At 37.7% G+C, this 72089-nt stretch overlaps 1 protein-coding gene across 1 annotated transcript; it reads left to right on the top strand.

Annotated features, from left to right (window-relative positions):
• The first annotated feature begins 575 nt into the window (after positions 1–575).
• LOC149796106 (uncharacterized) lies at positions 576–37586 on the top strand. The gene is made up of 3 exons (XM_089964191.1): positions 576–738; positions 8692–8841; positions 37384–37586. Exons 1-3 carry the CDS (start codon positions 588–590, stop codon positions 37473–37475), a joined length of 393 nt encoding a protein of 130 aa, XP_089820317.1. The 5' UTR covers positions 576–587; the 3' UTR covers positions 37476–37586.
• The last annotated feature ends 34503 nt before the right edge of the window (positions 37587–72089 follow it).

A 72089-nucleotide genomic window follows, 5' to 3' on the forward strand; every position in this document is an offset into this window, starting at 1 on the left:
AGTGAGGCAGCTGTTAGTACCATTTTTGTAAGTCTTTGGTATGACTCGGCCAGGGATTGAACCCACGACCTCCCGCATCCGAGGCGGACACTCTAACCACTAGGCCACCAGAGCGGTTTCATAGAGTGTGCAAAAATGTAAAAAGAAAAAAAAATATAGAAGCAGTCTGAGGAGTGTAGAGTGAAATATAAGCTTTGGCATTCCAACCATTTGCTGGTGTGATGTGATCTGGTGAAAGTCAGCATAGGGCAGCCCTTTTGTCCTATATCTTGATTAGGTGATTAGATACAATGACAGTTGGTATGATAGCTTAGAATTAAAGGAGGATTAATCTTGTGATTAGCTTGAAAGTATTTCGTTCTAAGTAATATTATGTTTTTGTTACAGATTGGAACAGTGTGAGCTTGAGCCCAAGTCTAGAAGTATCAGTGAAAGAAGGAGAGACAATAAATTTACGTTGTGACTACACTGGGTCAAAAAATCCAGAATTCATAAACTGGTATTTGAATAATGATAGTCAAGGCTTTGCGATAGATACAACAAACTGTAAATTTTACACAATGCCAGAAGTATATAGAACATATAACATGAGTCCATCATGCAATGGAAGCAGTTTTACCTTGTCCATTGCTAATATTTCACAAGGTAATAATGGTGACATATGGGCATGTGATGCTACCATCACTGGTATGCAGCCTCCAAACAAGACTTCAACAAGAATAAAGGTGATACAAGGAGGTAAGTGTATAACTTTTAGCTCACTTTGGATCAAAGCAATGCAAGGATTAAGCCAGGTTTTTTATGAGAATTTTATTCCTGGGGCCATTGATTGTATTTTGGAAAAGATTTCATGAATTGTTGTCTCATAGAGTAATGTATTCCTAAAAAAATATGGAGGGATATGTTGTAGTTTGTGTTGTAGTTTATGTTGTAGTGTGACAAAACAAATGCTAGCCTAACACATGAACATGAAAAGCATTATCTCCATTTTTAACTCACCTAACCTGAAGGCCAAGAGAGCTTATCTATTTGTAATTCTGGTTTTAATAATACTAATATTAATATTAATGCTAATAATAATAATAATAATAATAATAATGTGGACTTAGTACAGCACCTAATCTTTACAAGCTCTAAGCTCTTTACAATATTAGATTAATACATAAAACCATACAACAACAAGATTACATTACATAAAATTACAAAAACAAAATGATGTATGGTTTGCTTTGATGTCACACATTAGTTTGGTTCTATTTATCATAAGTAGGTTTCTCTTAGCAGAAAACAGATGCAGGGTTACAGACTGAAATGGTGAGATGGCATCCAATGTAGAGGTGATCTGATACAAGTTCATAGGAATGCAATTAAGACTGAAGAATATTATCATCAGGTCATTGAAGAATCTAGCCTAACATGTGACTGTGTTTATTGGTGGGTTGGCTAACTAACCGAGGTTCAAAATGTGAAAAGAATCCAGGAGTTTTGATGTGTATTGACTTTCAGGACAGACAAAGTGAAAATTTATATCTCCAAAAATAATCAGGTTGCCACCTATCAAATTTCTGTACTCCAGGAGTTTAGGAAACTGCTACAAAAAGAGAGATTCAGTCAGCTTCTTTTTTTTACTAGGAGGAGGGCATTAGAGGTAGAAGAATGGACTGACCTTTGCTCCTTTGTGAGTGAGGTTTGGACCAGTTCAAATGATGTGTGTTTGAAATTGAAAGTTGTAGTGTGGTTAGGATGGTGAACTATGGATGACATTGGAATGACTTGATGGAGTAACTGGAGTTTGTTAGATTACACAATTTGGCTCATTGCATGCCATTTACATTTAAATAAAGATGAATGTAGTCCCAGGTTGTAAAGTCTAGTTCACAATGTAGCATTGAATGCCAAGGAGCTATTTAATGAAATTAATGAGGATTCCTTGTAGCATAAATGGGTTAGTTAAGTGATACTGTATGGTCATATCATTTTATATGGAGAAAATGGTGGAAAAATTTATATGGGCAAGCAAATTTATAGGGTCAAAATATTTATAGGGTCAAGGAGAATTTAACATGGTGGGACAGTATAGGGTCAATAGGAATTGAACAGGCATGACGTCAAGATGCTGACCACAAAAATTTTAATGTGAATTGATCTGTTAAGCATTTGGCAGCCAGGTCATGCACAATCTTTCATATCACACATCATCTGTTGTAGATTATCTGCTCTGAAAATGTGTAAAATTTGGCTCACAGATCAGATCAGCACTGTGAGAACAATAATGACTCTTAAGTCACTATAGGCCACTTGACTGGGGATATTAAGCGATATAAATTGAAAATTAAAGTAATTTATGTAATTAAGATAGAAAAGTACATGAAATTGACATTCACTTTCAATGAATTTCACTATGGGAGAGGTTGCTGAAAGTCTAAATGTCCGGTACACTTTGCCAAATGAAGCATGCACAAAGACCAGATTTTCCTGGTATCAAAGAATGGTAGAAAGTTTTGCCTGATTAGTGACCTTTCCTCCGTAAACAGATTTCTGCTGCAGGAATCTTTCAAGATGAAGACCAGCCTTAGTCAAAAATGCCATAAGACCTGATGAATGGGCAGTCCCTATCGATCTTTAGGATACATAGCTTTACATCCTAACTTTCCTCCACACAGGAAGTTTTGCTTAGATAGGGAAATCTTCAGATTTCAAGATTCACCATTCATCCGATTAAAGCCTCTGCATCCATAGTATTTATTGGGTCAGGGGATTAGTTGCAGCCCATTTAAGGTCACTAGGTATACCAATCCTTCAGTCTCGATCTGTTTTACTGTTGTTCCAAATTGACCAGACTGGGTCTTTTAACCTGGAGAAATTTATGTCTTGAGATTTTGTCTGTATAGGAATGAATTTCCTCACAACAGAAGATTAGTCCAAATCTCTGAGGACAAAGTAGACACGATTCTGTCCTTGTTGGAGGCTCTGAGAGCCAAGACCACATTGTCTGCTCATCTTTCTCTTTCTCTGTTGGAGACCCTGGACTCTGCATTGAACCTGGTTCACTTAGTAAAGAGACTGAACTTGCATCCTCTCCAGTTTCTCCTTTTGGTGGTCTGGAACCTACATGGGGATCTTCTGAATGCTCCAATTTCTCATGTTCATATTTTTGCCATCATCTGATTTGATTGACAAATCATGACTGGTTTTGTGGCCAGAGTCCTCATGCAGACCCCAGAAACCAGTTCATACATATTTTTCTTGAGTCAGAAGGGCTTATTCTTCAGTGTTCATGGTCCTGGGAAGTATCTGTTCTCAACATCAACAATTTGGAAATAAGGGAAGTGTTCTTAGCCCTTCAGGCATGAGTTTACAAACTAAAATGTTGCTGCATGATGGTCTCCTCCGACAGCACAGTGGTAGCATACTTCACGAGACAAGGAGGCACACATGTGCTTGCATGGAGGTTTGGAACCTTCTTTGTTGCTACATTCCCAGCAAAAATGATACATGTATTTCGGCAGACAGTCTGTCAAGGTTAAGGGAAGATAGTTGTCATGGAATGGTCCCTACACCAATTCATAGCAGATTCATTGTTCCAATTGTTGGGGACTCCTTTCATGGATTTGAGTGCTTCAAGGTTAAAGAAAAAACTTCCCTTTTACATTTTCACAGTCATTGACAAAAGTACTGAGCAGTAGACGTTTTCAGGATCCCTTCATTTACTCCCTTCCAGATGATTCCACATGTAGTGCACAAGGTCAGAAACTTCACTTCTCAGCTCATTTTGATGGCCTTTCTGTGGCCTCAGTGATTATGGTTTGATCTTCTTGATCTGGTGGTGGACAATCCCTGGACATTACCCAGAGTATGGACCTCATGTAACAACACAACACACTCTCTCCTAAACAATAGCCCACAGATTCTCCACCCTTGCACTTGGCTCATCTCAAATGATTGCTCCACAAAGACCAGTTTTCAAGCAAAGTTGTCACATGCACCATTCAGTCCAGACTACAGCTAAAAGTAAATGAAGGTAAATGGAGAATCTTTTGTGATTTGAGTAGTAAATAATTTGCCAATCCTATCTGTCCTGACATAGGTGGTGCTCTAAAGTTTTGTATTTTGGATAGGTTTGATTTTTAAAGACAAAGAATTTCCCTGGTTTTCCTCACTGGTTATTCTGGCTATTTAAAAAACATCTTGTATGTATTAGGTCTTGTTAAAATAACTTTTTATTCCCTTTATTTTGGTGTACGATTGATGGGTGAAACATGGGTTATAGCTTGGCCTTCAGATGTGTATCAAGCAAAAAACTCCTCGCTTTGCTTAGTCATTTTCCCTTCCTGGATATCAGATACATTTTACAAAAAGAGCTGATAACATTTTTATACATTTTATTTTTTTGATAATTCATTCATTGCACTTTCAGAAGTTAGTATTGTTTAGTCTGGCAAAATTCCATATACATATTTTAATAACTGCTAAAGATAGTGTACTTTAGACAAATTTAGGCTGATTTTGAGTGGAATGAAGCTATTATTTTAGTTAGCTGTTTGCTTAGATGATATACAGTTACCATAAGTACAATATCCAAAGAAATTTCAGCCACAGTACATGAAAGGAACATAGAGGTATGCCAACATTCTCATCAGTGTGTATGTTGTAAATGTAAGGAACGTCATCTTACACCTGTTACTCTTTTAGAAGTTCATAATATATGTACAGTGCCCCCATAAGCTCTGTGAAGTGTCGAATTTTGAATTGGAGTGAACTTTAAAGTTGAATGCATTGAGCATTACAATTTTATCCCATTTAAGCCAGAAAAGTCTTTGTGAAGGGTCACTTTGACCTTTCATTGTTCATCTCCCCACATGTCAGTGTAATCTTCAAAGGGGCAGAATTCCAACTCATTGAAATTGACCTGGGTATCTTAACCTGGTCCTTAGAAAGTAAACATTTGAGCTACCAACCCTAACCGCTTGGTAGGAACCTATATCCACTTATCATTTTTTCAAAGGGCAATTGTTATGCGCTGTCATTCACAGATTCTGAGCTGTCTAAACCTGATGAAAGGAATTATTTCTTTGGGAAAAATTAGGGACTGCTGCCCATGATTGGGCAGAATAAATTAAGGCGTACACTTTAGAAGCAATAAGACTTTAAAGTGACAACCTTAGTCGAAATTCTTTTGTCTGAAAATTTCCTGGAAGAGGAAAAGTAGTCGACATCGTGGAAGTCTAAAGAGAATAGTGCTTTCCTTGCTAAACAAAAAAGGGACCAGGTGGCTATCCTGTAAAAAGATAGACAGGTTTTAGTGTTAGGATGCACAAGTTCTGAAAGAGAACAGCAATAAGGAACAGCTTTCTGGGAGAGAGATGGGACTGTCAGAAGACAGAAGTCCAAGGAAAAGAAGGATGAGGTCAGAATAAAAGGACCAGAAAGTCCATGAAGGGGCAAAACATAGAGCTTAGGAAGGATGAACTAGGACATATTGATATGGCAAGAGAGGAAGGTGATGCAAATCAATCGTGGACATTGCGCTCTTTTCACCTCTTGTTATGATGATGAAATAAATCCAAATTGGACACTCCTTCTAAATTCTATTGATATAATCTAACTTGAACTGGAATTGCTGTTATTAATTTGTTCTGATTAAATTTGCTATTTTCTTGTCAAAGGGGCTCATTTTGGTTTATTTCTCCACAGTATTCTCGCTCAGTTCTCTGTTGAAATTCTATTCTTCTTTCACTCCCGCTGGGCTATAATATTGAGGGAGGTCATCCTTTAGATAACGCCAGCCAAATCCAATTAACCACCCCTCTTACTAACAGGGCAACGTTACAAGTTCAATGGCTGAGTTCCTTCTCCTTTGTGAAGAGAAACAATGCTCAGTTTCTACTATCATGGGTCATATGGTAGCCCTATCCAATACTCTTGAAATTTGGTAAGGCCTGGCCATTGGTGCAAACTCAAGTTCATTTGACCTGCCAAATATGGGTCAGTATCAGAAATGGCAAAAGTGAAGAGGAAAATCAATGGTTATTTTAATAAGAGACACTTTTATTTCGAATTCTAATTCTCATAATAAGTTAAAAATTATTGACATGGATGTCACAAAAATTAAATATGAAAGATGTTTCTGAGGAAAAGTAAAATCTTCTTGTAAACCCTCCTATCTCCCTCAACCCACCTCCTCCATTTCTGAAGAACTGTTGGTGCAATACAGTGTTCACTAACCTGAAATATGTATAGACAGACTAACACCAAATATGTATAGGCTGGCTAACACCAAATATGTATAGGCTACCACCAAATATGTATAGGCTACCACCAAATATGTATACGCTGACTGACACCCAATATGTATAGGCTGACTGACTCCAAATATGTATAGGTTGACTGATATGATATAATTATTGGTTGACTGGCACCAGATATGTATAGGTTGATTAACACCAAATATGTATAGGCTGACTGACACCAAATGTATATAGGTTGACTAGCACCAAATATGTGTAGGCTGACTAACACCAAATATGTATAGGCTGACTAATAGCAAATATATATATATATATATATATATATATATATATATATATATATATATATATATATATATATAGGGTGAATACCACCAAATATGTAAAGGCTGACTAACACCAAATATGTATAGGCTGACTAATACCAAATGTATATATAGGGTGAATAACACCAAATATGTATAGGCTGACTAACACCAAATATGTATAGGTTGACTGACACCAAATATGTATAGGCTGAAAGACACCAAATATGTGAAGGCTGACTAACCAAATATGTACAGGTTGACTAACCCCAAATATGTATAGGCTGACTAACCCCAAATATGTATAGGGTCATCTACTTGTGAGGAACTTCAAACAGTTGAAGAAAATAGAAATTCATAGTTATTCAATGTTACAAAAAAGTAATAGAATTAAATTTGTTTCTATTTTGTATTTGTATGTACTTATTTTGTTTTAAGAACAGTAATGTAAGCCAAGATGTTTTTTAAAAATTTGAAAACTAAAGATTTCAACCCAAATGCAGATGACATGGCTATTTACACCGCTCCTGATTGTAATTTATGCAATTTTAGGTTTTTATTTGAGACAGATGGTCTAAGGGAGGTAACTTATCCATTCCAACTAATTCCTTGGCACAGAGAGTTGTAAATTAGATCATAATTAAAGCCCTTTAGAAAGCTCCATGCAACATATGATAAATGTTATATTCTGTGTGGTAAAAAAGGTAATACATTCATAAATTTCATGACAGGTCTAGTGACATGCAAATAAAGGAACAATCCAAGATTAATAAGAAAAGTGATTTTGTTGTGAGGTGTTACAGAAAATGCTATTTAATAATTCAGTCTGATATACAAAGTAATGTAGTGAATTTATGAGTTACAAAAGCACTATCCATCATGCAACTCAGTGGTATTGTGTCCAGGTTAAGTATAACTCAAACTAACAAAGTGATTAGTGTGGTGATCAAAACCAAACTCTGCCTATGGTTGAGTTTCTGATATGTTAAGAAATTGTTCACTGTACATGTAGTGCAGATATAATTGTTCAGTTGGATATTGGTGCAAAAGCATGGTCAATATAGTTTTTTTGAAACTTTAATCTTAAAATAGATGTGACAATTAATTCAGATAGTAGTTGCTGCTAGACATGCATCTGTGAAACTTTAGCTGGTAAGTAAAAAATGTTAACCTATTAAATACCGAATCTGTTTGAGAAAAACCAAATTAATGCACAGGATATCCAATAATAGTGCTCCTGAATATTTACAATCACTATTCCAGTATAGGCTACCTGGTAATACTCTCCACCTGCGATCTGTGTCTACCAAACAGTATAAAGTTCCCAAACCAAATAAGGAATTATTTAAAACAAGTTTCCAGTACTCTCGAACTTTGCTCTATTTCCTTCTTCCAAACCTGGTATATCCAGTGGCTTCAGAGATGCAGCTTAAATAAATAAATTCCTTTGTATGAGGGCCTCAAGGTAGATTAGTTATTAGCTAATTGTGTTACTGTCTTTAAATAAGGTGATTGTTATTATTATTATTATTATTATTTATTATTATTATTATTATTAACAGTACTGTTAAATCTACTACATAGTACAAATGGCAGTAATCTTGTCATATTGACTGTCAAATAAAATTGGTTTGTTATATCTGTAGCATTATACCTCTGACAGTACTAGGATTGTCACAACCTCAACATTGCTTGGTTTACTAGGCAAGCATATTGTATAATCGGCTGTAGAGATTGTTGCTGTTCTTTACTTTGAGGCAGGGGGATATTTAGTAGTGGTTTCATTCACTGGAAGCTGACTGCCATCTTAGCCTTAAAATATACAAATTGGTTATTGCAGACAGCTGTGAGACCATACAGACATTTACTGTGGAGTAGAAATTCTGTTCATCTAGATTCCACTAAATGTCCAATTGAAGTACACCATTCCCTGGAAAGGTCCATCCAAATCTTGTGTATAAAATGACTATGCTGGTTACAAGAGGAACTTGAGGAGTTGCATATCATAACACATGCATGCTTTGGTGTGTGTGGAGGGTATTTACAAGATTCTGGAACAGGAACATTCATTTTGTCATCAAAACCACATAACACATTGGTTAATGGGCAAGCTTGACAGTTTTGTATTGTTTTTTCAGATAATGCAGATTATAAGGGAGGAGTCAACCATGAGGCAGATATACCGTTTGTTGGTATCATTTTCATCATTGTGGCAGTATTGAGTGTTCCTGTTACAGTTGTTAGCTGTTTGATATACCAAAGAAGGAAGAAAGATGAAGCCACCAGTGGTTAAGTATCATATTCCTCACAAATGCATGTGATTACTACATATGTTCTCATTTTCCAGGGTGTAAGAAAAAGCAGTTTTTGATATCATCAGTCATAAGATTGTCTTGATTTTAAGTGTAATATGGAATATTGAGAAAAGTAACATAAAAATTTCCTGTCACTTGATCAAATGAAGCATTTCATTAATACCTACATGTAATATATTGCAGCAGATCTCCATGATGTCATGCACAATATAAAGTATGGAGAAATAAAATAACAAGTATGATTAAAAAAGCTAAAAAAATTTATTATCAATCATTGCTTGAAAACAAAAAGAGCAACACAAACTCCATTTGGAAAGTCTTCAAGGAATTCACTGGAGGAACCCACAAAGATCAGACAAATAAAATTCACTCATTTCTGGTAAATGACACCATTGTCACTGATGAAACTGCCATTGCAAATGATTTCAATGATTTTTTTTGCCAACATTACCACAAAGTTAAAATAACCAGTGATAGAAAACAACTTTAATGAACTGAAAAAGTTCTGCAGCAGCAAAATCTCTAAGGAGTATGTTTCTCTATCCCACCAGTATAAAAAAACTTTGTTAAAAAATGTCTCAGTTAACTTGATACCAAGAAAGCTACAGGACTTGATCAGATTGGTCCATGACTTGTTAAATCATCTGCCTCTACTATTGTAGATAGCATAACATTCATAATTAATTTAAGTATTGCAACCTCATTAGTCCCCAAAATATGGAAAACTGCAAAAGTAACTCCTATTCACAAATCTGGTTCTAAGAATGATGCTGATAACTACCGACCAATCTCAATACTACCAAACTTGTCAAAATTGATTGAAAAACATGTCCATGACTCATTCATGTCATATTTAACCAAACACTTGCTGTTACACCCTAATCAATCAGGCTTTAGACAGAAACATTCCTGTGAGACTGCCTTGATCTCCCTAACTGATAGATGGCTTCAAGCACTTGACCAAGGTAGATAATAAAATCTGTATTTGTAGATTTCAGGAAAGCTTTTGACATGGTGGATCATGAAATCCTTTTGAAGAAACTGAAAATCTACCAGTGTGATGAAAGAACAATTAGATGGGTTACTTCTTACTTAAGTGAGAGAACACAACATGTTTACATAAATAATGTTCTGTCTGAACATGGAACAATTAGATATGGAATACCACAAGGCTCAATTCTAGGTCCATTACTGTTCATTTTACTTATTAATGACCTACCACTTTTACTAAGAGACTCAATATCATTTTCAGATCTCTATGCAGATGACACAACATTGTCAGACATCCAAAACACAAAGCATGAACTTTAAATTTCTTTACAGAATGCACTAAACAAACTGGAAAACTGGTGCACATACAATGGCATGGTGGTAAATACTGGTAAAACTAAAATATTACTTATCTCAACATGGCAAAGAAAGACAAATCTTGATAGTGATGAACTATGTCTGACATGGAAGGATAAAAATTTGCAAATGGTCTGTCATGATAGACTACTTGGTGTTCTGGTATAATAACCTATCATGGACTGAACATATCAAACATATCAGTAAAAAAGTCAATTCAAGTTTATGGCTTCTCAGTAGGATAAGACATTTTCTCCCTGAAAGGCATAGAAAACCATTTTATAACAGTTACATACAACCCTATTTAGACTACTGTAATACAGTATGGGGTAATTCAAATGATAAAAACATGGCACATCTTCAAAAAAGAGCATTTGGGCTAATATCAATCCAGAAAGAAAGCAAGGAAAATTTATCTGATAGGTTACAAATATTACCTATTAAAGACTAAATCTGTTTGAGAAAAGACAAATTAATGTACAGGATATCCCATAATAGTGCTCCTGAATATTTACAATCACTATTCCAATATAGGCTACCTGGTAATACTCCCCACCTGCAATCCATGTCTACCAAACAGTATAAAATTCCTAAACCAAATAAGGAGTTATTTAAAAAAGTTTTGAATTCTCTGGAACTCTGCTCTGGAATAGTATTCCAGTTGAGATTAGAAATGCCCACTCTATTTCCTTCTTCCAAACTCAATATATCCAGTGGCTTCAGAGATGCAGCTAAAATAAATAAATTTCTTTGTATGAGGGCCTCAAGGTAGATTAGTTCTTAGCTAATTGTGTTATCCTATTTAAATAAGGTCATTATTATTATTAATATTATTATTATTATTATGGTGTCATTCATTACATTGTCTGTGCATTATTACATTTATGTTTGAGTGACTAAACTTTATAATAGGATCTCTGTTAATACTACATCCTACAACCAAAGAAGGTCATTGTGACCTAAAGTTTATGTTAAATAACATTTGTTAAGTATTTGTGTTTGTGGCCCTATTCATCCAAGTTTCCTCTGACCCATGACACCCCATTTTTCATATTTGGACATTTATGATGGGTTGTAGGGTCAGAGTCCATTATTGCCTCATGAAAATTGGATTTGGCATGTAGGTTGTGAGATTTGTGTAGTCATGTGACTTGGAACAGAGGCGTAGCTGGTGGGGGCAGGGGGGTACATATGTCCCCGGGCGCCAAGGTACAGGGGCGCCAAAATGAGGCTTACAACGTTACATTATAATAAGTAAACAAGGGTAATATTCAAAAATGTGATTAAACGGGGAGGGGGCTGGGGCGCCAGTTTTATAGTTCATCCCCAGGCGCAAAATATCATAGCTACGCCTCTGACTAGGAATGCAAATGGCAAGATCCAGGTCAAATTTCAACAATGCTATAGTTTCATCTCATCTGTCAGAAGATTAAAGATATGACAAATGCTATGTTCGCAATTTCTGAGAAAATAAGCCATATTCCTGTCAATTTCATGCAGGTATATCTCTATGAAAGGTCATTCAGTTTTGCTAGGCTGGCTGATAAGCAGCAACCCTATGCAGACACCAAAATGATGTTGGCAGATTCCAAATTTTCAATAGGCAATGGACTCTGACCATACACCCCAACATAAATGTCCAAATATCAAAAATGGGGTGTCAAGGGTCAGAGGAAACTTGGATTATGACCTTATAATCTACCATGCTATACACATCCTAGCTTATTCAGAGGGTCCTTTCTGACCAGTGCCATTGAAAGTAGGAAAACTGTTTGTTTATTTATTGGTAAACTTTCCATGTTAATTGCTATACATTGCAAATGTATATTGTGACATAACAGGGTTACTGTATTAATGTACATGTGAATGAATATAGGGATTAGATGATTTTACTGCATGTTGCCTTCTTTCTTTTTCATGTAAGACCTCAAATGTATTGGCTACCAGGGTAATTATTGATGGATGAACTATAATGTTACTATTTAGTAAATTGTAGATAAATAGCAATGGGAAATTTCAGTTTCAGTGTCTGTCCATTTTCCTTGTTTCAGATTTTCATTGGTGTTACTGCATAATCTGGTCACAGATCAAATGCATTAGCATACAACTTTAGTCTGTGGGTAGTGAATAGGGGCACCCTAGGGACAATGGGAATTACCATTACAGACACCCCTGGGCAACTCTGGGGACTATGTAAATTTAACATGGAGAAAAATCGTGGGCAACTCTAGGGACAAGGGGAATTAGCATTACATGGGAATAGAGTTTGGGTCTGTCTAGGGACAAGGGAAATTGAACATGGTCAATAGAGTTTGGGTCTGTCTAGGGACAAGGGGAATTGAATATGGGATTTTTTTTTTTTTTTAAATTTTTAAAATAAAATTTTTTAACAAAAAGGGTAGGCAATGGAAAGTCATTCTCTTTTCGAGAAATATGGGTGGCCCTGAAAAGGGCCTTTGGGTTTATGTTAATGTATCCCTTAACATAAAGGGCATCTGCGGCATCTTCTTGTCCTCAAGCTGCGTCTTACTCGAGGGCCATAAATCAGTGTCCTCTTGAGGCAACCTTGTCTTTCTACGTACACTCTTTGTATCCACAGACTAGTGTCTGACTTGTCGACAATGGTCCACTTGGACTGGACATACATGAGTATGTCCGTCCTAAACATCATGGAAGACACAAGGGTGGATGATTCGACTGTGGTCCACATCTTGAAGCAACGAGAACAGGTGAATCAATGCAGTGAACTGCGCTTATTTATAGGTAGAGGAAGGATTGAAACGGATTGAGTTCATTCACCAATCCGAACACGCGTTACAAAATTCAGTCAGCCTGCATCCAATCTGAAGAGAGCAGTCTGTGACGTCACGTGGTCTATATAGATTCGCTAGTGCTTGTGTGCAGTCAATCTATGCGACAGTGATTCAACATGACGGAAACTCAGAAAACGATCCATTGGGGTGCATCAGCAGGGGAGACTGCCCAAGGGAACCCGGACTTACTTTCAGAAGAGGTGAATTGGGATTTTGTGGATTTTCTTACCTCGCAAGAATTTGTTCCGGAACCTTCGTTACCTTCTTCATTACCGCAAGTGGAGAATTTTAGACAGAGACAGAAAGAAGAATTGGAGAAATTTATACAACGACAAAAGGAAGCGGAACAAGCTTTTCTCCTACAGCAACAGCAGCAAGAAGAAGAGGTAAGAAAAAAACAACAGCAACAACAGCAAGAAGAAGTAGCAGCAAAGAAACAAGAGGGTGAAAATCAAACGGTCACGGTACTGTTGGACATTTTAGCGGAGTTAAGAAGTCTGAAACAAATGTATCAGACTTCTTTATTACGACCGAAGAGAATACGACCTTCCCGAGCTAAACACGTTAACCCTGTGACTAAGCCTACCGTACCACCCTTAGTGATTTCAACCCAATCATCATCAACATTACGCAGTCCAGAAGTAGGCCATGGCCGTGGCAAAGGCTTAAGGCAGTTAAAGTTGATTGCTTAAACTCACCCCTACACCAAAAAAAGCCCTTTTCAGGGCCACCCATATTTCTCGAAAAGAGATAGCCTTTCAATTTGCCAATAACTCAAAAAAAACCAAAAAAAACAACCCATTTTACCCCTATAGTACGTGTCTTTGTATGAGTGCATGAGTGTAGCTTCTTATTTTAAAATCAAAACTCAAAGACACTTACCTTATATCATTAATTTATTCTTTTATCCATTGTTACAATCCAATTCACAATTCACAACAGAACACTTTAAAAAGTTCATTGACTTTTTTTCCTTGTTTAGTCTCTCTGTTTTTTGAATTTCTTCACCGTCTTTTCCTTATCTTTCTCCTCATTTTCTTCCCTTCTTCTTTTCTTCTCCTGTTTCCTTGCCTCTTGTAAATAGAATTGTCTTCTTTCTTCCTCTTCTTCCTCTGAAGAATTCCTCTCTTCCTCTGAAGAATTCCTCTCTTCCTCTGAAGAATCCCTCTCTTCTTCTGAAGAATTCCTCTTTTCTTCTGACTCCTCTTGTTTCTTTTTTGGGCAATCTGGAGACCAGTGTCCTTTTTCTTGACAATAATAACAGGTATCTTTACTTTTGTCTCTTTTAGTCCCTGTTTTTTTTCTTTTTTGACGGTCTGGACACTCTGAAGACCAATGCCCTTTCTTCTGACAGATATAGCAAGTATCTTCACTTTTATCTCGAAAGGAAGGAGAGTAGTCCGTCGGCTGGTCTGAAGAGAATTTTCTAATGACCCCTCGCAAAGCTCTGACGAAACGTTCGATTTGGCTAGTCTCTTCCATCGTTGTGCTCGGCTTGAGAGTGAAATGAATAGTGAAAGGACAAGACACACACCCTTTTATATACGCTAGTCTGCCATGACTATAAATTAGTCTGTGGTGTTTAAACTTGAGTCATTTGACGTTTTGCACTCAAGATGAAACAATCCTATTCATTCGAGAAGAAAGAAGAAGAAAGTAAGAGGCAGAAACGTGATCTATCGCCTCGTACCAGAGCTGAAATCTTGGCACAAATTCATGCCAGTGATTTTGAAGAGGACATGAGTGAACCAGAATCCGAACCCTCTAAACCAAGTTCACCACCCTTAGTCAACCCTGAAAAATGCTATTCCATTCGAGAGACGGAAAAGCGCTCCTCTAGAAAATTTAGAACCACGGCTTACAAATACACAGTGAAGTTTAAAGATTTCAAGGCTGAAGTGCCGTTAGAGAAAGCAGAAGTGTTTATCACTGGGGTGTGGGATTCTTTGCTCACCGCACTCAAGCGACAATGTCAACCCAAAGAAGACGATCGCTTGAGACTTTCCATACAACACGACGGTTTGAAATCCCCTGTTTGGATCGAGTTTAGCACCCATGCAGAATTGACTGCTTCCAAAGTCATGGACAAGATTCAACACGTACAACAATCTAATGATCAGTTTGACATCACCGATGGTAAAGCCACACTGGACATGACCCACGTCTCTCCTCCTCAAGGGACTGGACGCAAAAAGATGTTATTGGTGGACGACCTTCGCAACACCAAAACAAGTCTCGTCTGAATTAACAACCCTCAAGACCAGATGTGTTTAGCCCGTGCCATCGTGGTGGGACGAACCTATGCCAACAATAACGACACGGTAGAATGGAAAAGAACCTGGGAGAACATTCGAATATCGAACCGAGCCAAACAACGAAACGAAGCAGAACTCCTGTTACAACAAGCCGGACTGTCCAAAGACATACCCTGTGGCATTCCTGAGATGCAAAAATTGCAAGATGCCCTAGCTCCACGATACACCTTGAAAGTGCACCCTCAAGAAATGCGCGGGCCTCTGTTGTTTCGAGGCCAAGATTTTAAGGACGGAAAATACATTCATGTTTATTATCACGATGACCATTTCGATACCATTACCAGTATTACTGCATTCCTGGCATACAGTTATTACTGTGAGAAATGTGATTATGGTTTTAATAATCGAGAGCAACACAAGCATTGTGGATTGAAATGCCCAGGATGTTTGGCCTCTCCACCCTGTCTGAGCGAAGAACCAGTGCCTTGTTCAACTTGTCTGCGCACGTTTGTCAGCTCTACCTGTTACCAACAACACTTGAAGACGCAAGGTTCACAGCAGAAATGTGCTTGTCAACTCCTGAGATTGTGCCCTATGTGTGGACAAGGCATATGTACCAATACTGCCAAGGCACACGTATGTCGAGGAAAGAAAAAATGTCACATTTGTCACCACACCAATGCTACGTGCAAAAATACCAACCTCCACCAGAGAAAGAGGACGGTCACAAGAAGAAAGGCAATTTCATCTTTTTCGATTTTGAATGCATGCAAGAGACCGGCATTCACATTCCTAATTTCTGCGTGGCTCATCGAGCGTGCGAGAAGTGCATTCAAGAACCTATCTTCAGTCATTGCCCTCACTGCAACAAGATTCATGGAGGGCGTGAAAAAATCTTTCGGGGACCGAACACGTTAGCCGATTTTGCCCAATGGGTTTTAGACCCCGTCGACAAGACGTGGAGCCAAGAGGACATCGAACGTCATGGAGATTGTCATCGCCATGCCACGGTGATGGCTCACAATTTCTCCGGATACGATGGACAGTTTCTTTTGAGGTACTATACGGAACATGGCACCGAGCGTCCTGAAGTGACTTTGAACGGAGCCAAGATCATTTTCATGCAAGTGGGACAAGTACAGTTTAAAGATTCGATGAGCTATTTGGCCATGCCTTTGAGCCGAATGCCTAAAACGTTTGGAATGACAGAAATGGCTAAAGGATACTTTCCACACTTTTTCAATACGGAAGCCAATCAACACGCCGTTCTACCCCATTTACCTGAGGCTCACTATTACGACCCCGACAACATGTGTACCGAACGAGAAGCTTTCTACGCTTGGTACCAGGCTCACGCCTCAGACCCTTTCGACTTTCAGGAAGAAATGCTAAAGTATTGTCGTTCCGACGTGGACATTTTACGACGTTGCTGTGGAAAATTTCGAGAACTGTTCATGGAACACGGAGGGGTCGATCCTTTGAAAGAAGCTTGCACCATTGCCAAAGCGTGTTCCTTAGTGTATCGACAACGATTCATGCCTGAAAAGACCGTGGCTGTCATCAGCCCTCAAACGACCCACTATGTCAAACGTCAATACTCGGTCAAAGCCCTACGCTGGTTACATTACTTGTGTGACAAGGAAGACAAGTGGATTCAGCATGCCCGCAACGGAGGGGGCGAAAAGACCATCGGAACGTATTCGGTCGATGGCTGGGACTTAGAAAACCCCAAGATCGTGTACGAGTTTAACGGTTGCTTATTTCACGGATGTCCCGTCTGTTACCCTGACCGTAGCACTAAAAATCAGTTTTTACAACGAACCATGGAAGACTTGTACCAGGACACTTGTCAGCGGCGCCTAAAGTTGGAACAGGAAGGATACCAAGTGGTGGAAATGTGGGAACACGAGTACGATCACCGTATGAAAACCGATCCCGAGTTTAAACGCCTCGTGGAAAGTTACCAGTTCATGGACCCGCTGAACCCGAGGGATAGTTTGTACGGAGGAAGGACCAATGCCACCTGTTTGCTGTACCAAGCCGACGAAGAGAAAGGAGAAGAAATCAAATACTTGGACGTGTGTTCGCTGTATCCCTACGTGTGCAAATATTGTCGCTTTCCTGTAGGGCACCCGCAATTGTTCACGGAACACATCGACCTGAAAAACATTCGACAATACGAAGGCTTGATCAAGTATAAAGTTTTGCCTCCCACGAACCTAAACCATCCCGTCTTACCTCACCATTGTCAAGGCAAACTGATGTTTCCCTTGTGCCGTACTTGTGCCGAAACGTGCAACCAAGACCAACCTTGTCAGCACAGCCAGGAAGAACGTGCCTTGACGGGAACCTGGGTCAGCGTAGAATTGTTCAAAGCTCTGGACATGGGATACCAACTGTTAGAAGTGTACGAAATTTGCCACTTTCCCAAGACACAACAATACCACAAGGGTGATCCCAGTCAGAAAGGCATTTTCGCTGACTACGTGGATGCCTTTTTGAAACTGAAACAAGAAGCCAGCGGCTATCCTTCCTGGTGTCACACTCCCGAAGACCAAATACAATTCAAAGAGAAATACTATGAACAAGAAGGCATCTCTTTAGACCAAATCGAGAAAAACGAAGGCAGGCGATCGTTTGCCAAAGTGATGTTAAATTGCTTGTGGGGTAAAATGGCACAACGACCGTGTTTACCCAAGACGGAATATTTGACAGAACCTTCCCGCTACTTCCAGATGATTCACGACAAAACCAAATACATGAAACACGTCGTTCGCGAGGATTTGATCTTGGTCAATTACGAAGAAAATCTGGACTTTGTACAAGACGACCCTTTTGGAAATGTCATCATTGCGGCTTACGTGACAGCTCATGCTCGTTTAAAATTGTACGAAGCTTTAGAACTGTTAGGGGAATGCGTCCTGTACTTTGACACGGACAGTTGCATTTACATCCATCACCCGAGTCAACAGCATCCTAACATCGAAGGAGACCGTTTAGGAGCCTGGACAGACGAGCATCCCGACGACAAGATTCTAAATTTCGTCAGTGGCGGTCCCAAAAATTACGGCTAGGAATACCGGGAGAAACAAGGAGAAGTGCACACGACGTGCAAAGTGAAAGGACTGACTCTGAATTATCGTACCAGTCGAGTGGTCAACTTTGGGGTATTGAAAGAAGCCTTGCAATCGGGAGAGGATGGAAACTTTAAAGTGACCACCTATCAACCGAACAAGATTGTACGTTTACCCACTCATCACATCGTCAGTCGGCCCTTGGAAAAAGTCTATCAAATCGTGTACCAGAAGCGAGTGCGACTTCCCAATCATTTCACCTTACCGTATGGACACGTCGGTATTGGTCTGTATAGAAAAAGGAACCCTAGGCAAGATCGATAGTTCATTGTGACTACCAAGACCGAGCGAACAAGATGAATACTTTCAGAGAAAGTGTGAGGCTTCTGAAGTGGAATGCGATTGTGAGCCTTGCGATGGGTACGATGCTGTACGCTGTGACCTTAGCGATGCCGTAAAGCATCATGGGAACTTTGTTCTCACTACCCCTATCATGGAAAGTGATGCTGTGCGTGTCAAACCTGAGGGATGCGAAAGTGATGCCGCTCGTCCTCTTGGACATTTTACTGGGTTTCGTTTTAAAGGGGAATGTTCACCTTCACGTCTACCTCCCTACGGATGTCATCCAGCCCTGAGCAAACTCCTGTTCATGTCACCTAACCCTCATCGAAACGAACCTGTGAAAGACGAATATTCGTTTCCTGTGCGTTTGTCGGAATACTGCGACTTTGAAAATCGTCTTCATTCGTTCAAAGGAAAATGGCCTAAGTATCTGGGAGGACCGACCCCCGAAGAATTAGCCAGAGCCGGATTTTTCTACTTGGGCGAAGGAGATAAAGTCAAGTGCTTCAGTTGCGGTGTGTCACTTCACCACTGGGAACCGCAAGATTCGGCCTACGTAGAACATGCTCGATGGTCACCGAATTGTCATTACTTACCCTTAGCGGGACCGAGACATTGAAGTAACTTACCATAATCTGTTCATGGATACTTTACAAGAGAACATTCGTGCTTTGCCTGTGGAGTTGAGAGAACGCATTTACCGAGAGCTGGTGAAAATACAAGTGAAACGTAAAGAACAATTGCATCCGTTACGTCACCGGTGTTTGAACCACTGGTACCTGAATGCTATACAAGGACTGATTGAGTTGAAAGTGTTCCATTGGACAGACATTGATCAACGACCCCCTGGTTTTAAAAAGGAATGGTTTGCTCTGGATGATTCTATCTACTACATTGTAAACGTACTGCATCGAATTCCAGAGGAAGAGTTAACGAATTACCAACATCTTTTACGCAATGTCGACTTAGTGAAAGAGGAAACTTCTGAACGAATTGTAACGTGTAAATTAGTAACTAAACGATTTAGATTCAACAATGAATTAAAACCATGTCTGTGCAAACAGTACATGTCTTGTGTCAGACAAAAGAGGATTTAGTATGACCTATTCATGGATACTTTGCTAGAGAACATTCGTGCTTTGCCTGTGGAGTTGAGAGAACGCATTTACCGAGAACTGATCAAAATACAAGTGAAACGCAAACGCAAAGTTATTGAACCGTTTTTAAATTATGCTCTGTTCCAAAGTACAAGAAGATTGATTATGAGTGGATATTACATCAGGCACAAAGGTAAACGAGGCTATTGGCCACCACCCAAGGATTCCAAAAACAGTGTATATACTTATGGATACTTTACAACAGAACATTTTGGGCTTGCCTGAGGAGTTGAGAGAAAGGATTTACCGAGAGCTGGTGAAAATACAAGTCAAACGTAAAGAACAATTGCATCCGTTACATCACCAGATCTTTAACCACTGGTACCTGAATGGTATAAGAGAACTGATTCGTCAGAAATTGTTTCAATGGTCAGACATTGTTCAAAACTTTGAGGTCGCCAATGATCGACATGTTCATAATTTTGGTTACTTCGACATTCACCTAGTGCAACGCATTGAGGAAGACAAGTTAAAGGATTACCAACATTTGTTACGTGGAATCTGCTTAGTGGAAGACGAAACATCTAGACAAACTCTGACGTTTCGGTTACAGTATGCAAGATTTAGATTCCCTACTGGGGAACGAAGATCTCTGGCTAGAAAGTACGTGTATTGCATCCGAAAAAAAGAGAATATAAAAACAGGCTGCCATGCCACGACTTATGTCACATGTCATTGAACAGATTCCGTGGAAGGAACTCAATGACCACATTCAAACCGTGGATCATTACCATCGATTATTACAAGAACTGTATCCATTCAATTTGGGTCGACAAGTGGTGTGTGTCTTAGTGATTTGTTTTCTGGGATTTCGTTTACCAGCCGATTCTTTGTGGACTCTTTACGATCAGTACTTACCACCTCAATGGCCTTAAATAGTCACGAAAAACTCCTTTTGCTCAAAGCCTTGCGTTTTCATCTGGATACTTCTCGACCTCAACAGGAAAAAAAGATTCGTCAACTTTTAGCTACCCAAGACGTGTATGACGATGTGTGTGTAGCTTGTGACTTACATCCCCATTGGACAGATGTCCGTGCCTGGAAAGAATGGGATTTTGAGGCTTGGACCCAAGAAGTGGCCCAGTATGCACGAGAGTTGTTCAAGGAAAAAAGTTACTTTTCAATCCGTGTTAGTGACGATGCCAGAAGAAGAACCCGTCACCCAGGACGGGACTGTCATGGACAGGCCTGAAAGACCCTTTCGGGAGGACACTTGTGTGACCTTACCCCCTACTATAGAACTGGTTAGAACATTACCCAAAACATGTTGTACAGACACTTGTTTTTATTCCACGTTAATGGTTATCATGTGCCTTTTATCCTTGTACTTAAGCCTTTGGCTTTTATGTATTTTTGTCTTTCGTATTCATGTTTGAAACATTCAATAAACGTGTTCTGAAAAAAGTATATAAACTCTTGTCTTGTTTGTTTTCGTGTCACAAGTGACATTTCTCACACTATGGCTACCTCTGCTGTCTCTGCTCCCTCTTCCTCTACTGTCAAAGTCATCGACGAACACTTAGATCGTGCCAGTTGGGAGGCTTTGTATCTTCGCCATCCCTTTAACATGCTCATTGCTGGACGTAGCGGTTCAGGCAAAACCGAATTCGTCAAACGTTTGATCGAACATAAACATCATTTGATCGATCGACCACCTCAGCGAATCGTGTGGTGTTATAAAGAGTGGCAATCGGCGTACAGCCTCTTGCGAGAAAGTCAAGGCGATTCCATCGTGTTTGTGGAAGGCATTCCTAAAGAAGACGACGGCATCGTCTCTGACTTCCGTCAAACCCATTTGGTCATTTTCGACGACATGTTAGGAGAAGATGAAGAAGAAATTAAACTGTGTTTCACGCGCAAAGGGCATCACCGTAATGCCAGTGTCGTTTACATCACCCAAAATTTGTTTCAACAAAGTAAAGCCCATCGCACCATCAGTCTCAATGCGCATTACGTGGTCTTGTTTAAAAGTCCTCGAGATAAATCGCAAGTGCAAGTCTTAGCCAAACAGTTAGGAACGCCTTGGCTGACTCAGGCGTACGACGATGCCACTCAAACTCCACACGCCTATTTACTCGTCGATTTGAAACCTACAACCCCCGAGGATTTGCGATTTCGTACCCACTTGTTTCACCACTGGTGCCAAGACGGAGGGCCTGTCCTGTACACGTCTCCGTCCTCGAATTAATTTCACTCCACATAAAAAATCTATAAAAACATCAGACCCTTTTTCGTCTGTCTCACACAGTTTGAACATGTCGTCCCTTCAGTCGCATCTTCCCGTCAAATTGATTCGTGCCTTATATGGCATCAGTCGAGAAAAAAATCCACAAATACGAGCTCGTGTCTTAGAAGCTAGTCTCAAAGAAGTCTTACGATGGTTCACGGTGACGGAACGTCAAATACTCCAAGGAATCATTCAGATTCCTCATCAAACCAAACGCTTTTTCGATCGAAACAAAGTCGCTTTGGTCCAACTGGCCGATCCCCGCATCGACACTCAAACCAAAAAACAAATCATTTTGAAACCTGGAGGGAGCGGTACTCTAGGAGGGGTCATCATTCGCTCTCTCTTAAGATGGGATCCTAATGCCCCCAAAGTTATACCCAAGAAAAAAGTCCAACGAAGCCCCAAGAAGAAAAAGAAAAAGACCAGGTCCCCAAGGAGAACTTCTCCAGTGGCAGGACCCTCCTCTTACCAGACACCACCCCGGAAAAAGAAAAGAATCCCCCAGAAAAAGAAACAGAGAAAAAGTCCCCAGAAAAAGAAAAGTCCACAGAAGAAAACTAGTCGCAAGAGAGGCACTTCGGCCAGGACGCAACCTTACACTCGCAAACCACGACCTGCCACGGCGGTGACTGCATCTCCGGCAGCCTCACGTTCATCCACTTCTCTGTTAATGACACCAAGAACTGAAGAGTACTTGGAGACGTTGATCACACCAAGAACTTCTTCGTTGATGACCCCAAAAGAACTTCCCCAGTGGCAGGACCCTCCAATTTAGTGGCAGTAGCTGCTGCTCACAAAGTACCTTCTCCCAAAATCAAAGTCCAAGAAAGATCGGGCATGTTACAAAGTTTATTGGATTTGTCCAAGCAAGAACTGGCTCGATTTAGTCCGTTACGTACCCCTGCACGACGTGTCATGCCTGTCCTCAAACTGATACAATGTAAAGACAATCAGTGGCGACGCGTTCCAGTATAAAAAAGGTGTGTGATCAAGTAGGGTATCAGTGTTTTTTGGTGCTCCTGAAGACTCAAAGATGTCACCCTCCAGAAAACCCCAAGGAAAGAAAAGGAAAGGACTACCACCACGTTTAGTCAAACATGGGGACATGTTATCTGTCCTGTCCAAAGCTTCTCCATCTCTACGAAAAAAACTCATTCAATCGGCCTCCAGAGAGGTCATCGATACCGTGTGCGAATGTTGTTTGAACGTCTTGAAAGGCACGATCCCTTTGTCCAAACTCCAGAAACAATGCTTAGGCAAACATCGTCACGTTCTTCGCCAAATGGTTCAAAAGAAAATTCCCATTCGTCAAAAAAAGAAGATGTTGGTCCAACGTGGAGGTATTTTACCCCTCTTGTTAGGTCCCATACTGAAAGGAGTCTTGGGAACCATGTTGGGAGGACTGGTGGGAGCAAGATAAAAAGGCCTCGGAAGTCCCAAGATCTCAGAATCGACCCCTGACAACCCCATGGAAGGACGAAAACTAGCTTTAGTGCCTTACAAACGATGGATGGAATACCATCGGTGACAAGAACAACGCACCCCACATTTACCTCCCAATCCCCATTTGAGCGAGATGTCCCAGTTACAACACGAATTGCAGTCCTTGATGGATCGCCAAGATTTGTCCGAAACAGAAAAATCGCAAAAGTACGGTCAACTCTTGCAACGACTGCAACTCTTTCACCAGAAAGCTTTAGACGAAACAGCTCTACCCACTCTGAAAGATTTTAAGACCTTGATGAAAAGTCCAGCACCATCACCAGTACCAGTACCAGTACCAGTACCACCACTACCCGTGACCAAGACAGAAAAAGTAGAAGAAGAAGAAGAAGGGTTTCAAACTCCACCAGAAAAAGTACGCAAGTTAACAACACCACCTACCTCCAGAATTGGATGGATTAAAAAGATGATGGCCATCCCTTCTTCATCACAAGAGAAAAAGAAAGTGAAGACAGAAGTGAACAAGAACCGATATCCCCCGCTCAGACATCCTCCTCTTCAACACCTATTGCCGGTCGCACACGCAAAGCATTGCAATCCAAGAAAATACCCCAAGAGAAAAAGAGTAGCATCCTCCAAGAGTGGTGCCTTATTAACACACCAACCAACACAAAAAAATGGAAAAAGTCTTAGCCAGCATTTACTACGATCCCTCACATCCTGCAGGTTACGCATGAGTTCAAAGATTGTATCGTACTGCCAAAACTCGACTGAAAAGTCTCCGTTTACCTCAAGTGCAACGATGGTTACAAGAACAAGCTACCTACACTTTACACAAACCCATTCGACGCAAGTTTGCCAGAAGTCGCACCCGAGTGGAAGGCATCGATCATCAATGGCAAGCCGATTTAGCCGATGTCTCTCATTTGGCCAGCTACAATCGTGGCTACAAATATTTGTTTTGTGTCATCGACGTCTTTTCCAAATTTGCCTGGGTCGTGCCCTTGACTTCCAAATCGAGCAGCGAGTTAGTGCGAGCCCTGCAACGGGTGTTGAAACAAAGCGGTCGTCACCCTCTTCGATGGCAAACGGACAAAGGCACTGAATTTCTGAACCAAGCTTTCCAAAAAGAATTAAAGAAACGTGACATTCATTTTTTTTACCACCGAGAATCCAGAAACCAAAGCCAGCATCGTGGAACGTTTTCAACGCACTTTGAAAGAACGCATGTGGAAATATTGTACGCATCACCACACTCTGAAGTACATCGACATCTTACCGCACCTGGTGCAAGCGTACAACCAATCTTACCATCGAAGCATCGGACGTGCCCCGCAAGACGTGACTCCCGACAACGAAGTGCTGGTGTTTGAGCATCTGTTTGGTACGTCCCCGACGAGGGCTGTCCCCAAGAAAAGTGGAAGGTTGGCTGTAGGAGATTGGGTACGCATTGGCAAAACCAAACGCACTTTCGACAAAGGTTACTTACCTAACTGGACGACCGAATTGTTTCGCGTCACTTTACAAGTGCATGGTCGTCATCCTGTCGTCTATAAATTGGAAGACATGAACGGAGAAGTGTTCAAAGGAACGTTTTATTTGCCCGAGTTACAACGTGTCACCAAAAAAGAAGACGACGTGTACGACATCGAAAGCATTCTCGAACGCAGAACCCGTAAAGTGGGCAAACAACGTGTCAAAGAAGTCAAAGTACGTTGGAAAGGATATCCACCCAGTTTCGATTCTTGGATCGACGCTTCGCAAGTCATCGACTATAAAAAGAAGTGACCATCATGCCCTTTCACACAGACGCAGCTACGTCGACCACTCCTTCACCTAGTTCTTCTGTGCAAGATTTACAAAAACAACCCTTGTGGGTGTGGTGTGGAGAACGTGTGCCTAAAACACAAATCGTCTTTTTCTGCCAAATCTTCGTGGTGTATTGTGTCATCGGGGCAGCCATTGCCAATTTGAGTTTGCAACAAGGAGACAAACAATTGTGGACCATTTTATTGAGCAGTTGCATCGGTTACCTGCTTCCTAATCCCTCCCTGAAATTCTCCTCGAACGGGAACCACGGGAACCTTGTGTCCAGTGCCAGTGTCAGTCACCACTCCAACCACAATCAGAACCCCATTTTAGACGGAGACACGCCTCTGACGTCCAGTAACCCCTCGGACAGCCACAGAACTCTGGAATTATGAGTCACCAAAACCAATTTTACTTAACCTTACCCAGTGACAGTTCCATGGAGGTGTTTCCCCACAACACGTTGTGCTGTTACATGGCCAAATTACCTCAGGCCATCCCCTTAGATCACGAAGCCCATTGGGAAGTGGCTTTAGTAGAAATCATTCACCCGACCCAAGTCCTCAATGTCCTTCCCAATCAAAACTTTTTTGATGTGGAAGTTCATGACGAGCAAATGCAACAGTGGATGGATAGCAGTGTCAAATATGACAAGAAATCCCGTACACAAAAGTACACCACCTATCACTTGTTCATTCCCCCAGGCTATTATTTTAGTGGTCAACATTTGGTCAGCACCATAGCCACCAGGTTTAATGGCGTATTTCTGAAAGCTTTGGAGCATGTCAACAAAAGTGTCACCATGGAGTACCACAAAGCAGCTCGTCGCTTCTCGATGAAATTTGAATGGAGGAAAATCGTGTCCATTTTATTTTGTCCTGAATTGTTTGACATGTTGGGCGGAGACATGAACATGAGAATGACCATAATGAAGAAAAACGAATTACCCATCGTTTACGACAACGATTCTTTTAGCAAGTTATTTCGTACCCCGGTAGAACTGAATCAAGGACTGAATTTGATGTTCATGTATTCCGATGTGGTGGAGTACAACGTGGTGGGACACACCTCCGTACCATTACTGCGTGTCATTCCTTTCAAAGTGGATTCTGCCACGAACGCTGACGAGGAAGGTGGAAACACTTACCACGTCCACTGCGAATTTGTACATCCTCACTATTTGCCTGTCAGTAAGTCGTATTTGGACACGGTCAACATTACTATAAAAGGAGATTTGGGACAAAATATTCCATTCACCAAAGGAAAAGTCACGGTGAAACTCCATTTTCGAAAACGGTTTTCTCACGACTCTTAAGTCATGTATCCAGTGTACCGAGGGGTTGCTCGACAGCGAGGACATGGTTTAGGAGATATGTTAAAATCGGCCTTTCGTTCGGTGGCCCCGGTGTTGAAACCGATGGTGACACGCGGATTGCACGCCTTGAAAGATGCGGCACTGACGCAAGGCAAAGAATTTCTCCAAAATGTCATCATCGACAAACAAAACCCTAAAGAAGCCTTCATGAGGGCAGGCAAAAATGTCTTGCTGCAAACGGGCAAAGACATTTTGGGTCGCCGAGAAACACCTATAAATGCCCTGCACGCTACCGAGTCAGGCATTCAGCAAGGACAAGGCAGAAAGAGACGACGCAGAAAACACCCTTTCACCAGACTTCAAGCTAGAAAGGCCAAGAAAAGAAGAACCGTTCGAGACTTAGACGTTTTCGATTATTGAGAAAGAACAAAAAATGATGCACCGAGAGTCTTGCGCTTGTTCCAAGTCAGAACTGGATCTGTTTGCCATGCCCCCCACCATGATGACCATGCAAGAATCCCAGTGGGTGGAATTTCATCCCGTCTCCTCTTTGACGGATTCCGCTCCCATCGAGTTTGAAATCAAAGGACAGCCCGAAGATTACATCGATCTGAATAGCAGTTACTTGTACCTGAAAGTCAAAGTTCTAGATAAGACTGGAGATCCTATAGACGATGAAGCAGTAGCTCCCGTCAACAATTTCATGCATTCCTTGTTCAGTGGAGTGGACTTGTACTTGAATAACAAACTGGTCAGTAGCAGCATGGATGCTTACCCTTATCGTGCCTACCTGGAAAATCTCTTGACGTACGGAATAGATGCCAAGAACACTCATCTCAATGCCTGTGTGGTATGGGAAGCTGATGAACCTACCAAGTTTGAAATATTGGAAACTGATAAAAAGAAAGACAACAATGATGGATTTCTAGAACGAAGAAAGAGAATCACGGGAGTCGACACAAGTTTAGAACTGATGGATCGTTTGCATTTGGACATGTGGTTGCAAGAAAAGTATTTGCTGAACGGGGTGGATGTCCGCCTGAGACTGAATCGTAGCAGTACCGCTTTCCATTTAATGGCTGATAGTGACGGTTACAAAACCAAAATCCAAGAAGCCAGACTCTACGTACGCCGTGTGGAAGTGTTACCTAAAGTGGGAAACGACATCAGTCAGACGTTGAGCAGAACGACCGCCAAGTATCCCATACGACGCGTGGAAGTGAAAACCTTCACCATTCCCAAGGGACAGCGATCCATGATCGAAGATCATCTGTTCCAAGGACAGTTACCCAAACGTTTGATCGTTGGTATCGTCGAGAATACAGCCTTCAACAGAGCTGCCGAAAAAATCCTTTCTACTTTCAACACTTTGGCGTGTCCAAAATCGAAGTCAGTCGCGATGGCAAAACCTTGTGTACCCGACCTTTTGAACCTGACTTTACCAAGAAGAATTACTTGAGATCGTACTTGTCCTTGTACGAAGCCACCGGACAGTTAGGAACCAATACCAGTCACGGTATTACGTATGAGGATTATGCAGGAGGCTATGCTTTGTGGGCTTTCGATTTCACTCCAGACCAAGGCAGCGACGAGGGACATTTCCACCCTATAAAATCCGGCCAGATTCGTGTGGAAATTCAGTTTAAAGACCGAGACCCTGATGAAACGGTGAACGTCATTCTGTATGCCGAATTCGATAATACGATAGAAATCAACAGTTTGAGAGAAGTCATTCTAGATTACTAGAAACCATGGAAGACTGTTATCCCTCTTTACCTAGTGGAGAAACTTTGGAGATGGAATGTGAGGAGACCGTGGAAGAAGAATCCCAAGACAAAGACGAATAAGATATCATGATGAAGTCAAGATGGCCAGAACAAGAAGCCCATTTAGTCTGCTGTTTTGCCAAACACTTGGTCGAAAAAATGACGGAATTGATCAAGAAAAATTGCTATGGATGTCAAAACGATCATCCCAGTCAAATTCAACACGATAAATGCCTGATGTTGAGTCAAGAAGAAAAATTGGACGAGTATCTGGACGAAGCTTGGAGTCTCATCTCGGACGAAGACGTGTGGCACCAGTGGTATAAAGACTTGCGTGAACATTCTTGTCCACCATTAACCACTCAAGAGATCCATCGTATCGAAGCTCTCCTGAATCAGAGTGAGGAGACGAAACGAAGAAACGGTTATTTGTCAGACATTTCAAGCAAAAAGTCAGGATCTAATTGACGACTTATTATTACCTGTGAAGAAGAAAAAAACACACAAAACATGGATATCTGGGAACTTTATTACCTTTTGAACCACAGTTCGTATACGGCTTCTTGGAATCCTGTCGTCTGTGCTAAAGATGAACTCCCTCATCGCAAACTTCAAGACCATCAAGCTTACGTGATCAACACGGACGACAGTCATCTCCCAGGAACCCACTGGGTAGCCGTTTACTTTCCTCAAGAAGGATGTGTGGAATATTTCGATTTGTATGGATTGCCCCCTTTGGAAGACGATATCATCGACTTTATGAGAAGAAATGCTCAGACCACCCGATTCAATAAGTGAAATTACAAGGCACAGATTCTTTGGTGTGTGGACAATATTGTGTGTATTTTCTGCATCATCGCAGCCTGGGCTATTCCTTAGAACATTTAGTGACTCATTTTGATCCTCGTTCTTCTTCAAGAAACAATGTGAAAGTAGATCGATGGTTCTGTGACCATTATGCTTATCTTTTGTCTCAAGCTAGGAAACGTAGTGTCCATCAATGGCCTAATGACTTCCAACAGTGGAAATCACAATTTCATTCACAACGTTGTCAGCCCTGTTTAAAGTAGAGTGTGAATTGAGAAAAAAATGTTTGTGATTTTTTTAAAAATGTTTCATGTTATAGTGTTGGATTATTGTTAAAAATGTTAGAGTTGTTGTTGGTTAGTGTTAAGTGATTTTTTGAATAAAAAATGTTGCATTGTGAAAAAAATGCCTTTGTCTTTTGTTTGGCTATAAGAATGTTTGATTCATGCTCTTTGACTTCTTACTATCCGTCTCATGACACTCATTGAATGTTGCGACTCGAAAACCGTGTGGGGGATGTTTTCCTTCACGTCCGCGCTTTGACTTTAAGAACCGGGGTAGTTTCCAGTCTAACCATCCATTGTCGACTCATCCTCCAACGAAGATGTGCTCCAAACTAGCTAAGCTAAATGAAGCCTACGTAAATTTGCATAGGGTCAGACACAGTCTGATACCGAAGCCAGAAGAAATAGAGAATGTGAGAATGCTAAAAGTCACTGAAGACCTGATAGAAGAGCTCTTCAGAGAAGAAGTGAACAGGGAGAAAGAAGAATGGACAGAGAAGTACAGACTTCAGAGACAGCAGCAGCAGCAACAGCAACAACAACAACAGCAGCAGCAACCTGAACCTGACAGAGGCTTTGTCGATTGTTGTATCGACACCAAAGAGTTCTTCTTCTCTTTCCGAAGAAGCAGACCTATTGCCAGAAAGTCCATCCTCAGAGGACATCTCATTCTTAGAAACTTAAAGATTGCCATAGCAAACAAAAAAACAAAAAACAGCCCTTTTCAGGGCTACCCCCCAATACTCTAGAAAAGAAATAACAATCAATTTGCCAATGTGTGAAGGTAGAGTAGTGTGAATATAAACACTAACTCTTTTTTTTTATAGTGTGAGGGTATGTGTTTGTGTGTTTGTGTTTGTAAGTGCTCATGTACGTTGGTGTGGATAGTAGATTAAGATCAGGTTTTTTTGGTGTTTGAGGTGTGGGGGAGAGTAGATTTGGGGTTGGATTGAATTGCTTGGAGTATGTGAATAGTCTATTGAAGTGATTAATAAAAAAAATTTTTAGAATAGGAATGGGTAGCATAAAAAAGTGAGTGAGTGTTTCTTTTAGGTCCGCGCGTTGTTTTTTTTGGTCATGATCTAGGTAAGATCAATTTTATGTTTTTAGGGGGATGTTTTCCTTCACGTCCGCGCTTTCACTATAAATTGAAACTCGCTGGACAGTCTAGCTACCCTGTTCATTCGTTGACAAAACAATGAATACCAGAATTGTGAAACTGCTAGAACTCCAGATGCACCTGGAATATGCCAGGCGCATACTAAATGAACTGGCCGCGGAGGCCATTGTAGAAGAAGCAAGAATGAAAGAGGAGGAGGAGGAAAGAAGACGAAGAAAAGAAGAGGAGAGAAGAAACAAAGAAGAGGAGAGAGGAAATTTCAGAATCCCAGAGACAGAAAATTGGGATTCTGAAGCCACATATCCCGCCTCTGCACTCCCAAGAAGAAAGGTGAAAGGAGACTGGGGAAGAAGATGCGTGTGTGGCGCCAGGCCAGGAAGGTGCCATCATTAGATAGGTGCATCTGGAGTTAAAAAAAAAAACCAACAGCCCTTTTCAGGGCTACCCAATACTCTAGAAAAGAAATAACAATCAATTTGCCAATGTGTGAAGGTAGAGTAGTGTGAATATAAACACTGACTCTTTTTTATAGTGTGAGGGTATGTGTTTGTGTGTTTGTGTTTGTAAGAGCTCAGGTATGTTTGTGTGAATAGTAGATTATGGGTTTCTTTATTGTTTCTTAGCGTATGTGGAGAGTATAGTTTGGGTTTTATTATATGAAATGAGAAAGTAGGGGGGATGTTTTCCTTCACGTCTGCGCGTTGTTTGGTCATGATCTAGGTAAGATCAATTTTATGTTTTTAGGGGATGTTTTCCATCACGTCCGCGCTTTCACTATAAGAACCCACAAAGTCTGATGTTGGAACCATTCTAATGAATAACTGAGACAAAATGACTCAAGTATCAGTTCTATTTAATCTATTGAGAGACATCTATTTTTGGATAATGGATGTAGAATATGTTATAGGAAGAATAGAAGAGGAATGGAGGCATGGATATATGAAAGACTTGGTAACCAGTCAAGTTCAAGGCCTAAAGACAGCAAGAGATATCATAGCAGAGATGATAGAAGAAGAAGTCAATAAATCAAGAGGCTTCATTAACCCACCTTACTTCAGAGTGGGAAGTTTGAAGGAAGCACTGGATCATGTCATCCAAGTCCGGTGCTTCCTAGAAAAGATATTGTACTGGACAGAGTGGAGGAATGTAAAATGGGGGTTGGACAAGGTGAAGAAAGGGGAAGATCTGATGAGAAAAGTAATGGAGGAAGAAGTAGAGAAGATTAAAGAGAAATGGAGGGAAGAAAGAAAAGATGTGGAAAACAAAAAGAAAAAGGAAGAGTTTGAGCGGCTTAACAACAATTGGATGAAAATCCAAAACAAGTTCCGAGCCATGGGTCACCCGGACTGGATACCGGAAAATGAAAAGAAGAAGAACAAAGGAATTTGGGGAAAGATTAGGGGCTGGATGAGAAAATGGAGGAAATAGAAGAAAGCCAAAGGCCCTTTTCAGGGCCACCCATATTTCTCGAAAAGAGAATGACTTTCCATTGCCTAACCTTTTTTTAAATTTAAAAAAATTTAAAAAAAAAAAAAAATCCCATATTCAATTCCCCTTGTCCCTAGACAGACCCAAACTCTATTGACCATGTTCAATTTCCCTTGTCCTTAGACAGACCCAAACTCTATTCCCATGTAATGCTAATTCCCCTTGTCCCTAGAGTTGCCCACGATTTTTCTCCATGTTAAATTTACATAGTCCCCAGAGTTGCCCAGGGGTGTCTGTAATGGTAATTCCCATTGTCCCTAGGGTGCCCCTATTCACTACTTCTGTGCCACCAAAATTGAAGTGTTTACCAGTCTGAAAACCTAGTTCTTATGTATTATATGTAATATCTAATTGGTCCATTTGCCATCAAAGATTCCTTGTTGTTAGTTTTCACTGGAAGAAATTCACAACATACACAATTGTTCTATTATTGTTTTTGAAAGTTGCAACATTTACAGCAGCCTGAAACCTATTGGACATTTATTATCTGTGTTAATAGTACCTGTTAAGCTAATTACCTGTTTGAAAAATTGAACATTCAAGGTTTAGGATTTTAGCCCTAATAATTTGATCACCTTAAACATTAGTCTTTTAATGGTAGGAGATGACAAAATGTTAAGGTTTTAAGTCAAGTTAATGAGTAATTATTACAAAGCATACTTACTGCTCCAGGTGTCCTAGTAGTTAGAGCATCTGCCTTGGATGCGGGAGGTTATGGGTTTGTTCCCCTGCCAAGTCATACCAAAGACTTACAAAAAATGGTACTAATAGCTGCCTCACTTGGCGTTCAACATTAAGAGGTTAATGTTAGGACTGGTTGGCCTGGTGTCATGACAATGTGACTGGGTGGGACATCATGCTACATGTCTGCGGCATGATGCCTCAGTTCTAGGCATCACTATAAACTTGCAGACATCATAGCGGTATGACTAAATAATTGTTAAAGTTATATTAAAAATCCAAATCACACATACAAAGCATGCTCTTATTTTTAATAGTGTACGGTACTTATATATGTCTTGTAGAACAGTTAACAGTCATCACTCGCTTCACACCAATGCCAGTGATTACAAATTCACTGTTTGTGGTTGCTCTACATATTGCATTTTATTTGCAACTTGTATAAAAATGTTTTTAGCATACCTGGCTGCAAAGCCATGTGAATTTATGGTATGGGTCCTTATCCACCAGGAGTCATTAAGGATCTGTGAACAATAGGTATTGTCAGCTTTTTCTCAAACAGAACCAGACCAATTTTTAAAATTTTATGCTGATTTGTCATCAGACTTGGCTACCATTTAATGACATCTTCTCAAAATTTGCCAAATAGAATTTGACTGAACTTGAAAGAAAGTATTATGGATTAAGAACCTTACAAATTGTATAAATAATGCCAATCGTGTCATCAAATACCAATACTGCTACTAAAAATAGAAAAACCTTAAAACAGCTACATGACAACCACTGAATAGACAGACTTGTCTAAAATCATCCAGGCATGAAGATCTTTCACATTTATTAAAACAATGCTAATCTGTCATCATATATGCCTGTTGTTGCTAACATTAAAAAAACTTCAACAACTTCTTCTAAATAATTGCTTAACATAATCTGACCAATTTAACATCTTCATTGCCTTTGAGATGCTGTTCCTTCATCAGATATCTCTGTTGTTACCAAAAGTTGAAAAAGTATTAAACAGATTTATAGTACAATATAAATGATATTCATGTGCTATCAAAGACACAGGAAACTACATAAAACCTTGAAACATTTGTCTTCAGAACATATGGAATCAACAACGCTTAAGAAATTTCAACAGAAACATTCCATGGACCCAAATTTTCTTTGCCATTTTCTCAGAATTTTGCTGTTGAGTATAAGTCACTTAGGTAATGATCTCTAACTCACTTGGGCCTCTTCTTACTGTGGCAGTGTGTGAAATATGTAATGGGTATCAGTGATGGTGGTTAAGGACGATCTAGTAGATACACTGAAATCAGGATTTTTGGGTTATGGAAATGACTGAAAGGTTGATAGGATCTTTTTAAGCTGAAATGTTGCAAATGTTTACAGTAGGTGAAAATATAAATATTATATTTGTTTATTTTACTGAGAATTGGGGATATAGTACTGCATGTGCTTTATTAATGTATTGCTGGAAGAGTTTTTTTTAAGAGATTTCTATCAGCTCTATTTATAGGTGGTGGTTGTTTTGCAGTGGTGACATTGCTAGAACTTAATGCAGTATGATAAAAATAATATTTTACTGAAGTGTGAAAGAAACATATTTATTTTCTGGATTGTGTTAAGGCTATTAAGAATCAAAATAATACAAATTTTTTGAACTTTTAGGCAAAAACTTGCTTTGAGGGTTGTCTCTGTCATTGGTTTCAATCTATTTGACTGTGTTTGTGGACGTTTTGTAAGTGATTTTTTAAAGCTGCCACGCACATGATGTCAGTAAATTAAACTAATTCTGAACTGCAATTATGAAGGTATGCTTATGCTTGAGTAGAAACATTTTCATGCAACTTTGATGCAATTTTCATTTTTCATTCTTCTTAATTCATAAAGTGATTATTCATATTTCATGTTATTTTTTAAAACACCCTGAAAAAATATTAAATTAACTATTAAGTATAAATATCTGCATTTTTAATTCATAATTATTTGCATGAAGCTGTTATGTATATTTGATTTAATTATATGTGATTTAATATATATTTATTTCAATTTAATTGTTTGTCAGTTTTATAAAAAAAAATCATTACATGATATTGTAATGTAATTTTGTTCTCTAGAGATGACTTTTTTCAGAAATAGTTTGACCATGACTGTTTGTCTTATAAACACCAGGTGTTGATCTAAATCCTGACCTTGTTTCAAAATTTGTAGCAACCACATAAACAGGTTCTATTTTATTTTAAAATGATTGGTTATTTTTGAGGTCATGATGGGACTTTGTGTTTAAGATGTAAACAATTTGTTTTATTTTTTATTTCTTAGAGTAAAATGATTGGTTTTCATCAGGGTCACACTGGGTGTACAAGACCTTTAACAAGTACATAATTCAATGAGCTTCCAGAACATGATCACGTGACCCCCTTGTTTATGTTTAGAAGACATATAACCTTTGTTTTAGAGAATTATTCTTAATAGAAGCTGGGCTGTTAAAGTGGAAGTTGTATGTTGTGCTGTTTGGATTTATTTCAAATTACTTGGATTCAAAAGGATTAATTCTGTTATTTTTCTGGAAAATACATGTGCTCATATAAAATTGTTGAACAATGACAGTTTTTTTAAATAAAAGATTTATTCAGCTATCAGACACCAGAGTGATAATTCTTGTTTCTACAAAGAACTGTAGAATTCAGCACTACAGATTTCACCATACGTCATTGTCTTCTATCTTGGATTATTCATTGGGATTTGAACTTGAAATCAGTAGAATATTTTGTTATTAGGACTTCAGAAATTGTATTCATGGATTATTCTTGGATTATTTTTGGATTTGATTCTATAAAACTGTAAGTTCATACTTTTTTCATTTTTTCAAGAATTTTTCCAGGGAGATAGATTATTGTACTTTTCAGTGCTTGTTGTTTTCACTCTTTCTTGTGTTACTGTTTATTCGAGCCTATACACGTGACATAAGAAAGCACAGTGACCAGATATGGAACTACAGAAGCCACACAGAGATACAAAACTACTACCATTTTCCAGAGATAGAGCAGTTATGCATCAAGGTCTCTCAGATTGATCAGTTGTTCAGTATAGAAGCTATTACTTATGGCTGCCATTTTTAGCTCACCTTTATGAAGTAGAGGGGATGTATTAAACTACTTCCCCCTCCTTGCAGTGGCATGCAAAGACAGATAGAAGCATGGAGATATCTACTGCCTCACTGTATGTCAGCCATTCTTTCATCCTTGGTCTTAGAAAAGGATTAAGTGACTTAAATCTGTACAGTTTAAAAAGGAATTTTATGATCCATCAGATGTGATTGTCTCAATACAAATGTAGGTATTCACAAACAGTTGTGACCTTGCATACCTCATGCAGTCTGCTGTTTATATAGAAGTGGTGTGATTGGCAGTTGGATGATCACAGATGCTAGAAACAGCTACATGCTTCCTTTCTGAGTTTCTTCAAACCTTAATGTTAGACCAGCTGTCAGGTTTTTTTAATTATTGTTTGAGAAACTTTTGATATACTTCCGTAGGACAAACAGGTCAGTTTTCAGATAATTTTGTAGCTAATTGGTTGATACTTAACACTATAAGGCTGATTTTCAATCAAGGTTTTGTTCAGACTTGTTCAAAAGCTCATAAAAACATAGTCTTGGTGTAGTTCTATAATAAGTGACCTTATTAATGAGGTGATCTTGTATCTGATTATCAGAGCTTGTTATTTTTGATTTGCATTATATTTCTCATCAGACATTGATAAAACTTTATATATGCAGTTATAAATAATTGAGATCTTCAGTACATTCAGTTATGAATGAGATCTTTTTTTCCATTATTGCACTTTCCTGAGTGAGCTGTTCTCCAGTAGTTTTGTTTTGTGGAGAATACTGGTAATGCATGAGCAGAAGGCTTTGGCACTACTCACTACCAGATGACACAGTAGGAGGGCAGTTCACAAGAAGGCAATAATAGATTTAGCATACAACATAATGTCATGTGATACCATTACATTAGCACATGGAATTAGTGTCAACTGAACAAGTACAATTCCTTGCTTAAATTTGTCCAAAGCAGGGGCCAGGAGCCAGAAATCACAGAATTTCTTTAAAACTGCAAACGCAATATCACAAAAGCCTGTCTAAGACAACTTTATGCAGACATGAAACAAGTTAGAATGAAATATGTGTAGAGTTGAATTTCCTTGAATTCAGTCTATAGACATTAATAATTATTTCATCTACTCCCATCACAAATTAGAACTTAAGCAAGTCCCTAAATTCTGACACAATGAAGACCTGATTTTTGTTGACCAGTTGTGGAAATAGCAATTAATATTACAGTAATATAAAGTATTTGCTTTGTTGGTTGACTTTTATGCATTTACCATCAGTCTCTACTGCTTTTCCATAATGTGGCAACTAACTGAAGTTTCCATTCCATTAGGAAGAGACCCTGACTAAAATTTATGAAAATCAGCATGGGTCTTCAAATTGTGTCATGCAAATAATGAGGATATGTTAAATAAAATTTGAAGAAAAAACATGGAACTTAATCCAATTTTTCTAACTTTTAGATAAAAGAACAGGAGAGAACACTATGATTCCTTTGAAGAAGCAGAAGATTCTGAAGAAGGCTGAAAAATGTTGTGTTAGGAATTGCCAATGAACATGTCAGTATGATCAAATTTGACATGCATGTATGTTGTAACATTTTTGGAATACATTTTATTTTAAATTTTAAAACAATGCTTATAAATAACAAGTCCACTCATTCTTTTTTTGGGTTGCAATATTTTCTTGTATTAATCTGTGTATGCTAATTAATACTTAATAATGAGATTGTCTCATGTATGCAATTCCAGTATACTTGCAGATCCATGTTTTACCAAGTGATTTTAATCATGTTCCATTTGTGGTCATTATTTATGTTTTCTGAATTTGTTTGAAAATAGGTGCAGCCTGTTGCCTTACAAATGTCTGTGATGATCCGTGTATTAGGTTTATTTATTTTGTAATGGAAGTATTTAAGAATGGAAATTGTTATATAGTGATTTCGTAAACTTTCTTCTTAATACTAAAAGAGAGTAACCAGAACGAGATGAAATTTGAAATATGATCTGTTAGAACTTTCATATCACACAGTTGTTATTCTTTGTGTGATGTATAAAAGGGGAATAAATCAAGAGTAACATGCTCTCAGACCCAAGCTAACCTGTCCTGAGCATCTGTTCTGCATGGGTTGCAATCATGTGGTCAACATATTTTGAACTATCCTCACATTGCTTGTGATTTACAAATTTTGCAACTAAGGTATAGTTGTATGCAATTTATATCCATTTTTTCTGGCAGTTCAGAAGTAAAATAAGGTTCATGTTTTACCCCTCCATGCATACCAGTTACTGAAATATACATTCTGTAGAAAATATTTCACCACAGCTAACATGTTGACCCCAAAATATCATTCTGGAGAATATCGTGGTAAATATGTTGTGAACACTCTGACTGGGGTAACAATCCCGAAAAGGCACATTTGAATTATACTTAATTCATTAAATTTAATCTGAAGTACATTTATCTTAAATTATCTGTAAACTCTGTAATTTTAATAGTATTAATATAGTACATGCTATAATGCACATTGCTTTCCTCTTCCAGGATGCCAAGTACAAGCTTAAAATTCCCTCCTCCAGTTCATAATTGCACAGCCAGAGTTGACAAGAACATGATCCCAGTCTCACTCCTGAGTTATAGTACACATTTGGAATATCTATCTCTTTTTCCTTGGATTGGCTTACAGGACACACACCATGTCACTGATTGAAATTTGCCATTATTCCCATCTTTAAATGCCTTTTAGGCCAGTTATATGCCTTTTTTGTGTCAGTTGAGTGTTTTTGCCTTAGTTGTTGCATTTTAGAAAAGTTTATTTTGTTCATTTTGCTAATTTTGAAGGAATTTGCTCCTTGCTCAGCAAGTGCTTTAGGTAATTGTAATCTCATCATTGTACTAGTGTGGGGGTAAGTATTGTCTACTTGTTTTATGTTCTAGGTTTTTTGTTTTGTGTGATTTGTTTTCGTGCATTGCTTGCATGTTACAGGGTGAGGGTTTGTATGGCACAAGAATAGTTGATTGGGACACTGACCCCACCTGCCTTTCATGCATTTTTGAATACACATTGACAACTGTCTGATTCATTGTCTTTGTGTGGGCAGAAAGTCAGTATGTATTCAGAGGGAGGAGATCAGTCCAGTCTTGATGATAGCTGTGACCAATTAAAGCTTTCCTGATGACATGGAAGAGCAGCAATCTCGTTCTAATATATCTGTTGTGGAACTGTCTGCCAGATCTTCATTGTGGAACTGGCCTTGACATATGCAGATATGGGACGATCACAAGTCCATTTTGGTGTCTCACTCTCCAGAGAGAGAGGAGAGCTCTATCTTGTCATAGGAACAGGTTCATGACTAAGATGAGTTTTCCATTATGGTGTACTCATGTGAGTTTGCAGAAGTACTGGTGGCAATGGGTCCTCACTCTCTACTGACATTCCCATCTTCTTCCCACCTTTCCAGTCATGTGTTGGAGTAGAAGGAAGATAGGATATTCAGTAAAGTAGTGAATCTGTGAATAAAGTTCATTGCCTCTTTTACCCAGAATCTGCACACTTGGAGATTGGTGATATGCTAGAACTCATGCAAATTAGTTGAAACTCACACATATAAAAATGTGTTCAATCCATTATAACACTTTTATTTAACTGTTAACTCTTTAAATGATTGTGCTGCTGGTATCGTAGCGCTTACTGCCACATTTGTCTCCTCTACACATCTGGACACTTTGGCTTGACATGAATGGCTGTTAAGCTAAATTTTGGGCCTGGAACAAGCATTTTGTTGTAGTTTGAACCGTGCTTGTTCAAAATGCAGGCTACCTAGAAAACTCCAAATGGCTGGCTCCCAAGATGCTTCATCTTTGTTTGGTAAATATAGGTTGATGATAGCGATGATGACAGTGATTTTATACTTTTGCAGTATATCAGATTATTGGAACTGGAAAGCGTTGCTGGAAATAACAGTGAGTAATTTTGAATGGGAAAATGATGTTGAATGCAAGTCAGATGTACATGCTGGATAGACAAAAACTGATTGCATGCCAATCAATCTCATATTCAGTGGTTTTTTATAATTTATATAAATTCAGAATGCCATGACTAATTACAATGCAGTCAGTTTAAAAGTAGGGTTTTCATTTCATTTCTCAAAGAATTTAGCCCTGATTGATCTTATGCAACAACTTTAAGGGTCAAGATAAATTGAATCCAAATGGAAAATAAAAAGTGGAGACATTTAGTTAATGCAATACATCGCTCTGAACAGGCATCCTAGGGCAGTGATCGACATAACCCTAATGCATCATTATGGAACAGACAAGAAATCTGGCATAGTAGTCAGCAAAGCCCTGATTTAGGTAAGTGAGAATTTGGTTGAATCATATTAGTAAAAAAATCTTATTTTGTACAGGTATCCAATAGACAATACCTGTACATAATGACAACAAATGAACAGTTTGCCAACATTTTCAAGCTAGATAAACTAACCATGCTTATGCTAATAAAGACAGCATACTGTGAGAGGGGATTCTTACTAAAGAACAGTACCGGTTATCAGATTAATGCTTGCAGAATCAGAGGTGACATCTTATAGGGATTTTGACTTAGATAGAATTCTAACAGTGGAAGTAAGAGAGATTTTAATTGTTTGTCAAATATTGAACTATGGGCATTTTCTCATTCCCTTTTTATTAATCCTCACCTTATTTTGGTGACATGTGGGAGCTCCCCCTTATAGATAAAATCTGGCAGCATCTCTGTGCCTTTAGTGGGGATTTCAGCTCCAGTTCTGAATGAGATCCTGAGTCTCAGTTGTATATGTGCTTGGGATGATCAAGATAAGTTCATTTGCCAAGTATGGATTTTATGGTTATAGTTGGCAGCATCTAAAGGGAGAAGGAAAGATTAGAATCATCTCTTCCTATTGTAAGAGTTCCTCTGATATTTCCTCAGCTACAAATTCCAGGTGGATTGTAGTCACTATCAAGCGAGTTTATCAGTCCCTCACTGAGGGGGCCTTTCTTTCATGTTATGTAAAGCACACAAAGGTAGGGCATTGTTAAATCTTGGGCCTGCTCAAGTCATTAATATTTTAGGTCATATTATGTGATCCCTCTTCTCATGATCTCACACTACCTCTTCATCCCTTTGCACTTGATATTTGGCACTTCAGAATGAAGGCACTTATTTATTGGATCTAATTTTGATAGCACACTATGTGGTCTGACCATCTATATACCTGATGTAGTGAACAAGGGTATGAGCAGTTATTTTCTAAACAAGTTGGTTGAAGATAATCAGCCTCCCACAGATTGGTAAATTCAGCAATGCAAAAGTAGCAGGTGTTGTATTAATGCTATTAAGTGATGATGGCTCAGTAGTTAGCTTGCCACTCATGACCAAATGGGTGTGGATTTGAATCAGACCAGCCTGGGTTAGCTACCTTTTAGTTGGTGGGTTAGGGGAGGAAGGGTTTTAATTATGTAATACTTACCTGCTACTATTGCAAAGATTACCTCCTTTCACCCTGCTTTGATTTCATATAGTCTTAATCCAAGAGAAATGAGAAATATATTTTATATGTTGACTTCGATTTAAGAGTCAGACTGAGATCATGTTCTTTTGGAATTCTGGTTGTCTAATTACTAATTGGAGGGAGGAATATTTAGCTTGGTCTTGGAACTAATGCCCTCCCAGAAAAATAAAGAAATGCAGTAGTAGCAAGTTAGTATTACCTAATTAAACTTAGCCCCTGCCCTCTCCCAAAAAACTACATTTCAGTTAGGTACTGTTACTACAGTTGGATTCTTCCTAATTGTTAAACTAGTTACTGTAGTACCCATGATAAACATTCTCCAGAGTTCTCATTTATATAGTGCAGTCTTTTCATGATGAATGTACCTGGAAGAAACCTCTGATCTTGAATGGGCAACAGTTTCATCGTTGCACATCCTGGAGCTGGGGATAAAAACAAGGTCTGCAAGATACAAAGTGAATGTGATGCTACTGTGCTATCCATGATCTAATTTTTAGCAGTGCTACCTTAGTTCCATTGTTTTACTACTACACTATTTGGACCTTAAGATAAAGACCAAGTTTAGTATGTACATTTTTGCAAGGCTTTAATATTTGATGATATTAACACAGACATGAAAACCAAACATTTACAGCTGCTTTTATTCATGAACTTACTGATGCCCAATCTGGCTAAATTCTTGAATCAAGCATGAATGATTGAGTGCTCAGCATTAGTCATTCCTGAATCAGTATGTGCATTTGAGGATTCTCAGTGTCCAGCATTTTGAGAATTGCCATATTGCAATTCCTGAATCATTACAATTCCCAAACATGCTGAACACTGAGAATTCTCAAATTAGGCATTTAATAAAGTTCATGGATAAAAGTAGCTGTAAATGATTGACATTATATTTACTATTTGCTGTATTTAGTTTGATGTCATTATACATAATTCATGAGATAGAATTTATTAGTTTGCAACAAGAAATGACACAGAATAGATCTCTATGTTGAAGTGTTGATGTCTCTCAGATTTTAGCCAGTGTATCTTTTTCTGTTGATATATCTAAGATTATTGCCAATTATTTTTGTACTGATGTCTCTGTGATTGTAGTCAAGCTATTTGTATATTATTGGCTATAACATTGTATCATTTTATGTCTTGATGGATAGCAGAAGTGCAATAGCTAATATGTTGTGATAATAGTGATGAAAAATTGATCTGTACTTATTATAGATTATTGGTCAGTAAATCAAATTACTCATTTCTATTTTGCCTAAAACTCATGTTTTCTAATTTGGATTAAACTAATATTTTAATATAAGTAATACCATACCTGTTACTATTGCACAGTTAATACTTTTCTGGTGGAAAATACCCTGACTGTATGACAAGAATTTCTACTCCCATTAGAGTGATCCAGAAGATTCCAGGATGCTAGATCTCCTCTGGAATCCCCCATAGATATAATGCCTGTGTGTACTCCCTTCATTCTTTTCAAGGTCGCATGGCAATAATGTTTGTAATTTTTTTTACATCCAAGAAGATGTACCATTGCTTTGTGGATTAAGGAGTGAATTTTCTGTATCTCTTCTGTGCACATATGGCTTTGCACTTCCTTCTTTATCCCCAATGATGTTGGTGATCAAAGAAAAAACTAATTTTCTTGTGCATTTTTCTAGCTGTTTTGTTAATTGTTCCCATCTTTGCATAATTGCAGTCACCAGACTTGCCCTGAATCATATTATTGTTCAGTGTTAATTATTGTAGTTCACATTGCTCTATCATAAATGGTGTTGATTTATACTTGTTAATTTAAGCAGGTTGCACACCACATTTTACTTCCATATCTCATGCTTGGTTATTGAACATGGTTGTTTTGGCAAGATGTTTTTATTTTTCCAATTGTTATTAGCAATTGTACTGACTGTTTTGTGGGGCTAATTTAATAGTTCCTAGCTTTCCTTTAAGCCTGGTTGACTTTATTATCATTTACTGAGCTTTGGATTGCTTTCTTTTTCACTTTCAGACTTTACTTAAAATACCCAGCAAGGCATTTTCTCACTGAAAATATAAAAACGAATAAAAATGCATTGACGTGGTCAGTACCTACTTTGTGTTACTTTTAAATGCATATAAGATTTTGTACAGGAATCTTTTCAGTTTTCTTTTACAGGAACACACTAAGCAGGGTGTGGGTAGGTGTGGTCACAGGAAATCCATCTAGGAATCTCATCCCACTTGTTTGTCATATAAAGTCATTTAGAGGGCATATGATTGTCCTTTCTACAGTCTATGGTCAGACAATGTATGGGATCTCACTGAGCTTAAAAGTACCTTCCGTGACCATGAGGTGCCGGACTAAAGGCAAGCTTTTGAATCAGAGGAGACTTAAGGTGAAGACTAAGTTACAGGAAGTGGCTGTTTGTGATCTCATTGGCTTAATTGTGATGACTGTTTTCGGAACGCCAATTCTGAGTCTCATATGCAACAGAGTATGAGCCATTTCTCTTCAGCTTTCTCACAATCAATATCAAGAAGTCAGAGGTGATGCACAGCCTACGCTAGGAATGATTTCCATTGAGCATACTATCACAGGAAATGGCCAGACCCTCGTGGCAGTGGACAAATTCATCAATCTCGACAGTGTACCGTCACATGCAATTTTCGTCTTTGATGAAACCAAGGTTATAATTGCTAAAGCAAGCATGATGTTTGGCAGATGATGCACAAATGTGTGTGATACTGAGGCATCAGTCTATAAATAAAACTGAGTTCTTCAGAGCCAATATGTTGCCGACCCTGCTGTCTGCTTGCAAAACATGGACAGTGTACAGATGCATGTCTAGAAGCTGAACCATTTTCACTTGGGCTGCTTGAGGAAACTGTCTGGGATAAGTTGACAGAACAGCACTCCAGACGCAGAGTTTCTCACACGGGCAGGCAGTCCAAGCATCCACACTCTGCTGATGAAATCGCAGATGATATAGGCAGGTCATGCCATCAAGATGTCATAATGTACTCAAGTTTCGTTTCTGTGTACAGTGTTACCTGAGGGTGGTTTATCTTTATCTTACATTATTTCAATGTAGTTTGTTTGGTTCACCCCATGCTGCATGAACAAAGTGCTTATGATGGGAAAACCGATATACCTTGAGTGCACAGGCAGTGTATTGCAACATAGCCCGTGTACATATAGCCTCATGGTAGTATTAAACATCACAGTATGAGAAGTCCTGTCAGGGAGCGGTCCACTTTATGACGCGATTATCTCCAGCTGTAGAGCTGTGTGAAAGGGGTGAAGGGCAGAAAGGAGTGATAGAGCTACGCTTCGTGTTTGCACCGTACTGAAGGTGTCGTTTTAGCCATGGTGCTAATTTGGGTTGGGATATACCGTCTGCTGCTGTTGGTGGTGACATTGGCCCGAAAGAAGTAAATGGTTATCATGTGGCCAGGGACCAAGGCTTTGGGACCAACAGGTCTGCAGGGAACAAGAGGTTCTACTGATCTTTAGGCAGACCAGGAAGGGTGGACCATTCATGGTGGCTCTTTCATCACCCAACAGAGCGTTGGGGGTGAAAATACCTTGTGGTGAAGAATTGAAGATATATGGCCCAATGTTTGCTATCATTTATTACTATTTGAGTGAAAACATATCATTTATCACTATTTGTGTGAAAACATATCATTTATCACTATTTGTGTGAAAACATCATTTATCACTATTTATGTGAACATTTTGTCATTGTCTATGTGAATCATTTTATCATTATTTGAATGGAACCACATTGTTGGTGTCGTTAATCGCTGTTTCTTTTTTGTTTAATATATGTTCAATATCAGTTCATTTTTCCGTTTAAATTATAAATCGATACAGCTAGGAACTGTATCATTTATATCAGTTATTTGACTCAGTGCGCATCATTGTGTTAAATATCCAATATTTGGATTTTTGCGCACGTGTTAGGTTTTTTCTTTTCTACCATTACATCATCTATAAATAAACATAGTATTTTCGTTACCATTCTTAGTGTCTTCATTGTAACACGACCCCATCCCGTTTCATCTTGTTACATTTAGAACACAAAATTAGCTAAATCAGCCACTGGTTAGTTTTGTCTTATGATCTTCTTACTTGAGCGATGAACAACATATGACAAACATTTGCAGAAGAGGGATATTATTTTTGGTTGGCAGCGGCCCCTTGAAGGGTTCCGTTTGATCAAATATACAGATTTTCTTGCTTAATACAAAGGGGGTAAATACACGTGACCACTGTCACAAGGATGAAAACATGACACTTTCAATGGTGGAAAAGACTTCAGTTTGGAAGGGATTTTGACCTGGAAAAATTAGAGAGAAATCCCACAAAATCGTCAGCTAGTAAGCCATCACATTATATTATTATAGAATTTGCAACATTTGTTGGGTATGGGGTACACTTAGAATATAATTTGAAGATACATACATTAGGGAACGACAATGTCATTTGTTGGTGGTGGGATGAAGTGATTGAAAAAATATTCGGGATGGAAAGATATTCGCAGCCTTTCGCATTGAATATTAAACTTTTCAGTCCAATACCACGGTTTACCAGAGGCTGTATATTTCCCTACGCTTGCTACTTTTTTGTCAGAATTTATATTTTCTAAAATGGTTTGACCATGCATATTGTTTGAAAATCAGTGTAATGGTGAAAATTTATCACACTGAAAGAACAATCATAGCAAAGCGAATTAATGTTTGACCTGTATGATGTGGAGATGGGTGTTTCAAGTTTATGTCCCCCGTTTTGATCATTTCTTCAAGTGTTTGGGCCATATGAAGTACAGTGAGCATAAAAGAAAATATACATTATAATTAATAAAAGTTTATAGGGAAACCTAGATTCCATTATTGAAATCACGAATAGTACACATTAAATCAACTGCGGCTAAAAAAAAAAATCACTTTAGTTTCGACAGCATCACTAAAAATGACAAAGTCCTAAACATTTTAAAGATACACTAAAACCTATTCAAATGCTACCTTGTTCTTGCAATCACCTCGTTTCAACAGCCATTCCAATTTCCACCCCAGGTAAATATTATGTATAAAACAGTCACCTGCTTTGTAGTCAGTAGCGAATGTTTCCTGACCAAATGATCGCTATTCATTTGTTTAAATACTGAGTTGTGTATATTTAATTTGCATTGTTTGTTATTTTTTAAATTTTTTTTTTCATTAGATGTTATGGGTAATGTAACATTTTATCTAATAGCTGTTTTTGTCCAAGATCAGAGATAGTTTTGTGAACAAGAATGGATTATAATTAGGATTATTATCTTCTGCTGGGCCAGGGACATTTATACATTTCACATAGCTAGACCCCGGACTAAATGATGGAAGTCACTTGTTTTATTGTTCTTTTAGAACAAGACTTTTGACCCTCATCGAGGTTTTTCTTCTTAGTTTCTCAGATAAGTATTTTTTTTAATTGCAATAATATTTAAAGTAGATTCAAATTATTTATTCACTGGAAATATAAAGTACTCATCGAAAATAATGTTCTCGGAAAGAGAGACTTGGATTTATGGTGAAATTCAAACAAGGATATATTCTTAGATATCATTTGTGTGATTCAACAAGAGATTCTTGGCACATCACTACTATTCGGGCCGAGGCCCTGAGAGGCCGAGTGGTCTAAATCGCCCTCCGTTACGGATCACTTCCATCTCACCTCTGTCGGCGTGGGCTCGAGTCTCGGATTCAGCCAATGTGGGATGTGAGAAAGTTTGCCAGTAGCTTCTCGTGGGTCGGTGGTTCTTTCCGGGGTTTTCCCGGGTTCTTCCTCCACCATTAATACTGGCCGCCATGTATAGCCTATCGTGTGCTGAAAAATGGCGTTAAACCCTACAACCACAACAACTATTCGGGCCCTCACAGGCACATCAACACTTTCAGCATTGGATTTATTTTGTAATACCATTTTAGTTTATTCAGAACTTTAATCATTAAGACTTGTTTTAGGGATTCTTGGATTATTTTGGATTCCATTCGCAATATCGTAAGTTATTTTTTTTACATTTTCACTTTATATTTTAGGAAAATAAATTGTTTATTGAAATTTACAAAAGTTTGTTTTGTTTTCGCTCCTTTCTATTACTTTTAAGACCATATAGTCGTAACAGAAAATTAGAGTCTCCTTTGAGATAAGAATTTCTCTAACATTTTTCAGAAAACTTTGTTTTTCAAATTTAAATTAACCTTGTTTTGGAATTTTCTAAGTCCCATATATTATTTCACATGTTAGAAATCTTTTGTTAAACCAACAAGCTTTTACGTTGTCATCTAACGTGGTCAACTTTATTTCAAATACTACCCAATAACGGTTAGACTCCTTGAAAAAGGACGAATTGCTCCAGCTTGCCGGAAAAATTATTTTTCTGAGGCGAAATATTCTTTATTGAAATTTTTAGTTCATTATTTTGGGGAAAATAATGTTTGAGATAAAAGTGCTTTGGGTTTGCTTAGCGAGTCACCACCTGGCTCAGACTAGCAAGTTATTGAATTAAAATTGAAATACAAGAATGAAATTGAGTTAAGAAAGCTTGAGCTTCAGAAAGAGGAAAAGGAGACACAAGTGCAGTTGCAGAAAGAAGAAAGAAAGAGACAGAGAAGATAGGCTGATGTAAATGCAGCGTGAAAAGGAATAGAGAGATATATAGAGCGAAAGAGACGCAGAAGATAAGGAGTTTCAATTGAGATTAAAATAATTAGAGTTGGCAAGTGGAAAGCAGCCCCCCACGTTATATACAAATGTAGGTTTAGATGTTACTAAAATACTACGTTATTGCCCCCCTTTGAAGGAAAATAGGTACATAACTATTTTCCTCAGGTTTGAACAAAATTGATGAAAATTTGAAATGGCCAAGGGAGCATTGGACTCGCATTACAAAGTGCAAATTAGTGCACTTTTTGGCTAAGGTCGTGGCAGTAAAGCAAAGTGCTGATTATGATCTTGTTAATGAATGTATTTTAAAGGGTTATGAGTTGGTACCTGAGGCCAGTGCCGGATTAAGGCCTTCCAGGTCCCTGTGTACTGAAAATATTATAGTACCCACTCCCCACAGAAAATAGGAAACTTAAATTTTTTTAAATTAAAAGCTAAAAAGTGGTGTGGAGGGAAATACCACTGTTGCCAACATTCCAAATCAAAATACTCGTACATGCAGATCGAAATGGTCATATATATATATATATATATATATATATATATATATATATATATATATATATATAATTCATTAAATTTTTATCATCAACAATTAATTTGAATTTTTATAGTGCCCCTACAACATCGATATTTGGCACATCAAGGGAAAAGAAAAAGTAGTCGCAGATGCACTTTCACGTGTGTATGAGTACCATATTACTTTATTTTATATAGATTGTTTTAAAATACATCTTCCTGTGCAATTTCATTATTATTATCATTTATGAGTTTGATTAATATGAAAGAAAAGAAAACTTTATTACCTAAATATTTCTTTTCATTATGAGGTGATGTGTTATCTATATATATTTTGTAATTCATGGTACATGACTTGCATCTAATTTTTGTAATTTTTTATTCCTGGCTGTAAATTGTACAGACTATCTTTAGTTACATTTTGACTACGTGACAGGGCCTGATATGAGCTTAAAATTACATAGGATCTTTAAATAGATGCTTGTTTATGTATTGACAATTACTAATAATAATAATCTTAATAATATGATTTAATGATGCCTTTCGTCAATTTCTCACTGGCTGATGGGGTTTTGACAGTTCTAGAACAATTCAGTATCTTCCTGTTGGGCTAGGTCACTTGAATTGGCAAGTTTTAGACAAATTGAGTAGTAAGCTCAGTCGTGTAGGGTATGCTGTGAAATATAGTCGTAACAGAAGTTGTATTGAGAGAGAGAGAGAGAGAGAGAGAGAGAGAGAGAGATTTATTCCTATTTTGGAGTCATCCTCATTTCTTGTTTTCCTGCTGTAAGTCTGAACACGTGTCTTACGTTTTACTTCGATATTGTTCGAGAAGAAAAACATTTGTTTGGACTGTTCAGTGGAAAAAAGAAAGTACTCGTTATTTGGACTATATTAGTATTCAGGAATTATTGTGAGTTCTTTAAAGAAGTAAAGGAGTTCTGGACAACGCCAATTTGACAATGTTACGAGTAAATGCCCTTAAAATAAGTAACTGAAAAGAGTGAAGGACAGCAAGCTTTGTAAAATTTAACAAATATAATTCCCTAAAATACAAAGAGAAAAAAAAGATATTACGGTATTGCGCATTAAATCCCAAAATAATCCAAGAATTACAGATATATGTCCTAGTAATTTATTTTCATGAATAAAACTCGTTTCAAGTCACGAAGAAAGCCAAAACTGAAGGCGATGACGCGTCTGTTATAGCTTATAGAGTGTTGATGTGTCAAGTCTTTTTGTTGAATCACAGTACTAAAATTCCAGGTTTGAATTCAGTATAAATTCCAGATATGTCTTTATCCAAGAATTTTATCAGAACACTTTTGTATTTTCCGAGAAAATAATCACTTGAATTCAATAATTTGAAGTTAATAAAATTAAGCCGAACTGATAACAACATAATATAACTTGAAAGTGCTAGATGTTAAAGCACGAATGACCATGAGACCGCTCAGGTGGCCTAGTGGTTAGAGCGTCCGCCTCGGATGCGGAAGTTTGTGGGTTCGATCCCCGGCCGAGTCATACCAAAGACTTATAAAAATGGTACTTACAGCTGCCTCGCTTGGCGCTCAGCACTATGAGGTTAGTGTTAGGACTGGTCGGCCTGGTGTCAGGATAATGTGACCGGGTGGGATATCATGCTACATGTCTGCGGCATGATGCCCCAGTGCTAGACATCACTATAAAATGCCACGCTGCAGACATCGTAACTATACTAATAAATTGTTAAAGCTACGTTAAAAATCCAAATAACACACACACACACACACACACGGGCATCCCGATGTTAGTAAATTCTTTTTACAATATTTTCTTCTATTAATTTTGACTTCACAAATACAATCAGACCTCTCAACTATCTACCGAACGTCAGTGTTTTCTTTCTACTTAAATTACTAACACTAAAGTTTTCTTCTGCAAAACCGTCGAATTGACTTTCTAACTTGCCCCAGGTTTTACAAAAAACCACAGACGTAAAATCTCGTTAGATTCAGACAAGCCTTCATTGTTCCAAACATAAATATGTACTTTGTTTTCCTTTGGGGGCCTTTACCGCATTCCTATATATGTATTGGTCTTGTGGCGTTCCAGTTGCCTTTTTCTAGCCAACGGCTGAGTATCACCCTCGTCTGGGTGTTTTTCTGTTCTCGTCACGTGGGTTGTGGTAAACATTGCCATGTGCATCAACTCAAATCGTGCATAACTTCCATCGTATTTTTCCTCCAAATTGTCGTTGGATTTGCGAATGGCGTTCAGTTCACCAGTTTATTTATTATAGAAGAACGATTTTCCGGCTCAGAATAGTTTATTGAATGAAAGCTTTAATCATGAATTGTAACAATCAGATTAAAATCAGATCTCCACTGTTATGCATAAATTTCTGACAGCGACCTCTAAGGGGTCATGTTTAGGTAACCTATGTTATTGCCATAATCGCTAATTTTATCATCCATCAACTAATTAGATCAAGTCTTATATATTCGCGTTTGGCGACTGAGCAGCGTGAATGAAGAGCTTGAATGTGTACCGAACGATTTGATTCACTTTCAGATTTTTAAAAGCTGCATTTCCATTGGCTAATTCAGATGTCACCAGACGATCACCCTTAAGCAGTCGTCGTCAGATCTTTCACGTGGGACAGCTGAAATCTGATTTTAAACAGATAGAAATTGCACAAACGCTGTCATATCGTCTCTCATGTTCTTTGTGTAGTCTTCGGTGACGTCGTGGGGATTTGACCAGTTCGTAATTCGTTCCTTTATGCCTTTTCTTAACATTTCACTGAACATTTTGTTTGTCCTTAAATTTTGTAAATTTGGCAATATTTGGTCATGGCTTGGCACCACATCGAAGCCTACGAGCACAACATATTTGTTCTTTATTTGTGTTAATTTCAAGAATGTCCCACGTTTATTTTATGATTTTCTCCTCGCATTGTTCCCAAGTTTCGTGGTCATTTGGTCCATCAAATCAACTAAATATTAAGTTGGCTTGTCGGGGGAGAGATTTTAAATGGCCACAACGTTTTACAGAGATATTAAAACTGCGTTGCAACATTTCCTAATCTTCTCGCAGACGTTCAATTTATTCCGTTTTTTATTAAAATATAGTGTCAACTTTGCTGTTATAGCTCAAATAATTACGGTTGGGTGATCTGAGTTCATGGCGTATACCAGTTAAAACAACCAAACATCTTTCTCGCCATTCTTAAAGACACTATCTCCGAGTTTCCTATCAGTATTTAATGCTAAAGATCTCTCTCTCTCTCTCTCTCTCTCTCTCTCGTACTTTTCTATTCCTTTTAACCCCAGATTTCGTTTGGATAAAGGCAAAGCAAATATGGGCGGCTCAGGATTTTGAGTTATTAAAAACGATTTGGCTGTATTTACAATTTCTGATTCTGTGATAAAATCAATTCTTTGTTATGGGTCAGAAATTTGAGAATATAAATTTAGAAGATGTATTGAAATTGTGCAATACAAGTTTTGCAAACAGTATTTACGTGTTCCTAAAACTACCAATAATGCGAATATATTTGGAGCGTGAGGAAGATATCCACTTTGTACCGCACAATTTACGACGTACTTTGTACCGCACAATTTACGATGTATTAAATAGTGGCTGAAGGTTGTAAGAATGCCTTCAACTCACTACCCAAGAAATATTTATTTAAAGCTGAAATGGTTATATGAAGCTACCGTGTCAGTTGGGCTACCAAAGTTAAAGACGTGTTATTTGGCTTCGATATTGTCTGTGCACCTTTATTTAGCACAAAGGTGTAGGGAGGGGGAAACAACAGTTTTACTCACTATTTTCGCTAAGAGTTGAGGATTCCACTTTCCAAAACTGGCAAAACGATATAAAAATTAACAAATGTATGTATTGTGGTACATATAAACTGAATTAGAACCGGAAAATGCCTATCATGTGGAGTATCACATTTATTTAATAAGTTACTTGCTAATTTCATATGCTCAGCGAACATGCTGAAGGCAGAGGCGGCAGAGCTTTGTAGGATTGAGGGAAATAATAAGTACGGTGACTTGTTCGGGAAAGTATATTTTATTTGATAGAAAATGAATTCCAGTTTTGTCAAGTTTACGACCATTTAAGAAATAAGTACTTTAATTAAGTTTATTATCTGTATCAGCGTATAGAAAAATTCGCATTCCTCATGAGTCATAATAATATATTGATTATAAGAAATCTTTATTCCTATATAAATTCAACTTTTCGTTTGAAACGATCTTTGATGACCATTACAATTGGTGAATGATACACTTAATGGTAGTAACACCTTTATAACGTCATACATTGATTCTTTATTAGAAGTGGCGTATGTATACACATGTGGAATACAACATTTTTGGTGCATGTACACCATTGCACACACTGTATTTATGTGTGTTTTTGCAATATGGGCCGATGATCTAAATTACTGAATAAAGGATTCTTATTCGGTTAGGAACTAAGCTAAGTTTAGATAACCCTATTATTAATTATTTAATATGCAAAACCTTTCGTAATAAAACTCCCGGAAACCAGCAATATAACAATTTATTGATCAGCCTAAAAACATAAACCAATCCATCTCTCATTGGTTGATTAAGATGTTGATCCTTTTTTCTTTGAATGTAACAGACGCGATCCTGTGAAAAGGACAAAAATAAGTTAATGACATAAAAATGGAGTCCTAATACCAATATGGCAAAACAGCAATATAAATTTTAAATTACTTTGGTTTAATATGTTTGTGATGCATACAGGTGCATAATATGAATTGGCAAATATCAACGAATTTCTTTCATACAGTATGACGATCTCAAGATAACAACCAGTAGAAAATCAAGACAAGAAAATTTCATTAAAATCAGCTGCGATATATTCCACTACTTAATGTTTTGACAAGTTTTCTGAAGAAACAATATATTCAATATGAATTTTCCTTTATTTTGATTGTAGTTATAATATTATAAGATATGATGTTAACATTACCAATACAACATTATTAGATGATGTCTATTGTTAACAAATACTGAACATAGGATATACTCTTTCTATATTAAATTTAATATGGCAAAAAATAAAAGAAGAAGAAATTCATAATTAAATTGCCTATTCTTATTATCTTAATATTATCTTTTGAAAAGAGTATTCTTACTAATGAAAAAACAATTGTCAAAAAGGTACCAAATAATGAAACAGTATGCCATATATTGGTAGCGATAATATTAGATTGGGGATCAATAAATCTTTAACAGTTTTGTTTTAAGCAAATAAGTTTTACGTAACATTATATGTTTCTAGTCCATTGGATCTTGTTTTTAAACATGATGGTAAAACATAAAACGTAAATCTTTTACCATCTTTTTTTTATATGTTTATGTACCAAACAAACACGCGTATAAAATAGACCATAATAACAAACCTTTGGAAGAAATTGTTTGGAATCACGATAAAATTAGCAATTCATTTGTCTCATAAATATCATATTAAAGTTATTAACATGCGTTTAAATGCACCAGTTTTGTATCAATAAAGTTGAACAAATGAAGAATTGTATTGTACAAGTATGTGAAGGAATTAATGGCATTAATATTAAACAAAAAGCAGTGCTCATGAAAATATTGTTCGATCATTGACATAAAACGCCCAATTTAAACTTGAATAAAGCCCATTTTATGTTGATGTCATTGCACAATGAAAACTCGTATATTCATACAACTGGTTTTATTGATGAGGATCAGAATCAACAATTCCACAAAAATCTGAAGAGTTTCATAACTAAACCCCAATGAACATGTTATTGTGTAATCCAAATGTCAGGAGCACAGAAAAAGAATTCAAAATATTGGGCCAACTGGCGGTTATTTTAAATGTAAATATAAAATACATATTTTCATAGGCACTTAAAGCAACAAGGGTTATACATCCGACCTTCTGTATATCAGCTACTAACCAGTTTTACATTATTTTGATGTATGGATCATAATAATAAAAAAATAAACGATTTTAACCAATATATTGTTGAAGATATTACATGCATTTATTTAATAATATAACATTTCTATGGATTTAAATTAAATATAATTGATTTTAAGTGAAATATTACATCACCAGAAACCATTAAATTTAAATGCAATACGACAAAACTTGCTTAGTACTGTGTATAAAACAGATTTTTGTATTAATTATAAAGAATCTCACATAATTAATACAAGTCTTAGTTTTAATCGGAGACAAAACGATCAATGCAAAAATAAAAGCTAAATTATTTAAGTATTATGATGAGTCGTTTTACCAAAGGCCAAGTTATTTTTAGCAGAAAATTAAATATTGCCAAAAGCAACAAAGATCTTATATGATAATTAACAAAGAAAATATTCCTTAAAATTGAACATCAAATTCCTTATGAAATATTTATTTCACACCCAAATAATACCGAAGCACATATAGATATAAACAAACCATTTTCTAAAATCTGAAAACTGATATTTTGTAGGCATATTATATAAACGAAACCAAAAGATAAATTAATAAATAAGTCTTTACTTATTAAAGACTTATGATACGGTATTAAAGCATTACAAAAGTTAGTTAACCCTGAGTAAGGTTTTTTTATTTAAAAAAAAATCATGTTTTTGGAATTGCAATCAAAAGTTTACTGTTATAATTATTAACAGTACAGAAGCACACTCATTCTTCAACATCAATGAAAATATGTGGTTATAAAATATAAGAAAGTAAATCTTAATAAATAGTAACATATAAAGACAAGAATATAATTTACTAAATATAAAATTAACAAATGTAACAGAGCATAAAATTATCAATGAAGGAGAAAGAAATTAAATTAATGTAGTTTTCGAAATCATCATACTTTTATTGCAGGTCAGTATCCCTGGGTTGGTAAAACCTAGTGCGCAAAAAATCTTATTAAGAGAAAATATTCATTACACCATATTACAAACTTTGTAAAGAATTAAGTAAAAATGCCAATGACGCAATCACACTGAATATGTTATTAGGATTTGGTATTAATTATGAGCAAAAAATTATTTATAAAAAAATGTCTATGAATAAATACAATGACAAATTTTGTGTACGGATGATGCTGATCAAAGAAATATATTTAAATATGGTATAAATAATTTTAAATTATTGATCTTTATGATTCGATAAGCCAAAGAGTCTACATGCTGACACATTAGTACAGAAGCTGAAATTGTACACTACATTATCTAAAGATTGGTGTTCAGCCCTTAAGCCTTATAAAATGGTTCTCTAACTATCTCCAAAGCAGAAGAGAACGAGTGATACTTTTGGCCCTGTTTTGAGAGTGGAAGTGTTTTTGTTTTAGTACTGGTGTGACCCAATGATCATTTGAAGTTCCTTATTTCTCTTTTTATTTCTTAATGATATTTTATATGCTATACACTTCAATATTATTAATTTGCCGACAATACAAGTCTAATTGTAGACAGCCCCAATAATTATCGCTCATAAGTTAAACTCAGATATAGAAATAAATATTTAAATGGGCTAATAATTGACTTGTGGTAGCTTATTTAAATAGTTCTAAAACCGAGCTCTGACAACTTCTAGCAAAAATTAATAAACCCTCGAATGACTGCTCATGGCATAAACAAAAGTACTATATATGGGAAAAGGCATAATACGTCAAATGAAATTCCAACTTGACAGGAAATCTTTAGAAATTATATTTACGTCTTTTATGGGACCCATTCTGCACGCATACACTTCTGCAGGTCATGAACAACGGCAAATATCAATCTCCCCATTTTCTCCAAATGATTCGCCATTCACCTCTGCAACTACTCTCTCCAGAAGAAAGTATTGACCACTTTTAATCTCTTTAAAAAAATGTATTTATTTTTATTTCCTACATATTCTTTTTTTTTACTTTCTACATAATGTTTGACACATTTTAATTGCCAATTTCTCCTTTAAATTTATTTCTTTCCGTTATTCTTGTTTTTCGCTTTATCCCTCGTTTTTCATACTCTTTCTATATTTATCAAGGCTAACTGTTAATCATTAACTAAGGGACTCTTCACTTAAACTGTTTAATATTTTATTTTTAATGTAATCACCATATATTCCATGGGTGGGCTAACTACGGCCCGCGGGCCGCATGCGGCCCGCCAAGGGCTTTCATGCGGCCTAGGAACAAGTCATCATTCGCACTGCCTCTGTTTATGTTACTCTGTTATCAAATAAATGTGCTTCTTTTGAAGTTTAAGTTTTCAAATATTAACAACATATTAACAACTGAAAATTAATTATGATGTTATTTAGAAAAACCTTTTATTTTTGCTATTCAAATATTAATTCTTTTACTTAATGAACTATGCGGCCCGCGACAAGGTGTAAATTTGTGTATGCGGCACTTGCACTGGAAAGTTTGCCCACCTCTGTTTATTTATATTCATATATCTTGATAACTTTAGTTACTTACAAGAAGATTATAATCCACTGGTTTTCTTTCTAATAACCTTCTATATTGTACCTCTTGAACGGTTCTACTAGAAATGCATGAAATAAAATATGTTTAAACTTAAATATAAATGAGTATCATCTTTTTTGTATTGGTCAAATATTTGATCATAAAATCGTTTTTAAAGAGAATGCAATATTAAAAAGCGACATTCATAAAATAATATTGCTTAATCTAAAAAAAACGATATTTTTTATCAAATAAAAATGTTATTCAAGTTAATTAAAACTATTGAGAAAATGTGGATTTAAACACAAAACGCAACTTATTGATTTTAACATTAGACATACTAATATCATCACTCATGTTCCAAAAGATCACCTCCCCCCCCCGGCTTTTTATGAAGGTTTTGAAATTGTATGCAAGAAACATTCTAAAAAGTCAGGAATAAGATTATACGTAAATTATCATGGTATCAGCAACTCAATTTATCCTCAATGTTTAAAATAATTTAACATGTTGAGAGTCAAGAATTATTGTCGATATCAAATTATTCTAACATTTTAAATTACCGTACTCAAATGCGTGTGATTCTGTTCAAGGATTAACATTAAATACACTCTACCCCCACCCCAATTTAAAAAAAAATTTAATACATTTTATGTTGACAGATATTTTATCTGGACTACTCATACAAAATGTATGGATTTAAATAACAAAGACATTTATAAACATAACGACGACGAAATAAAAAATAAATAAAACCAAGTTAAGTTAGTCTTCATTTTAAAAGAAAAGGCGACGAATATAAATCACAGGACAAGAAAGCTAAACAAACGAAGATTGTGTTAATCTTGATTGGTTAAAAGAAATTTATCGTAAATACAAAGTTGATGTTTATGTAATGCAAACTTTCACACAGTCATTTTAGATGATAATAAAATAACATTTATATTACTATTTACAGTAATATATAGAGGTCAACCCCATATTAAATCAAATTGTCAGTTTACATTTGCAACATGTATCATGTCTATTCCTCTTATTTTCTTTGTACGTCTCTATCGAGCAACAGCTACAGTACAAACTGCTTAATGTTCAAATAATACGAAATACAATGTGTGTGTGTGTGTGTGTGTGTGTGTGTGTGTGTGTGATTAGGATTTTTAATGTAGCTTTAACAATTTTTCAGTCATATCGCTACGATGTCTGCAATCTGGCAGTTCTATAGTGATGTCTAGCACTGGGGCATCATGCCGCAGACATGTAGCATGATGTCCCACCCAGTCACATTATCCTGACACCAGGCCGACCAGTCCTAACCCTAACTTCTTAGCGCCTAGCGAGGCAGCTGTTAGTACCTTTTATGTAAGTCTCTGGTATGACTCGGCCGGGGTTCTAACACACGACCTCCCGCTTCCGAGGAGGAAGCTCTAACCACTAGGCTACTGGAGCGGTCAATATGAAATACATTTGAAACTTTCTTGATATAATTTTAAATATGTAAAAAAAGTTGAACTTTTTGGCATCATTCTCTTTTAAAACACGCAATTAAAAACTTCTCAAGATTTTTTAAATTAGAACTTTTATTTGGGAGTTTTTAATACTTTTGTAGAACCTGATACAATTTGTAAGTTGACAATAAAAGTATCTTATATTTGATATATTATTCATTTTTAACACAATAAAATTTAAATTCTTTATCACTTTTACTTGTTAATTTTTGAGTATTTTATTATTATTTTATATTTATTAAAGATTTAAGTAAAATAATATTTTCATTCGATATGGTAATTGACTTAATTCATCAGCTCTACAAATAGCATTAAAACAATTACTACATAAAATTAACTGAAATAATTCGGTGATATCTTTAATATTTCATGTTATTTGTAAGTTTTTATAATGCTATCTGGTTTTGTCTACTCGTTTTTTATATTTTGTATATGTAATGATGCTTCTTTATGTAATTTCACGTATAATGCAAACATTAAAAAGAACATAGTCTTTTGAAATATTTTCAAACAGTTATTAAAATATTTGAAAAAACCTAATTAAATTATAACATTGTTAGAAAGGTTGAAAAATAGTTTTCAAAAAATATTGAAAAATATTTTACTTTTGAAGAAGTTTAAATATATATTCTTTCATAAGTTTATTTTATTTTAATGAATCTTTTTTATATCATACCACATGATAGAAACTAAAAAATGCACTATATTATTATGAAGAGGTCTTGACACAGCATGGCCTTTACAAATGTTCGAGTCAGTCATAAAGAAGACTGCAACACTCTTTGAAAGACTAAACAAAATAATTTATCAAATGCAATTTGCATTTTCAGAAAAGAAATAATTTTGATATGTAATTCTTATTGTTTTATGTTTCAAATGCAGCAAATCTGCTGAATTGTTTCTCATAAATTATATTTAATTGATAAATGCTGTGTTAAATACAATGACTGGTCCCTAAAGACTGCCGTGATTCATGCCCTGTGCTACTCATGTAGAACGTTTTACGAAGCCTGAATGTTGCCGAAATCTATAAGTTTCAGAATGACGTTTCTTGTGCAAACTTATATTTTTTTACTGTTAGTATTTATAACTTTGAAGCTGTAATGTGTAAATAGTCACTTGGACGAAAGAAGTTTCAAGAATTTCGGAAGGCGTAAATAGTTGCACTGAAGTTAGAATATGAATACAAAAATGGTACTGTTCAAGGATGATAAAACAACAATTGTTGTACAAAGTGTCGATGAGGACGCCGCTAACTTATATATATATATATATATATATATATATATATATATATATATATATATATATATATGTATGTTGCTCTGAGCAGTATATTGACCCAAATCTTGTCTTTTTTCGCTTGAACATGGTGTCGGGTGGATATTCTCCACACACCCCTACCCCCGTGTAGGCGATACATTTATTAGTTATACACTTATAATGCGTCAACAATTATAATATAATTGTGTTTTTCTGTATATTTTGCATAAGCCTGCCCTTTCATATCTCTTCTTTAACAGTACACCAATTATTTGGACCATATGACTTCCTAGCACAACAGAAACATACGCGTTGAAGCTATTCCGGTGCATGCTGACAGCATGTTACTACTAAGGAAACATACGAAAAAGTTTCATTGTTACTATTTTGTTGGCATTTTTATCATACTGCATCAGTAATCAATGTCCAAAGATTTTGAAACCTATCAGTCTAACGAGATGATAGGTTTCAATAACGTTACTGCGGGTTTAAATCAAATCCCACTGGTGACCTTGTATATTTGCATAGCTTTAATATGCATTTGACACACGTGTTGGGAGCAGTCGTTTTGTTGACATTTTGCTCGGGTCAATGTTTAAAAAAATATATGTACAGAGAAGAAATAGTATAAATGGGATTTTATCTTTCTTTCTTAAATATGTATATGTAAGGGACAACATCACATTCTAATGCATTATTCAGCTACAAGTAAGACCTAGTGATTCTCAGGGCTGTGCCGTTTGAGGTTCATTATCTCGTCGTCGCTATGGTAGCCGATTAGTCTGAGTTTGAAGGGACGAAAACGTAGCCTGACACCCATTTACTTATTTCTGCTTTTCCTATACTCTTCGATCTGTCCTATCTCCACCTTTATTTCTAAACTCTTGACCACGTGCTACCCGTTGTTTAATAGTCAAGTGTGACTGTCGACGGATAGATTGATAGATAAGTGAACAATGCATGTTATTCGCTGATGCAGATGCGATGAATAATGACAGCGACTTTCGGTTGATTTATTGTGGATTTTGCGGCACACCAGCACTGTAAGGCTACATAGCAACACAAAAAAGTAATAAAAAAGTATGCATCAACGAGCAATTAAAGTACAGAAAAAACACTACAAAGATGATATATTGAAATATACGAAGGTTCCCTATCAACGAGGTATGTAAATAGTGTGTTTAAAGGGTAATTAAATTATAAAAGGTAAATTAGGGTTACTAACAGTACCAGTGTTGGTTAAAAATACTCAGGAAACAGGGTTGCACACTAGCTGTATTTTAGAAAACATGTTCACTTCCTTCAAGTAATTTAAATACAAGTAACACATTTACTGTATCAAAAAGTTCCTACATACGATTTTCGGAAATGCACGATCATATAATATCATACCATACATGGATTGCATTTTTGTAATTACAAATAGATATGAAAAGTTAATAAGATGTCACTAAAACAAACAATTTATTTCTTGTTTGTTTTCGAAACTTCACCAAAACTGAATGAGCTCGAAAGATCAAGAATGTATTCTGAATTATCTCCCTAAATATCGTAAAGTTGAGGTTACTGATCCATAACATCAGTGACCACCATTGTTTGAATATATAGATATTTTATTGAGCAAGTGTTATTATAGTTAACGTTGTAATTTATGGACATAACAAGTTGGTTTTACCTAATGGTTAACTCTGTAATTCATATGCCATAGCGCCAACAGACTACTCATAAGCTTAAAATAAAAATCATAATACTTCATGACTGATATATTTTTATTGCTGTGTATTTTTTATATTAATAAATTTAATATTGTAACCTCTAGGGTCAGGAGAATTAGTCAGGATTTGAGATTTTCCAGATCTTGAAGCTACACGAAGTTCAGATGACTCTAGCAATAGGAATGAAAAGCAACAATGAAAAGAGGGTAAAAATTCAGGACAGATATATTCAGTATTTTCTCATACATATTTTGTCAGGATGATATGTAAAGAAACATGTACTCTTGACCAGTTTACGCATTCAATTCTAAATGCAGAAGTATACCTGTATTACAACCATAGTGGGTGTCCCTCGATTATTTAAACAATTTCATAAATTACTAACACTCAACCTGTTTTTTTAAAAATATAATGTGGGCACATTATGTTGTTTGAAATAAAAAGTTTTCATTTCTAAATGAAAATATGTGTTCCGAAATTCGCGTGGTAAAAGCTCGTATGCTTATGAGAATTTATAGTTCGAAATTTTTGGTTCCAAATCATACATTAAAATTTCATAGATGAATGTTCCTTTTCAAATGTTATTAACTTTAGCAGCAGAGGGGCTGTACAGACCGAAACTTTTTGCACAATAAACCCCTCCAGGAAACTATTCCTCGATAGAGGGCTTATTTCGACGAAATAAACCCTTCTATTCAGAATACAGGACAAAAAAAAATGTCCCCCGAAAACTCGAAGAGTTTCCAGGGACAAACTCGTTGAGTTTGCACTGACGACTTGGGTTACTTCAATAAATCTGAAACAGTTTCCGTGGCGGGGTCGTTATTGAAAAATCCATGGGCCGGGTCCATCCCCTCTGCTGCTCTGGGAAATGAGTTTCCAAGGAAAAACATTTTTATGTTAGCGGAATTAAATCATTGACAAATAAATAATGGCAAATATTGGAGAAGCACATACGACTAGATTAGCTCGAGAACGTCTCGAAGCAATTCAGAAATTTCTTCCTGTCCGTGATAGTGTCAGACAAAAATTACAACTAAGACAGCAAGCACGGGAAGGCTTTGCAGAGACTACGGAGGAATTATTTAAACCCGTGACCAAAGCTACTGAAAAATCCGCAGCTGTTACCAAAGAGGCTTTAATAGAGCAAAGGAAAATTTTACAGGATATTTCAGCTGGACTTAAACCCCCGCCTCCACCCGATGAAGTTGTTGTGTCAGTACCTGCTGGTAAGCGAGTAACAGGGAGAATTACTGACCCCGCCAAAAGATTTACGCCGGATTATATTGAACTTCTTAAAAATGTACCAGAAGAGAAATTACCTGAGACAATACTGTTAGGATTGATTAGAAGAGATGTGTCTTTAAACCCAGAACACGGTTCTATGACAGATGATAATTTTATCAAATATTCGTATCGTATACGTGAAAATAAAAAACAAATCAGCAGGGACGATACAAAATACGATAGACTTGTAGATGCTATACGTAAACTTGAAATTCCACCATCGCAACCTCAAGAAGAAAAATCACCGTTGCAACACACAGAACGACAACAATATCCTTCACGGCGAAGAGCAATAGATCCTGACCTAACTCCGTTAAGTGAATACGAGGCTGCATCTGAAGGAAGTCCGCGGGGCCAAAAATTCAAACAAACTAGGTCGCCGATAATTAGCTTAACAACATCTTCTGAAAGTTTGCCTCAAGACATTTTATCCCCAAGAATTGTACCATCAACAGGGGAGGGTTTAGGATCCGGTTTTATTGCCTGCCCTAATAATATCATCGATGATGTATCACGGTTGGAAGTTCTCATCGGAGGAAGACGTGCCGGAAACAATTCTCCGGAAATTATAAATGAAGCCGCAGATATCTGTCAGAGACTATTTCAGCGTGGCATCATGGATATCAGCATCTACCGGGGGCTCATTGATGAACTCGCAGACGGTTACCACAGCGACTAATAATTAAATTTGCTAGCAAATTCAGTTAGATAAACAATAATTAAATAAAATGATACTACACGATTCTTTTCGCAGACCAAGAAGTGTCAGAGTAGTAAACTCACGATTACCAGTATACGAGGTTGTTTACGGAGATGGAGTCGGTGATGTTGTTAGGGATTTAGTCACAAGAATCGCTCCGAAAGCTGGACCGTTAGCAAAACAATTCGCGATGAAAGCCGCTGATGTTGTCAAGGATAAAGCCATTGGCACTGTTGGTAGTCTTGCCGGGAAAGCATTTCAATCAATCAAGGATCGACTAGCATAGCTGATACGAAAAAAAAACCCAGTCGAGAGGTTGGTGCCAGTAAAACTACCATCCACTGAAGCTATGCCGGCAAATGTTAGTAGCGTAGTAAATAAGGCCGTAAATCAGAAATTAGCTGAGATCGCAACAGCAGGAATTACCTCCAAAGCGTTGCAAGATAGTGTAACTGCTAATTTGATAGCTGGTAGTGGTTTCCGGTGACGATAACATTTTAATTAGATCATCACAAATAATAATAATGTTTGCACGAAAATCCAATGACGCGTTTGATATGTCCAAACCAGTACTTAAAGATGATTCTGTACGTGATTTTCAATATTATTCTTATGAAGCACGTGATCCTAACCAACGCGGAAGAATTGAACTACAGGTCCAGGATACAAGTAGATACTTCTTGCCCGCTGAGGCCTTCATCGAAGTTGAAGGTAGGCTTTTAAAGAATGATAACACTAACTACGGAATCGGCGACCGAGTTGGATTTGTTAACAACGGCATCATGGCGTTATTTAAATCCGCTATTTACATGATAGATGGAAAAGAAATTGAAACAATTCATGATAACGTCGACGTTGCCACAACAATTCTCGGGTTGGCGAGATACTCGGATGATTACACCAGATCAGCCGGACCATCAATGATGTTTGCAAAGGATATAACCGACAGCCCCGAGAACAGGAATGTAACAATGAATAATGCCGGTGACGCAGTTGCATCGATGAACGAAAATTTTAATTTGGGTTTTGCAACACGTAGATCGATGTTAAGTGGAGATGAAGAGTTCTCAGGTGTGATTCCATTGTCTCACATCTTTGGATTCTGCAGAGATGTCCACAAGGTCATATTCGGTGCCAAACACACAGTTGTACTTGTGCGAAAACCTGATGATAATGACGCTATCTGGCGAGATGCTGCTGTTGCCCCTGGTCAGGTAATACTAACTAAACTGTGGTTGTGGATGCCAGTGTTGTCTCCGTCAATCACCGAAGAACAACGACTGTTGTCTTTCATGGACACGGGCGGTAAATCACTGCTATCCTGGAAAACAACAACCACAGACGTTATTCAGGGTGATAATGGTGGGTTGTTTACATGGCATATATCATCGCAACAAGGAGTATCAGCACCACGACATATTTTCATTGCATTTCAATACCGTGCTAGAACAGATAGCCAGGAAAGAAATCCAATGGTATTTGATACACTTGGAGTTTCTGAAGTTTCGTTGAGAATAAATGGGCATCAGGAGCCATCTGAGGATATATTAATAGATTTCGAACATCATCGTGTCGCACGCGCGTATCATCGTCTGATGTCATTTATGGGGCGCGACCTTAATGTAGACACTGGCCTGCAAATATCACAGCGAGACTTTATGAGTTTATATCCGATTTATTACTTTTCGCTGGAACATCTTGATCTGGTTAAACAATCTGTTGTCGACCTACATTTCCGAGCTCGTGTAGGTGTTCCTGCTGGTGGTTACAGAGCGATTGCCGTCATACTCTCCGATAAAGCAATGCTGCTTGAAGGTGTTGGCGGACGAATGAGGGTCATCGACGCTCCAATCGAGAATATGTAACGCAATTAAAATCAAACTTAGGATATAATGTCATACAGTCATGTTAATGTCACCTTGACTTCCGGTCAAACGAAGAAATTGCAATCAAAGAACGCAAGCACGTGCGGGACATCAATAACACTAAAACGAGATCAGATTACTGGTGGTCCAAACAAATTGTCGTTGACTAATACTCAGCTTAAACATTTTAATAAGGCACTAACAGCAAAAACCGGTGTCCGACTTGATTTCTCTGCTGCAGCTATCAAGGACATGACTAAAACCGGTGGAATATTTCCTCTTCTCGCAGCAATACCGGCGTTGATTGCCGCGGCAGCACCAGCCGTAGCAAAAGCCGCAGCACTCGGTGCAGTTGGAACTGCAGCTGGAATGGCACTAAAAAAGGCAACGGGAAAAGGATACAAGAAAAAAAAGGGACGCGGTCTAAGACTACCAGGAACTCCACCATCATGGTATCCAAAAAAATTCTAACGCCGTTGAGCAATTTTGATTTACTCGATGCTGTTAAAAAATTGCGTGTAAAACATTTCAGAGGCGTATTTATGCGAGATCAATTACCGCAACGACCGAATAATCCAGAAACTGGCATTATCAATCTCGACAACAAAGATGGTCCGGGAACTCACTGGGTTGCTTACGCGATCGATCCACGTGGAATTATCTATTTTGATTCGTACGGTTTAGCACCGCCAGTTGAGTTTCTCAAGTATGTCAGCAGATTTTCTAATGTTCCAGTGTGGCAGTCGACGTTACCAACACAAACATTAATTGATCCGCCCATTTGTGGGAGGGAGGTTTTAAATGTTCTTGATGCAATCTCAAGAAATCCAGCAACTCCTCCTCATAAAGTAGTGTATGAATATACCGCATCGAGAAATGCTAGCATTTGAAAAACAGCAATAAGAATAATGGTGGATATTTACGGAAGACCTTTCACACGAGGAGGTAAACCAAGCACAGATGCTGATCTCTCAAAATATGCGACCAAAGATGAAGTCGATAATCTTTTGAATATAGCTGGAGTTGACCCAGATGAAGTTGCTATTTTCCAAGACAGGCAAGGAAAACTAAGAACGAGCAACATTAAGTGGAATGATATAATTCGCAGAGTTCTTGGAGCTACCAAGGATAACTTCGTTGCATTTAGTGATGGCGGCCGGATCAAGGACTCGAATATATCAATCGCAAGCATCAAAGACAGTATTGATAAAGGTGTTGATAAATGTGTGAAAAAAGCCGGTGACACGATGACAGGCGAACTCAGCATGAGCGGCAACAAAATAACCGCGTTAGCGAATCCCGAATCCGACCAGGATGCGTCAAACAAACAATACGTGGACATCGTCAACGGTAAACTAAATACGCTGCGTGCAGAGCATGATGTTCACGTGGGCGCGTTTACAAGATTTCGAAGAAACTTCGTAAAAACTGATGAGGTCGTGGATAAGTTCTTTGGGACTCCTCCAGTCGTCGATGTAAAACTCGCTGATGTAAAGACCGACATTAACACGATCAAACAAACACAGCAGGATATCGTATCGGGTATTCCTGATATCGTTAACAAAACCAGTTTGATTAAAGTTCCCACTGGAGTTACTCCGGGGCATATCACCAACATCGTATTCACGGTATCATCGGGATTCGCAACATGGTCACGACAAAATAACACTATCAAATATACAGCAACAGCCACCGGTGTTTACAGGTTGTCTGTGTTTTCAGCCGCTAAATTTGAAATCTTCACAACATATCCTTGGAGACATTCCACCGATAAGTATTCCGGGGTTTGCACTGTAATACTAAACAGCGGAACCGAGGAAACATTTATGCTTGAAGCCGAGGACGATAGTTTAACAGCAACATCTTACTGGTTTTGTTTGGAATTCGTCGCTGCAACGCCTCAATTGGTTACCGCGTAATTGAATAATGTCAACGACGCCAGATGCTCAACAATATCGATACAATCAAGTCCGTGAGTGGCAATCTGAGTTAAAAACTGTCATCGAAGTAACTAGTCAAAAAGTAAAAAAATACAAGCGCCGCATAACAGTGCTGGATATTATGGTTTATTCAGTATCTGCCGTTGTTGCATCTGCCGGAGCAATACTATCAGCGGTCACTCCGGTAACTGCAGCAGTCGCCGCCACGATCTGTGTTTCCGCGGCCACAACAACAGCTGGAGTTTTCGGCATCATAGCAAAAAAAATATCATCATGAGCTAACACAAAATTACACGATTACACGACAAAATTAAATACAGCCACGACCGCATATCAGAAATTATCATCGCTGATATCATCATCGTTAGACGTGCAAAGTAGCGACGCTACGATATCAGATTCTGAATTCAAACTAATGTCAGATGCGTACAATGACTATTTGAAAACTAAACAAATAAATAATGTCAATAGAACTGCTTCAACAAATAGTCACAAACACAACACCGGTAAGGACCACAATGATCTCAGTGTCCTCGACGACACCAGAATTCGGTATTAATTTTCGAACTCCAATTCCAGTGAGTGAAATCGCGTTAGCAAAGCTCAGTGTGTATCACAGCTGGCCCAATGTTAGGTCGGCATCATTTGGTGGTCTGCAGCCAAATAATTCATTCGTGTTCGGGAAAAGCAAAGCCGACTCCGGCGAACAGGGTGAACTTGACTGGAATACAATTACACTTCCCACTGGGAGTTATCAGATCGAAGAAATCAATAATGAGATACAACGCCAAATAAAACGAATCACCGGCAAGGAAGCCAAAATATCTATAACAGCTCATGAACCAACGCTGTCTGCGGTCATTGAAATCTCAACGCCAGGATACGCCGTGGATATTTATAACAGCTCAATCCGAACATTATTAGGATGGCCAAAGGCCCCCGAGGTTAAACCTCGTCCACCAAAACCTGAAAAATCGGATTTTATGACCTATAAAGAAGCACTACACGACCTCGAGTACAATTATTATTTACTCCTTGCAGATCAATTACTAGCAAGAAAAAGTACTTTAATGCCCGATACTTGGAGTATAGAAGCTCCACGTGTTAAGGGGGGGGGGCAGGAGCTCCGTGTTTACCGTCTAGATGATATAGAATCTGAATTATTTATTCCGATCAATCTAGTACATAAACAACAGCTACAACTCCTGCGAGTATATTTCCAAGATTATATTTCTGATTTAACAAGTCCGCGTGATAATATTATCACAACCATAGAAAAACTAAACAAACTCGCATCGGCCATGGAAACTATAAATCTAAGAATAATTCAGGCTTTACTGGATCTTAAAGACTATATCGATGATAATTATAGACAGATAGCCAGAGCAGATTTTGCAATTAAATATGGTATTCAAGTGAATGATATTTCAGATTTTAAATTTCCTGGATATAACGTGCCCGAGCTGAGAAAATCAGTCTCTGATCTCATCGATCAATCTTTCGAAGATATTCTTGCCGCGTACGAACGAATAAAACCACAACCTGTTATTCTCAAGCACGACAACAGTACAGCATCCGATGGCAGACACATCTCACCCGGGATCGTAAATATCACAGATGTTATTGCGGTCAATCTTGTATGTGACGTCATCGATGGCAGTTACAGCGCATCAGATACTACGACGGCACAACAGGGGTTTATCCTGTATACGTTCACACCAAGAGACCCCCCTGGTTTTCTGATTGTGCAAGAACCAATCAATCCGGTCTATCTACGGTGTCATAACCCGTGGTTGTCAACGATAAATTTCAAACTCACCGACCAGAGGGGGAATTTGTTGGACCTGCGTGACGAGACTGTTAGTATAAACTTACTGGTGAAGTCCTAAGTCAAGGGATCCATAATATTTATAATAGTTTTTTTTTCTGCACTGATCCATTTTCGTCATTTTATCGTGCAAATACCCTATCAAAACCAGCATAAGTTATCGTTGAAAGTGCTAGCACGCATTTAAAAAAAAACGGTTGTGTATAATGTATCAACCCGAGTACATTCATGCACGAGTTCATATTCATGATAAGCAAATTCTTTACGAGGCAATAAAAACCGCATTTCAAATACAGACATTCCCAGAACAGTATTTCCCCGTTAAAATAGTTATTGACGTGTATGGTGACGAAGACTTCTTGTTAACTCCGTCACAATTAACAGAGCTACAGCAAAATCATATGATCATAGTTTGGTGTCAACGAGAACAGATTATGAACTATTCTCATTCCTGTATTGATGTTGAAACGCTTAAGCAAATCCTGAAAATCTGAAAGCGCCCTTCACTTGAGAAACTCTTTGAGTTTCCAAGGGCCAAAAAAATAATACACTTTTTTTTTTTACCCGTGGAAATGTGCTTTACACTCCAAGCGGGGGGGGGGGGGGCGCTAGCGTTCTCAGGTTCTACTTTCACTTTGTGCTGTGAGTCACACGCTATGCGGTTTATACTTCCTTGTCGGCCTCGTAGTCAGAAACACTAGTATTTTTGTCAGAAATGCAAGGCATTTCCGTGTCTAGATTCTTTATATAACCTTTTAACCGTCTCACCCTGGTGCTAATTAATTTTCGAGTCTCATACTCTTGTGACAATCCAAGACGAATCTTCTCAACTGCACGGCACAGTGGAATAAATTCAGATACCTGATTTTCAGTTATCCCGGCAAGTGATCTGTAAACACGATCTTGCAAACCCTTAATGAACCTATAACGAGCAGGGAGATTGTTCTTCCCCAAGCGTGATAGCTCATTCAAGGATTCAAAATCTGACATAATTGTTTCAGTGTCTAGTAAAATATTAAAACCTCGCTGTTGTAATTCTTTAATTTCAACAAGTATGGTATTTATATTTTCGTGATTCATATTATTATATATTTTTATATTTTTAATAGAAACACTTTGCATGAGAAACGCTAGCTTTCCAAAACAAAACGAGACAGTCGGAAACATTTATCCCCTGCAAGGGCCTAGATCGTCAAATAACGTTCTAGAACCCCACGAGGACTGCTTCCGACTTGACAATACAACATGTAACACGAAACACTTTATCCCCTGCAAGAGCCTCTAGATCGTCAAATAACGTTCTATAGGCTCAAGAGGACGTGTTTAGTGAATTGACAAGGACAAACATATAACACGTAACTTATCCTAAGGACGGACCCCTCTGACTGCCAAGTGACTCAGAGGCACATTTATTTACAAGACGAGACAGCCCTGGCTTCTAGGATCGAGTTCTCTAGCAGGCCCGGCAAACATTTATTTGACAACACAAACAACCTTTACCTCTGATTCGAGTATCACAGCAAGCAAAGGTACAATGAACATGTAATCTTATCCTAAGAGACGGTACAGAACAGACAACCTTTACCTCTGATTCGAGTATCACAGCAAGCAAAGGTACAATGAACATGTAATCTTATCCTAAGAGACGGTACAGAACAGACAACCTTTAACCTCTGATTCGAGTATGACAGCAAGTAAAGGCACAATGAACATGTAATCTTATCCTAACTTATCCTAAGACCTTATCCTATGACGACACAAACATACACAGGTGGGTCATTTTCTACGGTCAGCAGCAGAGCAAAACCATCCATTGAATCGACCATTGGATGGTGCACAAAAGACACCCGCCATTGGCGGATTAAATTTATGGTTTTGCTTGCGCGTGCTGACTTTCGATCGACCCAAAGGTCTTAGGGAGCGATTTCGTATATAACCCAACTGTTACTTGCGAGTTGGAAATTCGCTCTAGCAGTGGGCGGGACTTGTTTAAAATATTTTAATTGTATGTTTTCTTAAGCGCGGTCATATAACAAGCACAGAAGAGCAAAACAGTCGGATATATTCAGTAAAACGAGGATATTGTTTGTAAAAAAATATATATTCTACGGTAAATAAATGATTACATGTTATGAACTCGATAAAATATTTTATCAAGGTGGCTTTCTTAGGGGGAGCAAATCCTCTGACCAGCAACGACAACTCTGCAAAGCGTTACACACTCTCGGAGGAGTTATCGTCGTTTGTGTCAACGATAAGAGTTATATAACAGAATGAAATCTTCTGTTTGAGCTTCTTTGAAAATGCTGTTTTGTAGATCCCATCTGCGACATGCTGTACAGAAGGTGGACAAATACCGAAATACCTACCGGCTGCGCTCATTGATTGAAATATTATTTCTTCACGAGTCTCAACATTCACAGATTTCACTGCTCTTCTTATAGCTGTTTTACATTTAACTCTTCCTCGTATGGTATTCTTGCTCTGAGTGATCGCTTGAAGGTTTTCAATACTGTTATCAAGTCTGTTCCCGTTAATATGATCAATGACAAGGCCTTTAGGGATCTCTCCGTTAAAAACCTCATAGACGAAACGATGACATAAATACCTCCCTTTCCTAACAGTAAATCTTAAATAACCAGCATTATCAACTGTACCAACTTGTTTCCTCAGCCTGTAGTTTCTCACTATGCCATCTCGGTTTGCCTCATAATTTGGAATAGTTGGATGTCGGACGAATTCTTGATTCATTATACTATAAGCAAATCATTGTCTAATTCATAATTTGTCTGAAAACTTATTTATGTAATCACGCTCGCATTTGAGAGCGTTATCACAGTCTGGATTTT

The sequence above is a fragment of the Sinohyriopsis cumingii genome, chromosome 7 (assembly GCF_028554795.1).
Source record: "Sinohyriopsis cumingii isolate HCF-2022 chromosome 7, ASM2855479v2, whole genome shotgun sequence".
In the NCBI taxonomy this organism is placed as follows: Eukaryota; Metazoa; Mollusca; class Bivalvia; order Unionida; family Unionidae; genus Sinohyriopsis; species Sinohyriopsis cumingii.

Bases quoted from the DNA above. Each gene is read 5' to 3' on its own strand.
- LOC149796106 (XM_089964191.1), top strand. From the start codon at position 588: ATGAGTCCATCATGCAATGGAAGCAGTTTTACCTTGTCCATTGCTAAT. The intron at 739-8,691 runs GTAAGTGTATAA...TTGTTTTTTCAG, and splicing joins AATAAAGGTGATACAAGGAG to ATAATGCAGATTATAAGGGA. The intron at 8,842-37,383 runs GTTAAGTATCAT...TCTAACTTTTAG, and splicing joins GAAAGATGAAGCCACCAGTG to ATAAAAGAACAGGAGAGAAC.